Below are 72089 nucleotides of genomic sequence, written 5' to 3'. Positions count from 1 at the left end.
ATTGTGCATTTTGTTGCACAACCAAAATGATGACAAAAACGATGTTTGGTAGCTTGTTGTCAGACCAGCACTTTGTTGTTGGTCCTCGGGGAGCATATCGCCTTTTGTCTCATATTTATCAACCGCGGCCTTCGGCCTTGGTCGATAAAGATGAAACAAAAGACGATATGGTCCCCTTGGACCAACAAAAAAGCTGGTCTGTCAACAAGCCACCAAACATCTTATATTGAACATGCGTTTCGGGTGAATCGCGAGACAGAGACAGACAGCGTGGCGGTTCACCACAATCACCTTTGAAGGCGAAGTCCTGTCAAACGGGATTGAGAATTTTAGAGCTTATTTCTAAGCCCTATATTATCTGTTATGGCTTCTCAAATGCCTGAACATACAGACAGATAATGGATAAAATCGTTTATTTAACGTCACTCTGTAAAAACATTGGCGACATTTGTCTTAGATTAAGAACACACACAGGCACGCACACAAACTTTCCCTTTATGTACAGTGGTTCACCACCCTCCCGCCCCCCGCACACTCTCGCTCATCTAATTAAAAATGGTGTTAAGAGATACTTGGATATAAAATGGTATTTTTAAAAGTTCTGATAAAAATATATAGTAGCTGTATGAGAAGCAATGGCGTCAGCCGCAGCAACGTCTCTTCATATCCAGGGACCAAGTGGGTGCGTATGCATAAGTCCAGCGATAAGTTTGGGACCTTGCCACCCAAGGTCTTTATTAAAACTTAAAAGATAGCTTAATTTTTCCTTTGAGGTATTTGGCAGAATATTTCTATTTGAGTTTATAAACTGAGTCAGGGGTTGAAAGTGGCATGAGTTCAAATCACACTCCAAAGTCAAATGAGCAATGGTGAGGTCGGATTGACAGGTGCATTTAAGCTCTAGAAATTGGTAATTCCCAGCTTCTGCCCTTAGGCGGTTAATCCTTTTTATTACACGTGGGCATGCATTATAGGTGTTCATCTGTTTTGATGGGGCTTCCCGAATGAGCCAGCCAGAGCTTATAGCCTTGTGCATATATTTGTTCCTCCATTCTCTCCAGAGAAGAGAGTCTGTAAGGCTACTGATCTCAGAAGCAGACAATGGCAGGTCTACCTCGGAGGCGCCTATGCCTTGGGCAGCTTCTTTAGCGGCTTTGTCCGCTTTCTCGTTGCCAGGCACGTTCACGTGTGCTGGACACCAGACCAGGTTAATCTCGCTTCCTTTTTTTATAATTTTATTTGCCAGCTCCTTTATGGCAATGACAAGATCATGTCTTTTTGATCTTTTGTTAGATCTTAATGCTTCAATGGCTGCTTTGGAGTCAGAGAATATAGCTATCTTTTGAGGAGGAGTGTTCTTGAGATTGAGATGAACAAGCGACATGCAGATGGCAAGGAGCTCAGCTGAGAAGATCGAGTTTCTGTTGCACAGTTTAAATTTCCCAGTCATGTCATCGCTGGGGATTACAAAAGCTGCGCCAGCCTTCTTGTCATCCAACACTGACCCGTCTGTGTAAACATGAACATGGCCTTTGTATACAGTATCAATGTGCTCAAGGGCTTGTGTCCTGAGTAATAACTGATCATCCTTTGTAGCTGTGCAATATTCTGTGTCAAAATTCATTTCTTTCATTGTCCATGAGGGATCACGAGATATGGGGTTTTGGGCCACATCATTTGGGTCGACACTGATTTCACTAAAGAGTGAAGCATTGAATTGAGCCAGTGAGGAGAAAGTAGTGCCAAAGTGGGCCTTTTTGTTTTGGATATGATTGTAATGCGGTTGTAGCTCCTCTTTTGTTGAGTTTTGCACTGTGTTGGCTCGAACATTGTAATCTGCGCAGCACTTACGCCGCCACATGTCAAGAGGGAGGAATCCTGCTTGGTGGTATACAATGGCCTGCTTTGAATGCCTTGGGTGTCCGAGGGCAAGCCGAAGGGCACGACACTCCGCTGACTGTAGCTTATCAAGCCATTTTCGAGCCGACGAGAAGTAGGCCTCCTGTCCATATGATAGTCTTGATCTTATAAGAGCTCTGGTGATGTTTGTTAGAATAACTGGGCACTTTGCCCATGGTTGGGCAGCCAGTATTTTAAGAAGGTTGATGGTCTTATTTGCTTTGCTTAAGAGATACTTTAAGTGAGCAGTCCATAGTCCATTTGAGGTGAAAAGTACGCCCAGATATTTCACCTGCTGACTGGGTGAGACAACAGATTTATCTAGTGAGAACTGTATCTTTTCTCGATCTTCCAGTTTTCGGTTTGTAAAGACAACGAATACAGTTTTCTCGGCAGAGAGAGTGAAGCCATTCTCCCGCATATAGTTCGCAATGTTATCTATAGCTGTTTGCCACTCTTTAGAGAATTTGTGTTCTGTTTTATAGGTTTTGTTTTGATACTCTTTGCATAGAGCAATATCATCCGCATAAAGCGTCAGTTCGGCTCCATGTGTTTTAATTGTCGATATGTCATGCAGCATAATGCTAAAGAGCAGTGGTGCTATTACTGAGCCCTGTGGCACTCCCATGTCAACTTTGCGAGTGGATGATACAGACAGTTAGTTAAAATTAATATTAAAAGTCCTACGGTTTTGAGCCATTAAGGACTTGAGTGTTTGTCCGCTTTCAAAAAGAGGAAAGAAAGAAACAAAAAATAAGGAGAGGAGGGCAGGGGGTGGGGTTGAGTTGATAATGCTCTGTGGAATTTGTTAAGATGAAAAGTAGTTAAGATGTTTCTTGGTAAGAATTATAAGTCTGTATTCTATATCTTGAATAACGGGCTTGTAATATTATTTTTTTTTATTTCAAATCGAGTTAAAAAGTGGAACCTTTCAGGATCACCAATAAAACCAAATAGATGAGCAAGTAAGAGGAACACGAACAATAAATCTCAAAACTTTTTACAAATAAAAGGATTAAGATGTAAGCCACGAAGGCCGTGGTAATAAAAACAATATGTACAGTTTGGCGACTAGTGGGCCTTGGGTGAGGATATGTTGTCTAGAAGGTAGTCGCTGGAATCAGGAGGGATGGCGGGAGCCACTCGACCTCAAACTGAAACACGCTGATGTGATAATCTGGGCTTAGTTATACCCACAGCCCCATGTCCGAGTCCCTGACCAGTCGGCACAGCAGCAAGCTGTGTGACCAGCCTAGAGAACTGCTACTGCGCAGATAATCCTGGGGACTCAGACCATGGAGCTGCATATGGTCATATAAGGTTTTAAAGGTAATTCTATTTGTAGCGCATGGAGCGAAAATGTGTTGAAATGAATAGGGTTCTCCACAATGGCAGGACTTGTTAAAGATATGGAAGCGGCAGCCGCCGGCACGGAGGCGTCTGAAGATAGTGAGGAGGTTTGTTGGAAGATCGGGGTGTAGATCGTTCATATCAATGGGTTGATAGGACAGAGATGTTACGTACTGACTTCGAATGAGTTTACGGATTTTACTGTAGAACTCGGTTACTGAGTAGCCGATGTTAGTGTTAGCTGGGCTAGATTCTGCCGCTTCTTTGGCAGCGACATCCGCCAGTTCATTTCCCCGGACCCCTACGTGAGAGGGGACCCAGAGAAATGATACGGATGTGCCGGATGAGATTAACTGGTGACATATAAAGAGGATTTCTCTTTGTAGCTCTGCCCGATTTGATGTGTTTCGATGCAGAGCTTGTAATGAAGAGCGCGAGTCAGAGCAGAAAACTACCGCACGCGGTGTGACTGGGAGGTCATTTATAAAAGTGCATGCCATGAGCAAGGCAAATAGCTCGGCTGAGAATATGGAGATGTCTTTATTAAGAGTATATTTCCTTGAGATTTTGAGATCTGGGATCACAAAGGCGCAGCCAACGCTGCCGTCTGCAAATTTGGATCCGTCAGTAAAGACTTTTAAATGCTCCGAGAATTTGTAGTTTAGGGTTTCTTTTGTAACAGTAGCTAGGTAGACGGGGTTATCTTTTTTGGTAGTATTATCTTCACTGTCGTATATGATAGTAGGGGTTTCCTCAAGCCAAGGCGGGTAGGAGGGCGGGGGGACCCTGGCCAGCTCACTGACCTTCACCCCGCTATCGGCTAGAATGCGGTTTACTGTGTCGGATAAGGGTAGCGTTTTGGCCAAGAGTTGAGTGCTATGTTTGGTGTTGGCCTCATAATTTTGGTGCTGAGGAAAAAAGTCAGTCAGGACCTCGCAGGCAGAGTTCTCTACCGCGTGGGCTCTGACAGCATACTGAGCTGAACGGAGTTTTATCTCATCCACAAGGGGCAGCCACCCACACTCGCTGTAGACTCGACTCTTACTCGCTTGTTGGGAGAGTCCCAGAGCTATTTTGAGCGCCCTGCACTCTATAATAGCCAGTTTTTTCATGAGCGCCGGGCGCGTCGCGAAATAAGCTTCGCACCCGTAAAGGAGGCGGGAGCGAATTAATGCCCGCACTACCTCTGTGACACACTTACGCCCTCTGGCCCAGGATTGGGACGCCAGGTAGCGTATGATATAAAGATCCTTGTTGGCCTTATTGATCAGATGTTCGATATGACTGGTCCAGTTAAGTCGGGTATCGATGATAACGCCGAGGAACTTAACTTCTGAGCTCGGTTTGATAATATCACAACCTATCTTTATACTGCAGTTCCTGTACAGTTGTCTACGGGAGACAACAAGAAAGACTGTTTTATTTGAGGCTAGTTGGAAGCCGTTGGTGTACATATATTGACAGAGGTTGTCGATTTTAGTTTGGTAAGAAGATAAGTCAACAGTGTTGGTAACTCTGTTATGGCGTGGTCTATTAGTGTCTATTAAGGCGAGGTCGTCCGCATACAGAAGTACACTGGCACCGTCAACCTTAACAGAAGTAATGTCATAGAGCATGATGCTGAATAAGTTTGGCGCGATGATACTGCCCTGGGGAACCCCCATGTCCAGCGCATGGGTTTCGGACACCGAAGAGCCCACCCGGACAGACATCTTGCGATTGCTGATGAAGTTTTTGATGAATTGGTACATGTGGCCAGAGACACCGATTCTGCCGAGTTTTAGGAGTAGACGAGCATGCCAGACGCTGTCGTACGCAGATTTAATATCAAAGAAGGTTCCAAGAAGAGAATTATTACTATGTGCCAAGGTCTTTTTGATTTTTTCAGTGACGTGCACAATGTGGTCCGCACACGAACGACCTTGCCTAAAACCTGCCTGGCATGTAGGAATGATATTGTGTTTATTGAGGTGGAACTCCAGCCTCTGGTTCACCACACGCTCAAAGATCTTGCTGAGGTGGGGGGTTAGTGATATGGGGCGGTAACTGCCAGGTAGATTGCCCGGTTTTCCGCTCTTCAATACTGCTACTACTTGTGAGTCTGACCACGCTGCGGGGATAGTATCCTTTAACCAGCATAGGTTGAAAAACTGAGTGAGCAACTTAACAAAGTTAGGTGGTAGATGTTTTATCATGTGATATGATATTGGGTCTAAACCTGTGGATTTTTTTGGGTCTTTCACAGAAGAGATGGCGTTTTGGACTTCTTTTGCCTTAAACATGCAGTTTATAGGCAACTGGTTGTCATCTGGGGGGTATGTGAAACCCTTCTCCTGATCTAACCTATAATTGAGTCGTTCAGTATCTAGGGATTTTGATTGACTATTTTTGGCAAAGGTATCTGCTAATAGGTTTGCCTTTTCAGAGTCAGTTGTGGTCATTTTATCACCCGATAGTAGTGGCTTTTCTTTAGTTCTGTATCTACATTTAAATCTGCGGATTTTCTTCCAGATTTTGCCACAGTCTTTGTAATCTTTAGTTTCTTTGTGGACAAAGTTTTCCCAGTTTTGAAGTTTAGCCTCAGCGGTGATCTGGTTAAATTGTATTTCAGCTGACTTCATATTCGTGAAGTTAGCGTCTGAGCAGTGCCTGAGATATGTCCTAATGTGATATCGCTTGTTTGCCAAGGCTTCATCACAGTCTGCATTCCACCACTCATTCCTTTTGGCCTTACAGTTAGGATTTACTGATTTAAGCGGAATGTGATTATTGGCAGCAGTGAGTATACATTGACGTATGTTATTGTAAGAGGCTTCGATGTCATCCGTAAGGAGAGTTTCCTCCCTGACACCCTCGAGCTCCGCACGGAAGCTGTCCCAATTTGCCTGTTTGTAATTGTACTTTTTTCTGACCTCCGAGTTATTGCGATTAGGGGCGAAGTGGCGGAAGGTAAGAACAATGGGTAAGTGATCGGAGCCGAGGGCGTCCGGGAAAACGTTCCAGTCGATGTCAGTGACTATGGCATTTGAGCAAAGGGAGAGATCGATTGCTGACGGGGAATGGTCAGCTCTGTCTGGAAGTCTGGTTGCCGAGCCATCGTTTAGTATACAAAAGTCAGTTTCCAAAATGACGTCAGCAAGGTTGCTATTGGCATGTTTGTATCTAGGGTTAGCAGAGTCCCACAGAGGGTGGTGATTATTAAAATCACCCATCACGCACCAGTGTGCCCTGCCATGATCCAGGGATTTTAGCCAGTCGGTAGTTCCTTTTTTATTACACCCGTGGGGGTAATATATGTTAACTATGTTGAGGTTTTTGGATCCTTTTATTTCGATTTCAACAGCACATGTACTGAGATTTTCTGAACTAGGGATGAGAGGTGCAAAGGGTTTGTAATTTAAGGAAGACTTTAGATAAATAGCTGTTTGAATGAGTTGCCCTGAGCCCTTTTGCTCTACTATGGGAGGGAAGTCAAAACCATCTATAGAAGGCAGTAGGGAGCGTTTTCTCTTGACTGACTGGATAACTAAGATGTCAGCAGAGTGATTTGATATATAATTATATAGCTGAGAGAAGTTAGAGTTGATAGAGCGACAGTTCCACTGTAATATGATAAATCCGTGACCGCTTTCACCTTGTTCAGCCATTTTAACACGCACAAAGAAGGTAAGTTAAAGGGCAGATTTAAAATAGGTTAAAAAGTGGTTTTAACAGCTTTCATATCCGTCACGGACAACTGCTTGGCACCAGCAAGAGCGCCCAGCGCCAGAGTGGCGCCGCCCGGAATGAAGCGTTCAACCTTGGTGTTGGAGAGTTGTGTGTATGTAGCTGAGAGGGAGTCGATCAGGTCGAGAGGACTCTGCATCTGTCTGGCCTTAACCATGAAGCCGAGGCACTGCTCGATGAAACCTTGAAGGCCTCTTTGTTGTTCATTTAAATTTGCATATTGCTCTCCTGTTTTTAGCTTATCTAGTGCAGCGTCGGCTAGCTCAAGCTCTGCCTTCTCCTGCTCCTCCCTCATCTGCTGCTTTATTTCCTGTTCAGTTTTAAGTTTGTATTCTCTGAATCTCTGGGCCAATCCCTCCTCCATTCTCCCCATCAACCTCTCGAAGAGCTGCTCTTCTTTCGAGTCCTCCTTCCTGTTCTGGGCTTTGCGTAGGAGGGAGGCCTTTAACCCGGGGGTCCCATGAAGCGGCGCCTCTGCCCGAGCCGTCTGAGACTTACAGGGCGCCTGGGGGCCAGGATTTGGATTTTGCGAAGTTGTTTGGTGCTTCGCGGTTGCAGCAGAACTGTCCGCATGAACTGGAAGGAGTGTATTGTCATGTTCGGTCATTTTGTTTTTGATTTCTTGTATTTTATTTACTTGCCCACCCAGGGGGGGTCTCTGGACAGCCAAAGAGTACCCGGACCGGGGGGTTGAGGTCCGCCGGATCGGTTGCGGAGGGGGACGCCAGAAGGAGTCCCTCATTTCCGCTGGGGCAGTCGCTGTTTTATTTTGTTGTTTGGCGAGCTCGCGCCGCGCCCGATCCAGGGCCTCAGAATATGGTATGTATGCTGCCGACCTGATCTTATTGGCCTGCAGCCTCAGTCTCATTTCCGGGCATCCAAGATAAGCGGCGGAATGCTCGCCCTTGCAGTTTACGCAATGTTTGGCCTTGGTGCACGTCGCTCCGTCGTGGCCCTTGGAGCCACATCGGGGGCAGATCTGCACTTTTGATTTGCATTGTTGTTTTAGGTGCGATAGTCTCTGGCACTTCGTACAGCGCCGCACTGGAGGAGTGTAGGGTTCGACGCCGTACACCTCACTCTCCAGAACGACGCTGTCTGGAAGAATTGCCGTTGTAAACGTGACACGGACCGCCTGAGACGGTTTCCCATCCCTAAGGAGAAGACGGCGAAAAGATCGAACCGAGGAGGGGCCCTTTTCTACAAGACTCCCATCCTCCATCCGGACGCGCACGCCCACTGCCATCTCAGACAGGTCTGTTCCTGAATGTATTGTGGGTATGCGTTTAATGACACCTTCGGTTGTTACCTCCGGACGGTGGCATTTCACTTTGATGCCGCCGATCGAGTCCAGCCTCAATAGCTTGTTTTGTTGTGATGCTGAGGAGCACCCTACCAGGACGCTCCCAGCTGCCAGCATGCGTATTTCTTTGACCTCGCCGATGGCAAGGTCAAAAGTTTTTTTCCTCCTGAGGCCGAGTCCCTGCAATGTTGCAGGGCCCTCCTTCAGGTCCTGCACCACCACGGGGAACTCTAAGAAGGAGGGAGGAGGTTGCTTGGGTTGGTAAAGAAGTTTTCTTCGGGGTCTTTGTTTTGTGTGTGTGTGTGTATTGGCAGGTGGTAGTGGCTGTTGAGTTGTCTGGTTTTCTTGTGATTCAGTTAGGGGTTGGGAGGTGTCGACCCCCCGGGCAGATGTTGCATGGGAAATACCTGTGTTTCCCTGAAGAGGGGGACCCTCGCAGAGGACCTTTTGCTTCTTTTTCTTTTTGGGCTTCTTACGATTGACTTCGGTGAAGTCTTCCTCAAAATGATCAGTAATCTGAGAGCGTGGGGGGCTATCCCGGAAGAGAAGAGATTCCGGAGAGCTCTGCCCCCCCTCAGGGTCGTCCTCCCGCAATCTCTTTCTCTTGAAAGGAGAAGATATGCTGGTTTTCTCATTGGTGATTGCTTTATTAAGCTGTTTGGATTTTGGGGACTGACCAGTCCGGCTGGCCCGGTCAGTCTCATTCAGTGATTCCATGGGAATATCTGGGGCGCGGTCAGAACCGCTTGCTGTTTGGTCCATATTAAGGGACCAATCTTGCTCCCTCAGAGCAGTGGTGTCCGTTGGAAGGTAGTTATCTACCCAGATGAACGTTTCCCGCCTATCAGCAAAGGTGGTGTTTGGCAGTTTGTGTTTAGCAACTTGGCTCATCACTTACAAGGTACGGTACGGTCACCAAGAAAAAACAAGCTAAACAGCTCAGGGTTAAAAAGGCAGGATAAAAGCAGGGTAACAAAAGCGTTCCTAGACAAAGAGTGAGCTGAAGCTCACCCCTCTAGCGACTTTCACTTCTCTCCCGAGAAACACGAGGACTCCTGCAGGGCGAGTGGGAACGCCACCAAGGGCAGCTAGCCCCCTTTCTGGACCCACGCCAAGAGCAGAGGGAGCTGTGTCGTGTGTTTAAGACACAACGAAAATGTGATTGTCCCCCTTTACCCTCAGGAATTCGGGAGAAAATCGCTATTTGAGCACTGACTTGGCTATGTAAGCTCGAGGTGCGTTAAAGCAGTCGCTATGTAATCAGCATGTTTGCTTGTGAAAGAACGCACTCTACGGGCCAGCAACTGCAGTGAATTACTCGTGCTGAGTGTGACATGACATGCACGTGACAGAACACGACATGATGACATGCTGACATACAGACAGACAAAAGTCGCCAGACCCCATCACAAACAGAACTCTACAATCCACAGGTGTTGCCTCCACACACACACACACACACACACACACACACATAGACACAGACACAGAAGCCGTATATATCTATCTATATATATAAATATATAGAGATAGATGACAGTGGATTTTTCCATAAATAGATTCGACCTTTGCACTTTTACAGTGAGGACAACTTACGGGTACATCCAAGGAAAGCCCACAACTTCTAAGGCGAACAACTCTGCAGAGTCTGCTGTGAAGGGCGACGGTAGTCTCCCTGTCACACTCGACCCCCTTTGAATGAACTTAGGTCCGTCCCAGGTGGAATGGGAACAGCACGAAAATGATTCAGTGGCCTGAACATTTCATGTCGAGTCCCATCGCTGTCGACGACGCCAAATGTAACCGAGTGCCAAAACACCACAATCACCTTTGAAGGCGAAGTCCACCCAAACGGGATTGAGAATAACTGTTATGGCTTCTCGAAGGAAGGCCTGAACATACTGAGACATCAAAGCCGCTAGACCACATCACAAACAGAACTCTACAATCCACAGGTGTTGCCCACACACACACACAAACACACACACACACACACACAGAAGCCGTATATATATATATATATGTATATCTATATCTATAAATATATAGAGATAGATGACAGTGTATTTTTCGCGTGGCTATAAATTGATTCGACCTTTTCACTTTTACAGTAAGGACAACTTACGGGTGCAATCGTGACATTCTAAAAAGAGTAACGTAGTAACGGGAATATGGATTGACGCCACACGAAGGAAGGGAGATAAACGCTGAAAACACTGGAGAAGATAAGGAAGAGTTACTGGGAATGGATCCAGAGAAAAACAGAGAAAAACCAAAATCGGTTCAGCGCTGCGCGCTGAGAGCACGTGTTGAAATATCTCATCGATGAGGTTGTGTCCGGGGTGTAGCTGAATACGGTCTCCAAATTTGAAAAAGATCCACCGAGAACTTTGGCTTGGCATCGCGGACACACACACACACACACACACACACACACACACACAGACAGACAGACAGACAGACAGACACAAGTCGTATATATATATAGATGCATACACACTGACACACACATACACACACACACACACACACACACATACACACACACACACACACATACACACACACGCACACACAAACACACAGACTGACACACCTCACGCACACACACCACACACACACACACACACACACACACACACACACACACACATACGTACATACACACACACACACACCTACGGCTGATTGTGACGCACACACCGTGGCACACACACACACACACACCAGACACACACACACACACACACACACACACACACACACACAGTCGGCTTCCATACACACACTCACACACACTCCAAAGCAATATGTGAACAATTTTCACAACAGAAGACCTATCACAGTTTCTCCACGGTATCTTGAACATGGAAGGAGACCACGCAAGCTGATGTTGCTTCAGAACACACCTGTACACCTGTGTCTAAGAGGGGGGCGGTACTGCGCTGTCCGGTTTGTTTGGACCTGTGAGCCTGCATTCCTCCGGACAGGTAGAAAAGCTGCATGGTTTGCCCCTTTCGCCTTCTACTGACCTACTTTTCTCCTCGACTCCTCGTTACTCGCTAAGTACCTTCTTTAGGCGGTGACTTTCTGCAACAAGTCCACTCCGGTAAAACATTCAACAGAGAGTGTGGTATACATGCTAACATCGCCCCCCCCCCCCCCACACACACACTTCTTTCTCTCTCTGTCTCTCCCCACTCTCCCGGCTTTCTCTCTCTCTAGTCTCTCTCTCTCTGTCTCTCTCTCTCTCTGTCTCTCTAGTCTCTCTCTCTCTCTCTCTCTCTCTCTCTCTCTCTCTCTCTCTCTCTCTCTCTCTCTCTCTCCCCTCTCTCTCTGTCTTTGTCTGTCTCTCTTTCTCTCTGTCTCTCTCTCTCTCTAGTCTCTCTCTCTCTGGCTCTCTCTGTCTCTCTCCCTCTCTAGTCGCTCCGTCTCTCTCTCTGTGTCTCTCTCTGTGTCTCTCTCTATCTCTCTCCACCCCCCCCCCCCCCCGTCTCTCTCTCCCCATCATACACCATCTCCAAGGATCCACACACATGCACCACAGCACTCTGAGGTGTCCCTGGAGTAGCCTAAGTGTACAATTTATAACGGGGGGACATACAGAAAGGTTACACCGAAAAGGTTCGAGCAGACGACACTGACGACACCTCCTCTTGTCGCCCTTTCAAATTCACGGTGTCTGACTTTAATTTTGTGTGACACTTACTTCCTATCAAGCTTCGACGGTCTGCATATAATTGGATTTTTCAGTCAGCAGATTCTGAATTTAAAGGACTATGTGTCAGTGACAGTCACCGACAGCTCAGGTAAGCTGCGATTTTGTTTTCACCTGTAAATCACGACAGATGTGTCGGTATGTAGCTCTTAGCGAAGGTAGAACTGCGTAATTTTCCTTCTTCCGTGTCAACATTGAATATTCTTGCTCGATTTATGTCGTGAGCATCGGTCTCTCAATTGTAAAGCTTCATCGGCTGACTATTAGGGTTTAACGTCCTCTTAGACCAACTGGTCTATATTGGGACAGGTATTGGTAATACGTTCAAGATATGGTGTGATACTTTGATTCGAACAAGCCCACTGTGGCTGTCTTCTTCGACACACCAGCATTGGGTTTGTCTCGTCAAAGTATCGAAATACGATCATGATAATGATCGGAGACCAGAGATGATGCATGCGTGTCTTCGTGTTCCAAGCCCTGAGACTTTCGCTGTGAACGTGGGATCTTTTTCGTGCGCATCAGTGTGTGCACACGGGGGTGTTCAGACACCGAAGAGAGTCTGCACAAAGTTGACTCCGAGAAATAAATCTCTCGCCGAACGTGGGGATCGAACCCACGCTGATAGCGACCAACTGGCTACAAAGCCAGCGCGCGGCTACCAACTCCCCTTCATCGGCTGTGTAAAAGCGAAACAGTTGCACAGTTGGCACTCTCAAGTCTTACTACGTACGTCTCAGGGTTTCGCGGTTACTAACTGTGATAGAATACGGCGTGTTTAATGATTGCCTTTATGCTACCTGTTTGTAAGGATTGCCTTTATGCTACCTGTTTATAAGGATTGGTATTATGCGACCCCACGCGGGAGAACGGAACTGCGCGCGTTCACACACTCGACATGCGCGGCGGTTGACTTCCGCATTGACAGAAGCAAACCATACACCTTGTAACTTGAGGGCTGTGCTGCATAGGTCGTAAGTCGTACTCAGCGCCGGTTTGCTTATGTTCAGTGTGTGTGTGTGTGTGTGTGTGTGTGTGTTTGTGTGTGTGTGTGTGTGTGTGTGTGTGTGTGTTTCTGGTGCGTGCGTGCGTGCGTGCGTGCAGGAGACTCGATCTGGAACACTCTGTGAAATTCAATAAGCCAAGGCTTTGCGAGCAAGACAGAAAATTACTTCTTTCTTTCGTATGATGTCCACAATTAATCATGTACAGTCGCACCTGCCCTGGGGACCACCTCTCAATTACAACAACCTGCCCATTACGACCAACCAATATACTCCCCGTGAGCTTTTTCTATATAATTCCCCTTTCCATAACGACCCCCTGTCTATAACTACTGTGTTTGGTTGGTCCCGTGGCTGATCGCTTTAGACAGGCTTGACTGAACGTACAATGCAATCTTTCCCCCTGTCTATAACCACTGTGTTTGGTTGGTCCCGTGGCTGATCGTTTTAGACAGGCTTGACTGAACGTACAATGCAATCTTTCCTCAAGTGACCTTGCCCTTTTATGTTCCTGTAGATCGAATGTTGATCGTATTGTACCGGGCCTTTATAACCTTGACAGAAGAGTGTTGAGATCTGAAAAACGTAAGGAGCTTCATGTCACCACAGATATCTTTTTCAGCGCTTAACCTGGTCTACTTCGGCGCTGAAAGGCCGACCTATTAGCAATAACCCGTGTACCCTTTATGCCCTCTTTACAAGTGTTGGTTCCCTCTTTTTATCCCACCCTTTTTACATTTAGTCAAGTTTTGACTAAATGTTTTAACATAGAGGGGGGAATCGAGACGAGGGTCGTGGTGTATGTGTGTGTGTCTGCGTGTCTGTGTGTGTGTAGAGCGATTCAGAGTAAACTACTGGACCGTTCCTTATGACATTTTTCATGAGAGTTCCTGGGTATGATATCCCCAGACATTTTTTTTAATTTTTTTGATAAATGTATTTGATAACGTCATATCCGGCATTTTGTAAAAGTTGAGGCGGCACTGTCACACCCTCATTTTTCAATCAAATTGATCGAAATTTTGGCCAAGCAATCTTCGATAAAGGCCGGACTTTGGGATTGCATTTCAGCTTGGAGGCTTAAAAATTAATTAATGACTTTGGTCATTAAAAATCTGAAAATTGTAATTAAAATTATTTTTTTATAAAACGATCCAAAATTACTTTTATTTTATTCTTCATCATTTTCTGATTCCAAAAACATATAAATATGTTATATTCGGATTAAAAACAAGCTCTGAAAATTTCATCTTATTCCTTGTCCGTTCCTGATTCCAAAAACATATAGATATATGTTTGGATTAAAAACACATTCAGAGAGTTAAAAAGAATAGAGATATAGAAAAGCGTGCTATCCTCCTCAGCGCAACCGCTACCGCGCTTTTCTGGATTGTTAATTTCACTGCCTTTGCCACGAGCGGTGGACAGACGATGCTACGAGTGTACGGTCTTGCGGAAAAAATGCAATGCGTTCAGTTTCATTTTGTGAGTTCGACTGAGCTTGACTAAATGTTGTATTTTCGCCTTACGCGACTTGTTACCTTTACAGCACTGAAAGGGGGTTTGCCTCATCTTGATTCCCGGTTTATGTCCAGGACAGGCTTCAGCTGGCACATTAGTGTGGTCGATATGTTGTGTACCCCCTTCACTCAACGGTTTATGTCCAGGATAGGCTTCAGCTGGCACATTAGTGTGGTCGATATGTTGTGTACCCCCTTGACTCAACGGTTTATGTCCAGGACAGGCTTCAGCTGGCACACTAGTGTGGTCGATATGTTGTGTACCCCCTTGACTCAACGGTTTATGTCCAGGACAGGCTTCAGCTGGCACATTAGTGTGGTCGATATGTTGTGTACCCCCTTGACTCAACGGTTTATGTCCAGGACAGGCTTCAGCTGGCACACTAGTGTGGTCGATATGTTGTGTACCCCCTTGACTCAACGGTTTATGTCCAGGACAGGCTTCAGCTGGCACACTAGTGTGGTCGATATGTTGTGTACCCCCTTGACTCAACGGTTTATGTCCAGGACAGGCTTCAGCTGGCACATTAGTGTGGTCGATATGTTGTGTACCCCCTTGACTCAACGGTTTATGTCCAGGACAGGCTTCAGCTGGCACACTAGTGTGGTCGATATGTTGTGTACCCCCTTGACTCAACGGTTTATGTCCAGGACAGGCTTCAGCTGGCACACTAGTGTGGTCGATATGTTGTGTACCCCCTTCACTCAACGGTGCCTGGCTAAAGATATTTCTCTGTTACGAATGTCTTTGGTGTGACTGCAAACAGAGGTACTGCTGGAAGGAACAGGTGCCGGCCGATCTCTCTGCTGGAAGGAACAGGTGCCGGCCGATCTCTCTGCTGGAAGGAACAGGTGCCGGCCGATCTCTCTGCTGGAAGGAACAGGTGCCGGCCGATCTCTCTGCTGGAAGGAACAGGTGCCGGCCGATCTCTCTGCTGGAAGGAACAGGTGCCGGCCGATCTCTCTGCTGGAAGGAACAGGTGCCGGCCGATCTCTCTGCTGGAAGGAACAGGTGCCGGCCGATCTCTCTGCTGGAAGGAACAGGTGCCGGCCGATCTCTCTGCTTTCAATGTGCTGATCTTTTACTTTTCGGTCCGGGTACCGATCGCTGTATGTTGAGGGTACCGATCACTGACTCAGTAATAATGGTCGTGGGTTACTTAGAGCTCGGCGGTACCGATCTACCCGTTTAGTTTTGATCCGTGGGAACGCAAGGGTGGGCGAAAGTAAAGGCACTAGCTGTATATAGCGAGTGAATTACAGCTCCAGCCAGTGCAGTCTCAACCCAGAATGAATGGGGATTTTGCAGAGTGTGCCGAAGACATGGTAAGCTACTGCTAAGTGTTGGGGCGTATGCGTGTGTACACACTGGCTTGCATGAATGTACTTTTTTTTAATTTTATTTTTACAGCATTACAAACTGAACCATAAGCGACCGTAGAACTAACTGGTGAGGGATGAAAGCAGCGTAACCGCAACGGGAGTAGATTATGTAACACTTGATAATTAGGCGTGACAATAATCTCATTAAGTGTGCTCAGACAGAACTCGAAGTGCCTGGTCGTTCTTTATCGTAATAGCCTGTGGCATGCTGCACTTTGTCACCGTTCTCCATAAAGACCTTAATGCGACATCACCCTTGCAGTGAGAAAAAAAAGGTAAATTTGACACTTACGCGCGTTAATTCAAAGACTTAGACCTTGCGTAAACTTTGTAAATATTCTTGAAACTAGAAGTAATAACGGCGTAAGATGAACATGTACTCATGTCAGAACGCTCTAAACGGAGACTCTTTTCTTCTTTTTTTTCTTTTTTTTTTGGTGGCAAACAAACCCACGAAGTTTTTGAGACTCGACAGCAAGCTTCCATTCCATTGTTGGTTTTATTGTATTGTTTTCCTTTCAAACTGAAAAAAACCCTCTGCAGGTGAACAGTATTACTTAATATAATATTACTATTATTCGTATTAATAAATAAAATTAAAATTAAAATAAATAACAGAAACCGTACCAGCCAAAGATACTATACACTGTCTCAATTCTCCCAGGGAGCTGACGGGTTGTCCCCAGGAGCTGAGTTGTCTGAGTTTTGAGTCCAGACTTTCCTTTATTTAATAGAAAATGATGTGTCATTGCTCAGTGTAAGTGCTTTGAATACTTTATCAACTTTTGATGTAGGACTCTGGATCGTTTACACACACCGGATGACGTTTTACAAATTCTATGTCGCATTTTCCGCATAACGTTTGTGAATACCGTTTAAAAGCGTTTAGCTTTCATTTCATTGAGTCGTTTCATAATTTTAAGCGTCTATATTTTTGCAATTGTTCATTTGTTCAAAGATCATTTTGTTCGTGATTTTGTGAGTAAAGTGCTGCATCGCGACAGAAGAAAAGCAATTATCGAGGACGTTATTGCCTGGGGGTACTGCACTGGTATGCTGCTCTTTGAAGCGCGTTAGTTTTGCACTCAGCGCACAGTTTGCACTCTATGAACATAGAGGAGACTGGACAAAAGAGGCGGCACCTCCAGTCGACCCGTTGCGTTTTGTGCACCGTAAGGGGATTAATTAGGCGCGCAGTAAGTAGCGAATGATTACGTCGCCTTATGCATCGACCGCTCATCACCACCGCCACAGCTGTGCAAATACACCGACCTTGCCCACCGCCTTCCTGGGGGAATAACCGGTGACAGCTCCTCCCACCCCACACACCTATACCCCTCTCTGACTCTCCAAACTAGCAAACAGCTGCAGTAGTTGTCAGAAACCAGGGACACGTTAACACGGATTATGGTTTCAGATAGCGACACTAAACTGTCCGTTGTTTTGGACGTGCAGCCTGGCCTTGCTAAAGCCTCAAATTCATTGGTAGAAGGGTACTTCAGGAAGCTGACTGCACGAAACCTTGGCACTGCATTTTCGTTAGAAAGAGTTCTCGAGGTCGACTTGGGGCTCAACTCAGGACAGCCTGTAGTTTAGGGTATGGTCCATGCATGTCTGAAAACGCGTGTAGTAGGGTTTGTGCCAGACTACGGCCGTAAATGACCGCAGAGTGCAGCCGCTAAGACGGATTAGAACCACCTTTTTTCGGTAACAGTGGTCTCTGGTGTGACCTTGTAAAGTTTGGTCAGTTTTCTCTGTGTGTACCCGGTGCCAGAATGAACAGTGATGGGTACCTATGTGCATTCAGCGGAAGAGGAAGTTAGTCTTGAACGGGCTTTGCAGGTGAATGTGGCTGTGTAGGAACTGGCCAGACTTTGGTCTTCAGTCCACTTGCTTCAGCTTGGACTGTGTGGACTGGATCAGCAAATTTGTTTTGTGAAACTTGCTTGGCGAAGTCCTTAAGAGTCCAGCGCATGGGGAAAAAACCCTGCGACAACAAAGAAAATGCAGTCTACCAGCCGGTTTTATGTGCACTTGCTTTGGGGTCGAAGATTTATAAAGTGCGATGCATAATTATTATGGTAGAGCATGAGAAAGCGATCTGAAAATGGTATACATTGTCAGAAAGTTTAAAAGTAAAGCTGATGCTGCCCTCACAGTTGTCCAACGGCCGGAAAGTGCTAGAAACTAAAGCACAATTATTGTGTCTCAAAAGTGTTCCGCGAGGTGATTGAGTAGTTACAGATTGTGTGTGCGTGTGTTTTCTTCGACCGGAAAATGCATGATCAAAACATGTGCGTTCTTCATTCAAGTGGATGTATCAGAGAAGAATAGTGGAGTAATATTTATTATTGATTGTCCGCTGTTTCCTGGGAATTAATTTCTCGTCTGGAACTCGGCTGTGGCTCTGAATTGTTGAAGCAACGGAAACACATTGAAAACATCAAAAATTATTACCTTGTCGATACAAACATTATTACCTTGTCGATACAAACATTATTACCTTGTCGATACAAAAATTATTACCTTGTCGATACAAAAATTATTACCTTGTCGATACAAAAATTATTACCTTGTCGATACAAAAATTATTACCTTGTCGATACAAAAATTATTACCTTGTCGATACAAAAATTATTACCTTGTCGATACAAAAATTATTACCTTGTCGATACAAAAATTATTACCTTGTCGATACAAAAATTATTACCTTGTCGATACAAAAATTATTACCTTGTCGATACAAAAATTATTACCTTGTCGATACAAAAATTATTACCTTGTCGATACAAAAATTATTACCTTGTCGATACAAAAATTATTACCTTGTCGATACAAAAATTATTACCTTGTCGATACAAAAATTATTACCTTGTCGATACAAAAATTATTACCTTGTCGATACAAACATTATTACCTTGTCGATACAAACATTATTACCTTGTCGATACAAACATTATTACCTTGTCGATGCAAAATTCGACATTCTTCACCTATTTGTTCAGCGTAGACTGTCGGCGGACACGGATGATTATGTTTAGCGAAAAATGAACTGAACTTGTTTCATTGTGACAAACCTGCATATGATGCGTTGAAAAGAACGTTCTACTTCACTTTGGACTGAGCGTACTTTGAACACCAGCCATGTCCAGCGGAAAGAGGGTAAGAAGGACTTATTTATTGAAAGTCAAATGACTTATTTATTGAAAGTCAAATGACTTATTTATTGAAAGTCAAATGACTTATTTATTGAACGTCAAAGGACCTATTTATTGAAAGTCAAATGACTTATTTATTGAAAGTCAAATGACTTATTTATTGAAAGTCAAATGACTTATTTATTGAACGTCAAACATCTCTTCAACCGCAAATTTCCGAAATTTGACCGGTACTTTACAATACAATACAATACTTTACAATACAATACAATCATTTTTTTTATTATGTCAAAAGAGAAAACACATTGTTGTGGTACAAATCTAAAAACAACATCAAAAACAGGAAATGTAATCCGTAACCGATCAAACATACCGGTTTATATATTGTATAGCAGCTTTTTGTGTTGACAGATGTAATGTAATCATTATACATTTTGTAGACTTTGTTTGGAAGGTCGGCCTAACAGCGTCACTGTGATAGGATTATATTGGGACCAGAATTTCTACTTGTAAAGAAATACCTGTGTGTAAACTGAATGGCTAGCGCTATCACTGGTTTACTCTATTGGATGAATGCGAATAAATGTCACCATTATCCTCAGCGCGTTACCGTCAAGTTCTAGTAAATACCGTGATAAATTAGTATCGATCTCGCTTCAACCCTGATAAGCGGTACATTAAACTACTAGAATGAATACCCGCTTCGCCGGGTAGCCGGCTTCGCCGGGAAGAAGTACTTAGAGCCGTACGCCGGCTTCGCCGGGTCCGAACAATGGACCCGCCAAGCTTAGGTCCCTCCCAGATTCGTGGAATGGGAACAGCACGAAAATGATTCAGTGGCCATAATGCCATTCCTGACCATATCGAGTCCCATCCTTGTCGACGAATGTAACCGTGTTAATCACCTTTGGAGGCGAACTCCACTCAAACAGGATTGAGCAATTTATAGCTTATCTGTAAGCCCTTTTGAACTGTTATGGCTTCTCAAAGGAAGGCCAGTACATACAAGTACACAAAAGCCGCCAGACCACATCACAAACAGAACTGAACAATCCCCAGGTGTTGCTCACATAGAGAGAGACACACACACACACACACACACACACACAAACACAGAGAAGCCGTATCTATAGAGAGATAGATGACAGTGTATTTTTCGCGTGGCTATAAATTGATTCGACCTTTGCACTTTTACAGTGAGGATAATTTACGGGTCCAATTTACGTTCTGGACACTGCGGTGACCTTCTAAAAATAGTAACAGAACGCCGGGAATATCCGAAGACGCACCACTCATACTATAGTGCACCATACGAAGGAAGGGAGGTAAACGCTGAAAACCTGGAGAAGATGAGAAGATAAGGAAGAGTTACTTATAATGGTGAAATGAACACAAAAACCAAAATCGGTTCAGCGCTGCGCGCTGAGAGCACGTGTTGAAATATCTCATCGATGATATTGTGTCCGGGGTGTAGCTGAATACGGTGTCCAAATTTGAAAAAGATCCACCGAGAACTTTGGCTTTGGTGTGTCGGTATGGGGGCCCGGGTAGCTGAGGTGGAACCAAAGTCGGTTCAGCGCGCACAAAATCGGTTCAGCGCTGCGCGCTGAGAGCACGTGTTGAAATATCGACCAGGTTGTGTCCTGTCCCGGGTCTACCTGAATATGCCCACCAAATTTGAAGCAGATCCATCGAGAACTTTGGCCGTGCATCGCGAACTCACACACAGACACACACACAGACACACAGACACAAGTCGTATATATATATATAGATAACATGCCAGCGACAATCTGATCCTACATGCCAGAATGTCAGGCTACGGACTTGGTTTCCGCAGAATCTATTGTTCTGTGTACTCTTTAGAACTGTGGTGTTCTGTAGCTTAATCCTAAAGGACTTTTGAAGATATGTAGCTTTGGTATCTGTAAATATCGAAAGATTTAAAATCGTCGGTTATGGTCTACGTTCTATCAAGAGTGTATAAGCGTGCTTCCAGTACTTATCAACTGGTATTATCGGAATAAACAAGGTATTTGAAGGGATCAAGTGACCTAGCAGGTATCAAAGGATATTAAACTCTTCTCCGTGTGTAAGTTATGTATACTATCGAGGGGGATGGGGTCGGGGGGGGGGTGTCTTTGCGGTAAGAGCGTGGTCAGTAGGGTGTATGAATAACACGAAGGGAGAACTATGATTTGGCCTTCAAGCACTCAAATACACTTCGTCACGGAAATATATTACCTTACTTGGCGGGTGCAGATAACTATGTCAGACCTTTTTGTTGCGAGTTCTACAGGCTAGCTTATCGGCAGTCGGACAGTGTTCAGGAAATGAACTCGTGTGGGGAAATGTCCGATACAATACTGGTAAACATTTCCCAATATCGGGCATTACATGTTAAAACAGTAATTTATCATTTTATTGACCCATTACCTTGTGTACTGTGTTACAGTCCATGTCAACCGCCCCCCCCCTCCCCCACCCCTTCCCACCCCCACCCTGCAGTCAGAAAAAGGGGAACGAACTATAATTTTCACCATATGAAACTCATAATCAAAGGACAACGGAGTTTTGTTTGCATGTTTGTCTGTTCGTGTGTGTGTATGTTTATATATATATATACATAAAAACAAACAAACAAAATAATTATGTTTGTATCCAACAGTTTCTTTCTTGTGTGTCTTTTCTTTTCTTTCTTTACTTTCACAAAGGCGAAAGAGAAGCGTTGAGCGAGTGTGTGTGACTGAGGTCGGGGAAGTGCGTAGTAGACGGTTACTCGCTGACTTTCCGCGACGTTACACACTGGACATTTGGTAATGGGTCAATCAAACGACAAGTTGCTGTTTAACTTCCCACTCCAAGAATAACGCTTCGACACGTAATTAACGTTTTTATACCTGTCGGTCAGTGGTAACGTCCCCACGCATTTAATCGATGTTTTCACTCTGCAACCAGTCACCCAAACACTTGTTTCTACAGTGGAACCCCCCTTTTAAGACCCCCTCGCTTGTAAGACCCTGTTTTTTCAGATTTTCTGTTGATAACCTCTGCAAATGTACCCCCATTTTAAGACTCGCCCCTTTTTAAGACCCGACTGTTTCAGATTGTTGGAGGTTTTGGAAGGGGCGTTCCACTGTACGAATATATAGACAGTCATTTTCTCACTTTTCAACGCGACAAGCGTTGAAGTGTAACGTTGTAGTGCCTGACGGTTTGTCATAATTAGTGACGAGTTTTTCACACACTCTAGTGACAGAGGCGAAGTGTAACGTTGTAGTGCCTGACGGTTTGTCATAATTAGTGACGAGTTTTTCACACACTGTAGTGACAGAGGCGAAGTGTAACGTTGTAGTGCCTGACGGTTTGTCATAATTAGTGACGAGTTTTTCACACACTCTAGTGACAGAGGCCATGATTGTGCCCTTAGAAGAAACAGTCATTGTGAGACCTCTTTTTATCCGTTACTAATATTCAGTTTCGGCGAGCTAGAGAGTTTCCCGGAGCGGTGTTATTGCTTTGGTATATGCCGTGTGATTGTGGGGTAGGTAGGAAGTACTGTAGGAGATAATCCGGTCTTAATCCGCCGTTCCTTACCCCCGTGCTGACCCTGTGAAAGTGTGGCTTTAACGGTTTTAAGCTTAACCTGAAAATAGTGATCAGTGTGAAAAGTCAGTTTCATAATGTTGGAGAAAAGGTACAAATGTCACTTTCTCCAGATAGAAATAATAACAACCCGCAGACCGAAAACAAACACACAACAGTGTAGAGCAAAAGTCCTAAACAAAAAGCGAGAGACATGCATTCAAAGGCGAAAAAACAAATGGGGAGAGATCAGTGTGAAATGTCAGTTTCATAATGTTCGAGTAAAAGTACAAATGTCACTTTCTCGAGAAACAAACACAGACCGAAAACAAACACACAACAGTGTAGAGCAAAAGTCCTAAACAAAAGCGGAAGGCATGCATTCAAAGGCGAAAAAACAAACGGGGGGAGATTTTTGTGAAATGTCAGTTTCATAATGTTCGAAAAAAAGTACAAATGTCACAATCTCAAAAACAACAACAACAAACACAGAACGAAAACAAACCCACAACAGTGTAAAGAGAGGGTCCTAAACAACAGCAAGAGACATGCATTCAAAGGCGAAAACACAAAGAAACGAGGGGAGATGAGTGTTTGTCTGTCACAGACCCAAGACACGAAGTCAGCTCAGCCAGCGCAATGAGCAAATAACGTATTGTGAGTCACGTTTCACACCGGGCAGGTCAAAATGAAAGTGACAGAGGGGAGGTTGCTTGGCTTTGTGCTTCGCTCGTGACAATAGGTTTGAGAGGCGTGATCGTCCATCCTATTCCATTTCTGCTGTTGTTTCACTGGTAAAGTGTGTGTGTGTGTGTGTGTGTGTGTGCGCCTGCGTGCGTGTGTGTGCGTGCGTGCGTGTGTGTGTGTGCGTGCGTTCATGTGTGTGTGTGTGTGTGTGTGTGCGTGCGTTCGTGTGTGTGTGTGTGCGTGTGTGTTTGTATCTGTGTGTTGAGGGGGTATTGTGTGCAAGATTGAGCCGAACTTGTCATGGGTCACGTGGAGGAGCACACGTATTCACTGTTGACAAGGAATACTTCACCTGAGTTTGCACATCGGTTCAGCATTGACCGAGTCTGTGTCTCTATTTGCATGGCTGTGAGCTTATAATTATTTAGACCGGCAATATGTAAGACTACACATAATTCGTCCATTTAGTTATCATTATCCTTTTGCGAATTGTCCTGCGATTTTGTCCTACACCGTTTGTTGTTTGTGGATTTGTGAGTCATGTATCTCACCTGTGTTTTAAATGTTGTTACTAAGGAAATTAAAATCATCGCCCTGGCGTAACTGAGTGAGGTTTTAATACTCAAAGAAAGCAAAGATGAGGTTTTCCCTCGATCACGTGTACTCGGGATATCGAGCTGCAATGGTACAAACCTACCTTCTTCTTCACCCTACCCTTTTTATAGTTGTTTGTTTTCCCTCTTGTGTGTATTTACCCATGTGTCTCTTTATTGGTGCATTCATTTATATCTTTATCTATTCAATATCTTTTCATTCATTCATTTATTCATTCATTCATTCATTCATCCATTCATTCAATCATTCATTCAATCATTCATTCATTCATGCATTCAATCATTCATCCATTCATTCAATCATTCATTCAATCATTCATTCAATCATTCATTCATCCATTCATTCAATCATTCATTCAATCATGCATTCATCCATTCATTCAATCGTTCATTCAATCATTCATTCATCCATTCATTCAATCATTCATTCATCCATTCATTCATCCATTCATTCAATCATTCATTCATCCATTCAATCATTCATTCTTTCTTTCTTTCTTTTCTTGTTTTTTTTTTTTTTTTTTAGAAGGTTTTGTTTTTGATTATGTCATCCAATTCCCCGTCACTATCCACAGCCCTCGACATCCCGGTCAGCCACGCTCGACACGGTCAGCGCGCAGGAGCGGGTTCGACCCGAGCGAGCCAGGAGGGGGAGAGTAGAGAAGGTGTGGCGCAGTGTCCGCTGGGCCGAGTCCTACCCTGACGAGAGTCTGACCATGAACGCGGTGGACTTGACCCCGACCTTCGCTCTGCGCAAGCTGGCCGTGCTGTTTGACGGGGGGAAGGTGGCGGAGTGCGCGGCGCTGGTCAGAAGACTGACCGCTATCACCCTGGAGTCCATCCTCGGCCAGCTGCCTGTGGACATCCTTCATGACGCCCTGCCGGCCAGTCTGCCTGTCCTCGAGGCCATCTATGTTAAGGCGAGTTTCATTCTTTTCTTCGGCTTCTTCTCTTTTCCTGTTTAACCGTTTCACTGGTGTCTATTCTCAGTCTGCTGTATTATACCTGCATGATACATTTTCTACCAGCCTGTCTGTCTTGGAGGCTATGTTAAGGTGAGGTGGGTTTTGTTTTTTTCATGTATTTTTGTTTTTTTGTTTTGTTTACTTTTACACTGGAGTTCATTCTCAGTCAGTCAGCTGTATTTTTCCTGTACAAAATCTTTGCTTTGCTGCCAGCCTGTCTGTCCTGGCGACTACGTTAAGGTGAGTTTTGTTGCCGTTGTTTTTGTGTGTTTTTTCCAGTACACTGGAGTCTATTTTCAGTCAGCACGACACGGTGGCTGCTAGCTTGCTTGTTCTATAAGCTATTTATAGTCATGTGAGAGGTCGTCATCGGTAATATATTGATTAGGCCAAACAAAAATGTATGCTGGTTTAGGGTAACATGATCAACAAAAATGGGGTCGGTAGGTCGGCTTTTAAAAATGTAGCCAAGCGCTAAACGGGCTACTAATTCGTTATAATGATTTTATGTCATTCCTGTCTTGTGTAAGTTAAATTTGATATGCTCAGACACCTGGAGGTCGTAAACTCGCTCAGTCGGCTGTGTCCACTAGGGAACGTAATATGTTTTCCTTTGACGTCAAGCCGCCCTCCCAGAGAGACGCCGGGGTACCTTGGGCCCCAGGTGGTCGTTATGCAATGTGCCGACAGCCTGTCTACCCGAGTTGGACTTGGCGTTTTGTCAAGTGGGTGTCATTTCTTTTGACAGGGTAGATCATAGAAGATGCCAGGTGGCTCGGAGGTTTTAGTCTCTTACCCCCCCCCTCCCTTTCCTTGTCTTTACTGACCAATGAGAAATGATGTCAGTTTTGTTAGCTAACTCTTGATTGGTGGCTTTTGACGCCACCCATCCCCATTTACATGATAGCATTTTGAGATTTTGGGAGAGAACTGAGAACTATCTCGGAGAGAGAGGACGTACTCGTTTTGTACTTTGTTATCATGGAGACATACTGATGTAGATTGCATTGTACTATTGGTGTGGCCTCCCGGCCTTCGGGCTGGGAGCTGTGTTGGTGAGGAGAAGAGAAAATAGAAAATAAAGAGAAATGTGAATCGACAGACATGGTTTTCCAGAGTTTCATGTTGCATCAAGTGACTCGTCGGTCTGTGCCAGTGAACTCTTGTCTATCATTCTCTACATGTGAGTGAAAGTCCATTACGAGAGCAAGTGATGTTCGTTCAGTGCAAGACACTAAAGAGGCACCCACATGGTGTACTCCTGAACTTCGGGGTTTACTTCTACTAGGTGACTACATTCACCCAACTACTACATCAAGAGGCTACAATCAAATATTATCCTCTTCCTTCCACCCCATCACAAATGGCGCTGCGAGCAGGGTCGTGTTTTGCACAGAATGGACTTTTCTTGTGACTCGTTTTCCATCATGGAGTACGGTAAATCTTGCTGGTGCGACCGACACCGGAATCCTGACGTCTGCCTGGAAGATATTCAACCATGGTCAACATAGTCTGCTTCTACCTGTTCCTGCGGACCATGCCTGTCTTCAACCTGTTTTGCATCGGCGGTTCCTGTCTGTTCCTAGGTCTACACTCAAACAGATCCTGTCCTGTTTGCTGTCTTCGATCGGCGATTCCTGTTTGTTTACCCGTGTGCTGTTTCCTGATTCCGAAGTGTTACCTACGTTATTTCATCTTAGTGATTATCTCGTAATATCGACGAAGTGTTATTTTGCGGTTGTGTGACCTTGATGGAACTGTGTGGTGCCCATTTGGTGAGTGTGACTATAGCCCTTATTCAACGGACTGTGTATGACGGTGTAGAGAGCCTACAGGACTCAGCCAGTGTATATACTGTACTCGAGTGGCTGTAGCGCGTGCAATCCCATTCTTAGCTAGTGTGACACGTCATATCGGACTTGACGGATACAGACTTGGGCTGGTGACGTTCGCCATGTGGTATTACATAAGACTTTCCTCGGTGTTCGCGGCAGTGAAGTGACGCAAGTGTTGCGTCCACGAAGAGACTCGCAGGTGTGTTTACTGCCGGGTATTTTGTTGCCGTTTAATTTGTTGATGTTTGATAATGTTCATTTTCATGTATGCTATGCCATGTTTCTTGTATTGGTATGATTGATATTGATTGTTGCGATTATTTGTCATGATGCTTTGAGTGGAATGTGTTGGCGGATATTTGCGCTTATTGAAATATTTTTTTTTTTTGGCACAAGCAGATACTACAAATCTGATGGTAATTGCCACCTAGGGTTGAAAGTAATTTAGTGAATACTTGCTGACCTTCAAATAAGGCCCTGTATCATCACTTTCTTAATTGCTCTCTTAAGCGTAAACTAAGTTATGATTTACCTTGTTACCTTTAAATAGGCTTGGTACAGATCATTTGTAATGTTGGATGTCATTGCATTGTGTCAGGTGTATTGTACATGATGTATCATTTTGACAGTGTCAGGTAACTACGTCATTCATTAGTGAATCTGTCCATTTTGTAACTGTTACGTTTTTCACCTAAAATACGTCTTAAACACAGCCTTTACCTCCCTCTCTTCTTTAACTCAAGTGGTTTTGATTGATCTAAGTTGTCTTGCATATCGCACTTCATAGACTTTCGTTTGTCCCGCTTTAACTCAACGTCGACCTTAGGTCTTTCCACTGTAGTGACGTCGACCTTATTTCTTATCCGTTGTTTAATCAGCGCGGACGCTGATTGTTAAAAGCTTGGGGGAGATGTAGCCAAGCGCTAAACGGGCTACTAATTCGTTATAATGATTTTATGTCATTCCTGTCTTGTGTAAGTTAAATTTGATATGCTCAGACACCTGGAGGTCGTAAACTCGCTCAGTCGGCTGTGTCCACTAGGGAACGTAATATGTTTTCCTTTGACGTCAAGCCGCCCTCCCAGAGAGACGCCGGGGTACCTTGGGCCCCAGGTGGTCGTTATGCAATGTGCCGACAGCCTGTCTACCCGAGTTGGACTTGGCGTTTTGTCAAGTGGGTGTCATTTCTTTTGACAGGGTAGATCATAGAAGATGCCAGGTGGCTCGGAGGTTTTAGTCTCTTACCCCCCCCCTCCCTTTCCTTGTCTTTACTGACCAATGAGAAATGATGTCAGTTTTGTTAGCTAACTCTTGATTGGTGGCTTTTGACGCCACCCATCCCCATTTACATGATAGCATTTTGAGATTTTGGGAGAGAACTGAGAACTATCTCGGAGAGAGAGGACGTACTCGTTTTGTACTTTGTTATCATGGAGACATACTGATGTAGATTGCATTGTACTATTGGTGTGGCCTCCCGGCCTTCGGGCTGGGAGCTGTGTTGGTGAGGAGAAGAGAAAATAGAAAATAAAGAGAAATGTGAATCGACAGACATGGTTTTCCAGTTTCATGTTGCATCAAGTGACTCGTCGGTCTGTGCCAGTGAACTCTTGTCTATCATTCTCTACATGTGAGTGAAAGTCCATTACGAGAGCAAGTGATGTTCGTTCAGTGCAAGACACTAAAGAGGCACCCACATGGTGTACTCCTGAACTTCGGGGTTTACTTCTACTAGGTGACTACATTCACCCAACTACTACATCAAGAGGCTACAATCAATTTTTATCCTCTTCCTTCCACCCCATCACAAAAAAAAAATTATTTTCGATTTTTAGTCTCGGAACGGTTCGCAAAATGTGCCAGAGTTTGTGGGGTTTAAAAAAAAAAAAAATAGAAATTTAAAAAAAAAATAGAGTCGGCGGGAAAAAAATAGGGTCGGTCGGGTGACCCTAAACCAACATATATTTTTGTTTGGTCTTATGATATTTGACGGCGGACCGTGTAGTGTCAGTTCAGCGGGTATTGATAATTACAAAATGCATTGACGACCACACTCTTAAGTCTGTAGACACATTATCCGTGCTTATGTGATCAAAATGTGTATCGTGCCATGATCGTGCGTTGAAGATAACACTCTTGTTCACGATCTAATCATGTCTTGACCACAGGTTGTACAGAGCAGCCCCAGTCAGCCTCACGATCTAATCATGTCTTGACCACAGGTTGCACAGAGCAGCCCCGGTCAGCCTCACGATCTAATCATGTCTTGACCACAGGTTGCACAGAGCAGCCCCAGTCAGCCTCACCATCTAATCATGTCTTGACCACAGGTTGTACAGAGCAGCCCCAGTCAGCCTCACCATCTCATCATGTCTTGACCACAGGTTGTACAGAGCAGCCCCAGTCAGCCTCACCATCTAATCATGTCTTGACCACAGGTTGTACAGAGCAGCCCCGTTCAGCCTCACCATCTAATCATGTCTTGACCACAGGTTGTACAGAGCAGCCCCAGTCAGCCTCACGATCTAATCATGTCTTGACCACAGGTTCCACAGAGCAGCCCCAGTCAGCCTCACCATCTAATCATGTCTTGACTACAGGTTGCACAGAGCAGCCCCAGTCAGCCTCACGATCTAATCATATCTTGACCACAGGTTGTACAGAGCAGCCCCAGTCAGCCTCACGATCTCATCATGTCTTGACCACAGGTTGTACAGAGCAGCCCCAGTCAGCCTCACGATCTAATCATATCTTGACCACAGGTTGTACAGAGCATCCCCGGTCAGCCTCACCATCTAATCATATCTTGACCACAGGTTGTACAGAGCAGCCCCAGTCAGCCTCACGATCTAATCATATCTTGACCACAGGTTGTACAGAGCAGCCCCAGTCAGCCTCACGATCTAATCATATCTTGACCACATGTTGTACAGAGCAGCCCCGGTCAGCCTCACCATCTAATCATATCTTGACCACAGGTTGTACAGAGCAGCCCCAGTCAGCCTCACGATCTAATCATATCTTGACCACAGGTTGTACAGAGCAGCCCCGGTCAGCCTCACCATCTAATCATGTCTTGACCACAGGTTGTACAGAGCAGCCCCGGTCAGCCTCACCATCTAATCATGTCTTGACCACAGGTTGTACAGACCAGCCCCGGTCAGTCTCACCATCTAATCATGTCTTGACCACAGGTTGTACAGAGCAGCCCCGGTCAGTCTCACCATGTAATCATGTCTTGACCACAGGTTGCACAGAGCAGCCCCAGTCAGCCTCACCATCTAATCATGTCTTGACCACAGGTTGTACAGAGCAGCCCCAGTCAGCCTCACCATCTAATCATGTCTTGACAACAGGTTGTACAGAGCAGCCCCAGTCAGCCTCACCATCTAATCATGTCTTGACCACAGGTTGTACAGAGCAGCCCCAGTCAGCCTCACGATCTAATCATGTCTTGACTACAGGTTGCACAGAGCAGCCCCAGTCAGCCTCACGATCTAATCATATCTTGACCACAGGTTGTACAGAGCAGCCCCAGTCAGCCTCACGATCTAATCATGTCTTGACCACAGGTTGCACAGAGCAGCCCCAGTCAGCCTCACCATCTAATCATGTCTTGACCACAGGTTGTACAGAGCAGCCCCAGTCAGCCTCACCATCTAATCATGTCTTGACCACAGGTTGCACAGAGCAGCCCCGGTCAGCTTCACCATCTAATCATGTCTTGACCACAGGTTGTACAGAGCAGCCCCGGTCAGCCTCACGATCTAATCATGTCTTGACCACAGGTTGCACAGAGCAGCCCCAGTCAGCCTCACCGTCTAATCATGTCTTGACCACAGGTTGTACAGAGCAGCCCCGGTCAGTCTCACCATGTAATCATGTCTTGACCACAGGTTGTACAGAGCAGCCCCGGTCAGCCTCTGCCCACTGACACGCTCCGAACCGACCAACTCGTGCAGCGATTGGTCGCCCTCTTCGCGCGACATCCGTCCAACCAATCTGGCTCCGTGTCCTCCTACATCAGCGGGGGTGGGAGCGAAGAAAAGAACTGCAACCTGCACCTGCCCTGCGTCCGCTCCATCCTGCGCGTCATCATGGACACAGAGCCCAACTTCCGGTCAATTGTCGCCCAACGGAAAAAGGCCTTGGACAGGTAAGGAAGTAGCCATCTGGAACTGCTGGGCCAATAGAAAAGAGGAACAATCAAAACGATAAGTAGATAAATTATATTCAGAGTGGAGGGATGGGAGGGTTGACATTGAGAACATCCGGAGTTCAATTTTTAAAAAATTATTTCAAAGCGGAAAAATATGTGTAGTACAGAATTGTTTTGTTTTTAACTTTGTTCGTCTCACCACAGTGACTTTGTTGTTTGGGTTGTTTGACCAATATCTTGTAACCTATCCACCAGGTGTCTGAGGAAGATGGGTCAGCACGGGCTGGTCAATGGGTCAGACGGTCAACTGGTCAACCTGCACGAGGCGCTGAGGGCGGAGTTTGACCGGCAGGTGGCGCACTACAAGGGGGCGCTGCACAAGCTGGAACAGCTGAGTCTTGTGTCCGGCAAGCACGGACACCACAGCGTCACAGAGAAACCCGGATCTGCAAAGGCCGCATACCTCAGCGAGGCTAGTCATCAAAGACTGCTACAGGTATTGGACAGTTTTTAAAACTTTATTTTTATCTCTTCTTCGGTTCAAATATGTATTTAAACGCATGATATGATTTTATTGGAAAGTTTGCTATTTGGTTTAAACAAGATTGTATTTAATTAGATCATAATACAGTAGTAATGGGAATTAGATCATAATACAGTAGTAATGGGAATTAGATCATGATACAGTAGTAATGGGAATTAGATCATGATACAGTAGTAATGGGAATTAGATCATGATACAGTAGTAATGGGAATTAGATCATGATACAGTAGTAATGGGAATTAGATCATAATACAGTAGTAATGGGAATTAGATCATAATACAGTAGTAATGGCAATGAATTCATATTACGTGACCCCAAACAGTTTTGTGTTTCTTCTTCTGTTTAAATATGTATTGAAACGCACGATATGATTTTCCTTGCTGGCTTTATGGTGAATGGTTTTATGTTTTCTAGCAGTGTTTATGTGTGAGTTTAGATAGAGCGGACAGCGTCAGATAAACTCTATTTAAACGAGACAGATTAGCCGCGGGTGGAGGAGGAGGATGTTAGATACTTGAGGTAGGCCTAAAGGGATCAGTGTTGGCAGGTAGGGAAGAGAGGGTAGTAAAGCAGGATATCAACACTTAGGCCCGTAATTAGAAAGAGAGGGGAGAGGAGGATTTGTGAAAGTCAAGGAGAAGAGCCCAGCCGCAATGTCCATGTTGCCGGGGGGCTTGCACGTGTGATGCATCAGCGGGGGTCTATAAGAACGGGAGAGCAACACATTGTGGTCACAGGGAAGCCCAGGTGGTCGGCGTCCTTAAAAACGGAAAACCGGGTGATCTCCCCACCAGCTATAGGCCGATCTCGTTGACGCCCCACCTGGGGAAAATCTACGAAAGATTAGTTCATAGAAGACTGGAGTTCTATCTGGAAAAAAATAACATCATTCCTAAGTGCCAGGCCGGCTTTAGAAAGGGTCGGTCCTGCACTGATCATATTGTTAACCTTGTAGAGCGGGTGAGAAAGACGCTAGCATATAAAAAGCACTGCCTCTTGGGCACATTTTTTGATGTAAAGGGTGCATATGATAGTGTCTGGCATAGCCGACTGTTACAAAAACTAGATAAGATAGGCCTCTCGGGCCATATCTACCAGTTTATCAACTCCTTTATATCTAAACGCAAAATGCACGTTAAAGTCGGCTCTGACCTCTCAGCGTCCCACGTGCTGGACATGGGGGTGCCACAGGGGAGCATCATAGCCCCGGCCCTGTTCAGTATCATGCTATATGATATAGACAGTGTGGACGTTGGGGGGGCAACCGTCCTCCTATATGCTGACGACCTTGCCCTCCTGGATACTAAAAAGCCTGTAGCCATGGGACCTCGGAACAAAGGAGAGGTGGCCATGGCCAGTTTTCAAACTAAAATTGATAACCTATGTATGTACATGGAACAAAACGGATTTGTTTTGGCGCCCGAGAAGACTGTTTTCTTTGTGGCAAGCCGACAAAAGTTTTTACACCAAAAATGTACAATTATTGTTAACCAGAAAGTTATCAAACCCAGTGACACCGTCAAATTCCTCGGTGTGACTGTGGACAAAAAGTTATCGTGGACTGCACACGTTGAAAACCTGGTTACTAAGGCGCAACGTGCGATGTCTGTCATAAAAATGCTTAATAACGAGAAGTGGGCCAGAGGCCAAAAGTTTCTCCTGTCCATTGTCAGGGCGCTGATCCGATCACGCCTGACGTATGGGCAGGAGGCTTTTTACTCCGCCGGCGCAGGGGTCCTGGCCCGCCTCCGTGGGGCTGAGTGCAGGGCGCTCCGCTTAGCGCTCGGGCTCCCCCCCCCCTGGACCAGCACCTCCGCTGTGTACCGGGAGGCGGGCTGGATGAGCCTTGACGACCACCGCCGACTCTGCGCCGCGCGGTATCATGTTCGCGCAGGCTGTGTGGACAACACGGTACAAGATGTACTGAACGATTTCTTCCCCCAATACAACAACCTATCTGTCACCTCTTCACGGGGCCCTCGGGTCATGGCAAGGTGTCAGCCAATCACCAACTATATTAACCCCATACTTGAAAAAGTTAACATATTCATGTCACGTCATGTCATGTCGTGTTCTGTCACGTGCATGTCATGTCACACTCAGCACGAGTAATTCACTGCAGTTGCTGGCCCGTAGAGTGCGTTCTTTCACAAGCAAACATGCTGATTACATAGCGATTGCTTTAACGCACCTCGAGCTTACATAGCCAAGTCAGTGCTCAAATAGCGATTTTCTCCCGAATTCCTGAGGGTAAAGGGGGACAATCACATTTTCGTTGTGTCTTAAACACACGACACAGCTCCCTCTGCTCTTGGCGTGGGTCCAGAAAGGGGGCTAGCTGCCCTTGGTGGCGTTCCCACTCGCCCTGCAGGAGTCCTCGTGTTTCTCGGGAGAGAAGTGAAAGTCGCTAGAGGGGTGAGCTTCAGCTCACTCTTTGTCTAGGGACGCTTTTGTTACCCTGCTTTTATCCTGCCTTTTTAACCCTGAGCTGTTTGGCTTGTTTTTTCTTGGTGACCGTACCGTACCTTGTAAGTGATGAGCCAAGTTGCTAAACACAAACTGCCAAACACCACCTTTGCTGATAGGCGGGAAACGTTCATCTGGGTAGATAACTACCTTCCAACGGACACCACTGCTCTGAGGGAGCAAGATTGGTCCCTTAATATGGACCAAACAGCAAGCGGTTCTGACCGCGCCCCAGATATTCCCATGGAATCACTGAATGAGACTGACCGGGCCAGCCGGACTGGTCAGTCCCCAAAATCCAAACAGCTTAATAAAGCAATCACCAATGAGAAAACCAGCATATCTTCTCCTTTCAAGAGAAAGAGATTGCGGGAGGACGACCCTGAGGGGGGGCAGAGCTCTCCGGAATCTCTTCTCTTCCGGGATAGCCCCCCACGCTCTCAGATTACTGATCATTTTGAGGAAGACTTCACCGAAGTCAATCGTAAGAAGCCCAAAAAGAAAAAGAAGCAAAAGGTCCTCTGCGAGGGTCCCCCTCTTCAGGGAAACACAGGTATTTCCCATGCAACATCTGCCCGGGGGGTCGACACCTCCCAACCCCTAACTGAATCACAAGAAAACCAGACAACTCAACAGCCACTACCACCTGCCAATACACACACACACACAAAACAAAGACCCCGAAGAAAACTTCTTTACCAACCCAAGCAACCTCCTCCCTCCTTCTTAGAGTTCCCCGTGGTGGTGCAGGACCTGAAGGAGGGCCCTGCAACATTGCAGGGACTCGGCCTCAGGAGGAAAAAAACTTTTGACCTTGCCATCGGCGAGGTCAAAGAAATACGCATGCTGGCAGCTGGGAGCGTCCTGGTAGGGTGCTCCTCAGCATCACAACAAAACAAGCTATTGAGGCTGGACTCGATCGGCGGCATCAAAGTGAAATGCCACCGTCCGGAGGTAACAACCGAAGGTGTCATTAAACGCATACCCACAATACATTCAGGAACAGACCTGTCTGAGATGGCAGTGGGCGTGCGCGTCCGGATGGAGGATGGGAGTCTTGTAGAAAAGGGCCCCTCCTCGGTTCGATCTTTTCGCCGTCTTCTCCTTAGGGATGGGAAACCGTCTCAGGCGGTCCGTGTCACGTTTACAACGGCAATTCTTCCAGACAGCGTCGTTCTGGAGAGTGAGGTGTACGGCGTCGAACCCTACACTCCTCCAGTGCGGCGCTGTACGAAGTGCCAGAGACTATCGCACCTAAAACAACAATGCAAATCAAAAGTGCAGATCTGCCCCCGATGTGGCTCCAGGGGCCACGACGGAGCGACGTGCACCAAGGCCAAACATTGCGTAAACTGCAAGGGCGAGCATTCCGCCGCTTATCTTGGATGCCCGGAAATGAGACTGAGGCTGCAGGCCAATAAGATCAGGTCGGCAGCATACATACCATATTCTGAGGCCCTGGATCGGGCGCGGCGCGAGCTCGCCAAACAACAAAATAAAACAGCGACTGCCCCAGCGGAAATGAGGGACTCCTTCTGGCGTCCCCCTCCGCAACCGATCCGGCGGACCTCAACCCCCCGGTCCGGGTACTCTTTGGCTGTCCAGAGACCCCCCCTGGGTGGGCAAGTAAATAAAATACAAGAAATCAAAAACAAAATGACCGAACATGACAATACACTCCTTCCAGTTCATGCGGACAGTTCTGCTGCAACCGCGAAGCACCAAACAACTTCGCAAAATCCAAATCCTGGCCCCCAGGCGCCCTGTAAGTCTCAGACGGCTCGGGCAGAGGCGCCGCTTCATGGGACCCCCGGGTTAAAGGCCTCCCTCCTACGCAAAGCCCAGAACAGGAAGGAGGACTCGAAAGAAGAGCAGCTCTTCGAGAGGTTGATGGGGAGAATGGAGGAGGGATTGGCCCAGAGATTCAGAGAATACAAACTTAAAACTGAACAGGAAATAAAGCAGCAGATGAGGGAGGAGCAGGAGAAGGCAGAGCTTGAGCTAGCCGACGCTGCACTAGATAAGCTAAAAACAGGAGAGCAATATGCAAATTTAAATGAACAACAAAGAGGCCTTCAAGGTTTCATCGAGCAGTGCCTCGGCTTCATGGTTAAGGCCAGACAGATGCAGAGTCCTCTCGACCTGATCGACTCCCTCTCAGCTACATACACACAACTCTCCAACACCAAGGTTGAACGCTTCATTCCGGGCGGCGCCACTTTGGCGCTGGGCGCTCTTGCTGGTGCCAAGCAGTTGTCCGTGACGGATATGAAAGCTGTTAAAACCACTTTTTAACCTATTTTAAATCTGCCCTTTAACTTACCTTCTTTGTGCGTGTTAAAATGGCTGAACAAGGTGAAAGCGGTCACGGATTTATCATATTACAGTGGAACTGTCGCTCTATCAACTCTAACTTCTCTCAGCTATATAATTATATATCAAATCACTCTGCTGACATCTTAGTTATCCAGTCAGTCAAGAGAAAACGCTCCCTACTGCCTTCTATAGATGGTTTTGACTTCCCTCCCATAGTAGAGCAAAAGGGCTCAGGGCAACTCATTCAAACAGCTATTTATCTAAAGTCTTCCTTAAATTACAAACCCTTTGCACCTCTCATCCCTAGTTCAGAAAATCTCAGTACATGTGCTGTTGAAATCGAAATAAAAGGATCCAAAAACCTCAACATAGTTAACATATATTACCCCCACGGGTGTAATAAAAAAGGAACTACCGACTGGCTAAAATCCCTGGATCATGGCAGGGCACACTGGTGCGTGATGGGTGATTTTAATAATCACCACCCTCTGTGGGACTCTGCTAACCCTAGATACAAACATGCCAATAGCAACCTTGCTGACGTCATTTTGGAAACTGACTTTTGTATACTAAACGATGGCTCGGCAACCAGACTTCCAGACAGAGCTGACCATTCCCCGTCAGCAATCGATCTCTCCCTTTGCTCAAATGCCATAGTCACTGACATCGACTGGAACGTTTTCCCGGACGCCCTCGGCTCCGATCACTTACCCATTGTTCTTACCTTCCGCCACTTCGCCCCTAATCGCAATAACTCGGAGGTCAGAAAAAAGTACAATTACAAACAGGCAAATTGGGACAGCTTCCGTGCGGAGCTCGAGGGTGTCAGGGAGGAAACTCTCCTTACGGATGACATCGAAGCCTCTTACAATAACATACGTCAATGTATACTCACTGCTGCCAATAATCACATTCCGCTTAAATCAGTAAATCCTAACTGTAAGGCCAAAAGGAATGAGTGGTGGAATGCAGACTGTGATGAAGCCTTGGCAAACAAGCGATATCACATTAGGACATATCTCAGGCACTGCTCAGACGCTAACTTCACGAATATGAAGTCAGCTGAAATACAATTTAACCAGATCACCGCTGAGGCTAAACTTCAAAACTGGGAAAACTTTGTCAACAAAGAAACTAAAGATTACAAAGACTGTGGCAAAATCTGGAAGAAAATCCGCAGATTTAAATGTAGATACAGAACTAAAGAAAAGCCACTACTATCGGGTGATAAAATGACCACAACTGACTCTGAAAAGGCAAACCTATTAGCAGATACCTTTGCCAAAAATAGTCAATCAAAATCCCTAGATACTGAACGACTCAATTATAGGTTAGATCAGGAGAAGGGTTTCACATACCCCCCAGATGACAACCAGTTGCCTATAAACTGCATGTTTAAGGCAAAAGAAGTCCAAAACGCCATCTCTTCTGTGAAAGACCCAAAAAAATCCACAGGTTTAGACCCAATATCATATCACATGATAAAACATCTACCACCTAACTTTGTTAAGTTGCTCACTCAGTTTTTCAACCTATGCTGGTTAAAGGATACTATCCCCGCAGCGTGGTCAGACTCACAAGTAGTAGCAGTATTGAAGAGCGGAAAACCGGGCAATCTACCTGGCAGTTACCGCCCCATATCACTAACCCCCCACCTCAGCAAGATCTTTGAGCGTGTGGTGAACCAGAGGCTGGAGTTCCACCTCAATAAACACAATATCATTCCTACATGCCAGGCAGGTTTTAGGCAAGGTCGTTCGTGTGCGGACCACATTGTGCACGTCACTGAAAAAATCAAAAAGACCTTGGCACATAGTAATAATTCTCTTCTTGGAACCTTCTTTGATATTAAATCTGCGTACGACAGCGTCTGGCATGCTCGTCTACTCCTAAAACTCGGCAGAATCGGTGTCTCTGGCCACATGTACCAATTCATCAAAAACTTCATCAGCAATCGCAAGATGTCTGTCCGGGTGGGCTCTTCGGTGTCCGAAACCCATGCGCTGGACATGGGGGTTCCCCAGGGCAGTATCATCGCGCCAAACTTATTCAGCATCATGCTCTATGACATTACTTCTGTTAAGGTTGACGGTGCCAGTGTACTTCTGTATGCGGACGACCTCGCCTTAATAGACACTAATAGACCACGCCATAACAGAGTTACCAACACTGTTGACTTATCTTCTTACCAAACTAAAATCGACAACCTCTGTCAATATATGTACACCAACGGCTTCCAACTAGCCTCAAATAAAACAGTCTTTCTTGTTGTCTCCCGTAGACAACTGTACAGGAACTGCAGTATAAAGATAGGTTGTGATATTATCAAACCGAGCTCAGAAGTTAAGTTCCTCGGCGTTATCATCGATACCCGACTTAACTGGACCAGTCATATTGAACATCTGATCAATAAGGCCAACAAGGATCTTTATATCATACGCTACCTGGCGTCCCAATCCTGGGCCAGAGGGCGTAAGTGTGTCACAGAGGTAGTGCGGGCATTAATTCGCTCCCGCCTCCTTTACGGGTGCGAAGCTTATTTCGCGACGCGCCCGGCGCTCATGAAAAAACTGGCTATTATAGAGTGCAGGGCGCTCAAAATAGCTCTGGGACTCTCCCAACAAGCGAGTAAGAGTCGAGTCTACAGCGAGTGTGGGTGGCTGCCCCTTGTGGATGAGATAAAACTCCGTTCAGCTCAGTATGCTGTCAGAGCCCACGCGGTAGAGAACTCTGCCTGCGAGGTCCTGACTGACTTTTTTCCTCAGCACCAAAATTATGAGGCCAACACCAAACATAGCACTCAACTCTTGGCCAAAACGCTACCCTTATCCGACACAGTAAACCGCATTCTAGCCGATAGCGGGGTGAAGGTCAGTGAGCTGGCCAGGGTCCCCCCGCCCTCCTACCCGCCTTGGCTTGAGGAAACCCCTACTATCATATACGACAGTGAAGATAATACTACCAAAAAAGATAACCCCGTCTACCTAGCTACTGTTACAAAAGAAACCCTAAACTACAAATTCTCGGAGCATTTAAAAGTCTTTACTGACGGATCCAAATTTGCAGACGGCAGCGTTGGCTGCGCCTTTGTGATCCCAGATCTCAAAATCTCAAGGAAATATACTCTTAATAAAGACATCTCCATATTCTCAGCCGAGCTATTTGCCTTGCTCATGGCATGCACTTTTATAAATGACCTCCCAGTCACACCGCGTGCGGTAGTTTTCTGCTCTGACTCGCGCTCTTCATTACAAGCTCTGCATCGAAACACATCAAATCGGGCAGAGCTACAAAGAGAAATCCTCTTTATATGTCACCAGTTAATCTCATCCGGCACATCCGTATCATTTCTCTGGGTCCCCTCTCACGTAGGGGTCCGGGGAAATGAACTGGCGGATGTCGCTGCCAAAGAAGCGGCAGAATCTAGCCCAGCTAACACTAACATCGGCTACTCAGTAACCGAGTTCTACAGTAAAATCCGTAAACTCATTCGAAGTCAGTACGTAACATCTCTGTCCTATCAACCCATTGATATGAACGATCTACACCCCGATCTTCCAACAAACCTCCTCACTATCTTCAGACGCCTCCGTGCCGGCGGCTGCCGCTTCCATATCTTTAACAAGTCCTGCCATTGTGGAGAACCCTATTCATTTCAACACATTTTCGCTCCATGCGCTACAAATAGAATTACCTTTAAAACCTTATATGACCATATGCAGCTCCATGGTCTGAGTCCCCAGGATTATCTGCGCAGTAGCAGTTCTCTAGGCTGGTCACACAGCTTGCTGCTGTGCCGACTGGTCAGGGACTCGGACATGGGGCTGTGGGTATAACTAAGCCCAGATTATCACATCAGCGTGTTTCAGTTTGAGGTCGAGTGGCTCCCGCCATCCCTCCTGATTCCAGCGACTACCTTCTAGACAACATATCCTCACCCAAGGCCCACGAGTCGCCAAACTGTACATATTGTTTTTATTACCACGGCCTTCGTGGCTTACATCTTAATCCTTTTATTTGTAAAAAGTTTTGAGATTTATTGTTCGTGTTCCTCTTACTTGCTCATCTATTTGGTTTTATTGGTGATCCTGAAAGGTTCCACTTTTTAACTCGATTTGAAATAAAAAAAAATAATATTACAAGCCCGTTATTCAAGATATAGAATACAGACTTATAATTCTTACCAAGAAACATCTTAACTACTTTTCATCTTAACAAATTCCACAGAGCATTATCAACTCAACCCCACCCCCTGCCCTCCTCTCCTTATTTTTTGTTTCTTTCTTTCCTCTTTTTGAAAGCGGACAAACACTCAAGTCCTTAATGGCTCAAAACCGTAGGACTTTTAATATTAATTTTAACTATAAGTTAACATGAAGACTGTCCAGTGTACTAAAATACCTGCTCCCCCCTACCCCCCCTGGCTACTTGAGACGCCTGCCCTCTCCTGTGACCTAGGGACGGAGGCGTCCAAGCAGGATAACCCTCTCTTCTTGGCGACTCTCGCCAACGAACTCCTACATAATAAATACTCCCAACACCTGAAAATCTTCACCGATGGCTCAAAACTATTAAATGGCAGGGTTGGCTGCGCCTTCGTCATACCCGAACTAAAGGTATCTAAACAGTACAGGCTTAATGATGACGTATCCATCTTTACAGCTGAATTGTTCGCCATCCTTATGGCCCTAACTTACATAAACGACCTCCCAGTTAACCCTCATCAAATCGTTATTTGTACAGATTCTCTTTCATCTATACAAGCCCTCTTATATGGCTCTAAAAACCGCTCTGAGCTACTACATGACATACAGATCATTGCTCACCAGATTATAGCCACTGGCACCCCCGTGGACCTACAGTGGGTCCCCTCGCATGTGGGTCTAGGGGGAAACGAAATGGCCGATGCTGCTGCCAAATCGGCCACCCTGTTGCCGCAGGTCACCACTGACCTCGGCTTCTCACTGGCCGAAGTATATTCCAAGCTCCAGGAAGCAGGGGTGGCCGTCATGGCTAACCCGCCCACAAAGCTTGAAACACCCACGCTCCCCCCATCTTCAACCAGAATCTTCAGGAGGCTCCGCACAGGAGGCACAAAGTTTAAACTCTTTAAACCAAAGTGCCCCTGCGGGGCCCCCATCAGCTATGAACATATTTTTGATTCGTGTAGCGAGAACGCGGCACCGTTCCGCGCCCTACACGAACACGTCCACTTATTTGGACTCTATCCACAGGACTTTTTCACCAAACATAAAATCTTAGGATGGGCACACGCATCTTTAATGTGTCGCCAAGTCTACCACTCCCTCATGGGAGCGTGGGTGTAACCTGTTGTCCACACACGCCTGCGTTTTTTCTTTTTTTAAGGGGCAGACGTCTCCTGCCCCCGTCCATCATCCCAAGCCTAACAGAACGGACGGGCTATAAATACAGTGCCGCGTTCAAAAAGGTCCTCAACGGCCCATCCCCCCATTCCCGCATGTACAGGCTGGTACATGCAACCCTTCTCCCCCTCTCCCCCACTCCGCCCCTATCCCAGATGGACGGGGACCGGTCGAGACCTCGCCCCTTACCCCACCATACCCCAACAACCGCCACTATTCCTCAACTACCGCCACCATATTGTGTACGTCAGCGCCCGCCGCGCGGGGATCGAAGGTCAGTGTCTGGCCCACCCCGCAGACGGGTGGCGGTACACCAGTCACATTGTTTTCTTTTGTTAAAGTGTGCGCGTCCCGCCGGCGCCCGCCTGCTGGGAGCGAAGGGTCCCCTCACTCCACCTGGCGGGGGGGTGCCGTGCACCGTACACTAACTCCCATACCTGTACCTCATTTAACCGGACTTTTAACCAATACTTTTTATATCCTATCTTACTGGAAACCATACACTCCATCACTACCTCTTATTCCTTGCGTAAGGAACATGTTTTATAAACAGGCTCTTAACCTACATAAGCCAACTTAAGACTTCAACATATTGTGATGCCTTAGATCACCACGTATAAGTCTTACCTCTTAGTACACCTAAGCTGTACATTTTAATGAATGGGAATAATCAGTGGAGCGTGTGAGTCCTGTGTGAGTGTCTGTGTTGTTTTTTTTTTTCGTTTTTTTTTGGTTTTTTTTTGTTACTCGTACCCATCACCTTCACCCTGAACATAGTGTATATAAATCACAAACGGAATTGGACTTTTATCTTTTTAAGAAAAGTGGTCCTAAGTCTTAACCAGTTTTTAACCCACGTGACTTAATAAATTACCGGCCTTTTACTGGTCCATCCCCATCCCCTATATAGAATTAAAAAACTCTCACATTTCTTAAACATATAACTCTTACTAAATATTTATAGAGTACCAACAACCCCGTCACCTCCATTCTCTTGGTTAGGTGTCCCCCCCCCCCCCCCAAGACCCTCCCCCTCCTCCACTGCCTACTAGCACATCTACAGAGCTACTCCCTAATGGACACCTGTTCGTGGGACTGAAGCACCATCCATCATCATTGTGGTCAGTCATTACCAGCGCGGCGCAGCGGGCATATGCCAACTATTTCTTACTGCAATATGGACTTCGAATTTGGAGCGTGGGCGACAGATCTGCCTTTAACGGTGGTTAAAGTTCTCCAGGATGAGGAGTTGAACACCCTCAATGTGCTGAGTAATGTGACTGCCCAGGATTTGGAGGGCCGGTCTCAAGCGAGAGAAAGATGAGCCAGATGTTTGGGATTACGATCTTACAGGAAAGGTCATCGTGGGCATTTTGATGTTGCCATTCGTGTTGATAAACTAAAAGAAAAAAGAAAGAGAGAAACCAACCAACAACAACAACAACAAAAAACAAAAACAAAAACAAAGAGAGCATATAATACGTCGACGCTACACTGATGCTGTCAGTCTTGTAAATTAAAATGAAACAGTAACTTAAAGTGTAGTTTCTATACATGTGTTGTTTTCACATACAAAGTAAGACTGTTTTTCAACAGCCGTCTAATACAACACAGAACCACGATATCACCAGTAGTGCTTTCTCTTTTACCCACTCCACAGCTGTCGCGCGGGGAGGTACAGGAGCGTGTGATCAAGAACAAGACGTTACTCACGTGCTCAGAGCCCGCTGTGCACAACCTGACCTTGCACAGGCTGCTGAGGACACTGAGGTCGCGCGTGGAGGCCGACAAGGTCCTGCTCTTCCACGACACGGAGCTGCGCAAGATGGCGGCCCACACGTCCAGAGCTCGCCTCAATGCCATGGCAACGTCCTCTTCGCCTTCGTCTGACGGCAAGTCTGCACACTCACAGGTACACTCCGAATGAGCTAGTGTTGACCATAACTGTGTGCTATTTTTGCTGGTTGAATTGTGTATTATGGGCTCTAATTGAACGAGCGTCTACCATGTGTGCTACTTTTGCTAGTAGAATTGTGTATTATACACTCTAAATGAACTAGTGTTTACGGGGCGGGGACATAGCGCAGTTGGTAGCTATTTGCGTGGATTCGAATCCCCGGTTCGGCAAGATATTTATTTCCCGGAGTCAACTTTGTGCAGACTCTCTTAGGTGTTCGAACACCCACGTGTGCACATACGCGCACGATAAAAAACCCAAGCTCACAACGATAGTCTCATTGCTTGGAAAACACGAACACGGCAAGCATCAACGCTAGCCTCTCAACATCGTGATTGTATTTCGATACGTTGAAGAGACAAGCCTAATGCCGGCGTGTCGAAAAGGACAGCTGCAGTGGGTTTGTTCGAGTCAAAATATCACACAATATCGTCAGCGTATTACCAATGCATGTCCCAATACAGGACAACTGGTTTTGGAGAACTTAAAATGTGAGTCAGAGACTGTTTTTTTTCAGCACTAGCGTGATTCGCGGCTATTTGGCACAATGCAGTTACTTAGATATAGGTATTTCCATTCTGGAAGAACAAAGTCCTCGTAACAATGTACCGGTTCAGTGCTTGATACGCTGAGTCAGTCCCTTCGCAAGGTCAACCTCGGGCTCAAATTTAAGGAAGGCCTTCAATAAGTCATGATGTTGATTTTTGATATGAGTCCAGATGGCTGGATGTTCTTACAGCATGTAAAAGCCCTGCTGGATCTACTGCGGGTTACATGATAGTTTACCACAAAACGAAAGTATCTTTTCTTCTTCTTCTTCTGCGTTCGTGGGCTGAAAGCAGTGAAACTCCCACGTACACTCGTGTTTTTTGCACGAGTGGATTTTTACGTGTATGACCGTTTTTACTCCGCCATTTAGGCAGCCATATGCCGCTTTCGGAGGAAGCATGCTTGGTATTTTCGTTTTTCTATAACCCACCGAACTCTGACATGGATTACAGGATCCGTTCCGTGAAGCACTTGGTCTTGTGCTTGCGTGTACACACGAAGGGGTATAAGGCACTAGTTATAGCAGGTCTGCACATAAGTTGACCTGGGAGATCGGAAAAATCTCCACATTTTCAACCACCAGGCGCGCTGGGACTCGAACCCACGACCTTCCGCTTTGGAGGCGCTAGGCCGGCGTCTTACCACCAAGCCATTGCGCCCGTTCGAAAGTATCTTTAAATTGTAAAGCGCTCTGAGCAGGGCTTATCCCTGGATTTATGTGCTCTAGAAGTATTATACATTATCATTAACGTTTCGAGTTTTCTTTCATGCCAGATGGTTGACAACCAGCAGATGGCAATGACGCTATGTCAGTTCTCCTACGGCTACAGCGCCCTCTTGCGGCTGGCCCGGGAAGTGGCGGAGGCACAGGGGGAGATAAGCAGCATAGTGGAGGAGGAGGAGGGGCAGTCAGGGACGAGCAGTGAAGAGGAGGAGGAGGGGGGCCTGGAGGGGGAGGGGGACTACCTGTCAGTGACCAGCACGCTGTCTATCATGAAGAAGATGAAGGTGGTCAGTCGCAACGGAATCATGCCTGGCCGCCACACGGGCAGTCTTGGGGTGACCTCAGGTAAGTCCACGGCTTGCATGGTGTGTGGTCCCAACTTTATCTTGGGCATTATATGCCGCCCTTTAAGTTATCTAAGTAAAGTCATGTTTAAACCGAAAAAAAGTCATCTTGCAAGCAGCAACTGACTGGTTAAGTCTGTTATCTCCGCCAAGCTTGGCTTTAAGCCAGGGGGGGGAGCAGGCTCAAAGTTAAGCAGGACACGCTGTGCTCAACGAATGTAAGACCGCTCATGCATCCCGGTTTTCGCGCTCTCGGCGTAAAGTCAACCATCTCAACTTTGAGCTCATTTCCGGCGAGCTTAAGTCGTCTCATGCAACCCACCCAGGGCTGAGGTGCACGAGGCGACATTGGGTGCCATCCAACTTGGCAGCACGCAGCCGCGGGGTCTGGTTGGTTGCTGGTTGGAATCACAACAAATCTCAATTTTGTTCCAGTAGGGTGGCACCCAGTTTTGCGGCTTCGTGTACGTCAGCCCAGAGCTCTATTCTCCTCCTTCGAATAGGCTAACGACGAACTAGATGTAGTCTCAGGCAAACAGTGTGTCTGCAGGTCTGGATAGCTATTCCCCTTACACCCCCCCCACCCTCCCCACCCTCCCCACCCACCAACCCGCCGCTCCGTTTGTTTTGTCAACAACAAACCCCTTTTTGTCGTAAATGAGATCCAAGTTAACAAGGAGACCTTGACGGTAGACGTCATGCTTCGTCAATTCTGCGCCACGGGGTAGCTAAATTCGATATCAGTTCGCCCAGCCTTCCAAAAGCTGTGCGCTCTGCTCTGAATCCCCGTGGCGGATCTACCGTAAAGTTTGCCAGCCAGGGGGTCTCCAGCGTCTTTCGGAGTCACTCAGTCGTGGCGGTAAGTTAAGTTGATATATGGTTAATGAAGACGTCATGCTGGCCCTTTGGAAATAATGTGACTGGGTGGTATCTGTGTATGGGTGTGTGTGTGTGTGTGTGTGTGTGTGTGTGTGTGTGTGTGTGTGTGTTTGTGTGTGTGTGTGTGTGTGTGTGTGTGTGTGTGTGTGTGTGTGTGTGTGTGTGTTAGTGTGTGTGTGAGTTGGTTCGTACTTGCGTGCGTCAGTGCGTGCGTCCCCCAGTGCGTGCGTGCATCAATGCGTGCGTACATGCGTGCGTGAACAATCGTAAACAACGGTAACCTCTATTGCTATCCCCAAAACGGCCCGGGAGGGGGTGCTTGTGTGAGAATAACATGCATAACATCGTTTGTTTGTCGCAGTTTTTGTTCCTCGTTTTAGTCAGTGCTACCATATCAAATGGCATGGAACTCTGCTGAGTTATTCATGCAGAAGAATGGTATTATATATACACACTCCAGTTAAAGACAAATGACAAAGTACACAGGTGGATAGATCGATCCGGATCGCGTGTGTAAGTAAGATACGCTTGATCGGGTTTATAAAGATTGCCTCTTCAGCATGTAAGGTACATGATTCATTTGTGCCTGACACCGAACATTGGCCAAGCTGTTTTTCTGTGTGTCTGTTTCTGTTTTGCTGGAACAATTTAAAAGATCTGATACGAATTTTGGTTTGAAACCCGGTGCGCGTTTTTTGTTTTTATTCTATGCTCGCCGCTGTGTGTTGATTTGTTCATGCGGTGACACCTGGTAATGTGAGTCATTAGTTGAAAAGAATTTATTTACTAGAGTACAATGCCGCCATAGGCCTACTCTAAATTTGTGCTCGCTGCGAACTACGGACTGATTTTTGCATTCATTGCAGTGTCTTAGTCTTATACTTTCGTAAGCAATGGCAACAAACACTGAGATTGCGCCAGCCTCGGTGTTTTGTTGTTGTAAATTAAATTCAAGATATGACAGTAGTGTCCCCGGCAAACTGATTGAATGAATTTGTCGTAAGGCCACGGTACCTAGTTTTACAGAGAGAGAGAGAGATATGTTTGTGTGTTGTAACTTGGGCAAAATCTTGATGAAAAGAGATGATTTTGACTTTGAAGTTCCGTAAACTTTATTTTCATGTTCAAAGAAGATAAACGACTCGGTGAAATAGTATTGGCGGACTGTTTACATTCAGACTTAATTTGGGACACCGTTCGTGAATATTACAGTTAGCCTCTGTGTGTGTGTGTGTGTGTGTGTGTGTGTGTGCCACGGTGTGTGTGTGTGTGTGTGTGTGTGTGTGTGTGTGTGTGTGTGTCCCCAGACCGTCGTGAGACAGGTTAGTTTTACCCTACTGATGACAAGTCGTACGGTGTGTGTGTGCTGGGTGTGTGTGTGTGTGTGTGTCTGTGTCTGTGTCTGGACGGTGTGCTGTGTGTGTGTGTGTGTGTGCGTGTGTGTCAGTGCGTGCGTGCGTGCGCGTGTGTGTGTGTGTGTGTGTGCGTGCGTGTATGTGTGTCAGTGTGTGTGTGTGCCGTAAGCCGGCGTGTGCTCACCGTCTGAGCCTTGCGCGGCGTTAGTGTGCCGGCGTGCGTGCCTGCGTGCCGCTTGGCGTGTGTGCGTGCGTCAGTGCCGCAGTGCGTGTGTGCGTGCGTCAATGTGTGTTTGTGTGTGTACAATATATTTGTTCTGGTTGAAACTGGCTAGCTCTCAACTTTCCTGTGACACGACCAATTGTGTTTGCAGTAATTGCCACGTTGTTAATTAAGAAAGTTACGGGCTGCAGGTATAGTCCTTACTAGCTGGAAACTACTGATTAGTCAATTTATGCACCTAATTAAGTCACCACCACTTACAACACGCAATTGTAATGTAACTCACCACAAGTGGATCATCTTACAAGCAGACGATCAACCAGTGTGAACTCATTATTCGAAACTTGCCTTTCAGCGCGCCTACGGAACGGCTGGCTGGATGTGCAGCAGACGACAGCCACAAGGTCAGGAGGTCAGAGGTCAGGGGGTCAGAGGAAGCGAGAGGCTGGCAGTCAGGGAACGCCCAGCATGGAGAATGGCGGTGAGTGCTCACTGATACTGTGTCTGGAATTTGCTTTGTTTCTGGGCTGTATGTTCTTGATGACTTTCATTGTAGGTTTTGTTTTCCGTGAACTGAAGTGGTGATGGGTTCAGAGACATTTTTGTTCAGTCATTAGTGTCAAGTAAGTATTTGATTGTAAATGGTTAAGCCGACACTGTCAGTCACTGAGTTTTGTTGTGTTACTGTGTTACAATCCAGGACGGTAGAGCTTCGCAAAATTCTATTGTCTTTGGTACAAGCGCACTGCATCAGTCTCTCACTGATTCAACGGCCCACGCCTTTCTGGAACCTTCTTTGTTTTCTAATTACTCAGTGATTCCCTCGGTGGAGTCAGCTATTGTGTGGGGGTTTTCAGTTAAGTTTTACACCGAATCGATGACAGAGCGGCCCGTGGACCAACAATAGAAGTTTGTTACAATTCTCAATGTTAATTATGAAAAGTGACACCGCGGTTGCAATTGTCGCAGCAGTACACGGTCGCGTACGAAAGAGAACAAGTAAATCGTCACGTTGTGAGTCTCATAATTATGTCATATACTCATTGACCGTTCGAGTGTTTAGTCCGCGTTTCATTCTAGTTTCCAGCAGGGGCGGTCACACTATCATTCTGTCCGTTCGTTCGTGTGTTCCTTTCAGTGTTTGTTTGGTTGTGTGTCAGTGTGTCTTTATAAGTCTTGCCTATATGGTTTTACTATTGAATCAGTGTATGTAGTCAGTTCCTGGTCACAGTACAGTTTGCAGCTGGCCCATTCTGCTCGACACTGTTCGTGCTTTATTTCATTGCTGGTCTAGATCTTTGTCAATTGTTTAAGCCCCCCCCCCCCCACCCCGCCCCCCTTCTGTTGTCAGGAACAGTGCAAAGATTAAACTTACCGTCTCGTTTCTTGAAGTTTTTAAGCCTGAATCTTCTTATTTTCGTCGGTTGCTCTGTTCGCATACCTATTGGGCATACAGTTTGTGGGGAAAAAACTATTACTCATAGAGCGGTCCGAGTATATTATACTTTATAGGCGATGTCTTAGCTCAGTCCAGCCCCTTGGCACCCACGTATCTCAGTCCTCCACTTTGAGAGCTGGACTGGGCGCCTGGTGAGTCACGGGAGTCTGGCTGAACATAATCAAATAACAAACGTGAAAGCGCAAAGAGATACTTATCTATACCTAGGAAGAGTCAGAACATGATCAAATAATCATTGCTTACGTCAGAAGAGTCAAGCACGCAGCAGGCTATGTGAACGTCACGTACGTGCAGTTGCTTATTTGACCTTGGGAAAAACTTGCACAAGTCATATAACCTTAACCTGACCAACAAGGACTTGGAGTATCTGTAAAATCGACAAGTCTGGCAGCGGAACAAAATTCAGATGGGGATGGAGCAGTGAATACTGGGACGGGGCCGGGTGGAAGCATACTGGGACAAGGCAGCGTGGAAGCATACTGGGACAAGGCGGCGTGGAAGCATACTGGGACGGGGCGGCGTGGAAGCATACTGGGACGGGGCGGCGTGGAAGCATAATGGGACAAGGCGGCGTGGAAGCATACTGGGACGGGGCGGCGTGGAAGCATACTGGGACGGGGCGGCGTGGAAGCATACTGGGACGGGGCGGCGTGGAAGCATACTGGGACAGGGCGGCGTGGAAGCATACTGGGACGGGGCGGCGTGGAAGCATACTGGGACGGGGCCGGGTGGAAGCATACTCAGATACTGGGACGGGGCGGCGTGGAAGCATACTGGGACGGGGCGGCGTGGAAGCCTACTGGGACAAGGAACAAGAGTCGGGACAAGCAAGAGAAAAAGGAGAAGAAGAACAAGAAACAAGTCGCGTAGGGCGAAATTACTACATTTAGTCAAGCTGTGGAACTCACAGAATGAAACTGAACGCACTGCAGTTTTTCACAATGGCCGTAGTCCGCCGCTCGCGCAAAACGCAGTGAAATCGACGAGCCTGTTTAGCGCGGTAATGGTTGCGCTGTGCTGCATAGCACGCTTTTCTGTACTTCTCTTAGTTTTAACTTTCTGAGCGTGTTTTTAATCCAAACATATCATATCTATATGTTTTTGGAATCAGGAACCGACAAGGAATAAGATGAAATTGTTTTTAAATCGATTACGGAAATTTAATTTTAATCATAATTTTTATATTTTTATTTTTCAGAGCTTGTTTTTAACCCAAATATAACATATGTATGTGTTTTTGAAATCAGAAAATAATAAAGAATAAGATGAAAGTAATTTTGGATCGTTTTATATAAAAAAATGCAATTACAATTTTCAGATTTTTAATGACCAAAGTCATCAATTAATTTTTAAGCCACCAAGCTGAAATGCAATACTAAAGTCCGGCCTTCGTCGAAGATTGCTTGGCCAAAATTTCAATCAATTTGATTGAAAAATGAGGGTGTGACAGTGCCGCCTCAACTTTTACAAAAAGCCGGATATGACGTCATCAAAGACATTTATCAAAAAATGGAAAAAACGTCCGGGGATATCATACCCAGGAACTCTCATGTAAAATTTCATAAAGATCGCACACACACACACACACACACACACACACACACACACACACACACACACACACACACACACACACACATACTCACACATACACACACACACACACACACACACCACGACCCTCGTCTCGATTCCCCCCTCTATGTTAAAACATTTAGTCAAAACTTGAGTAAATGTAAAAAGAAACAGAAAAGAGAGAGAGGAAAAATGAGAAGAAAAAAAAAAGTAGAAAGAAGAAAGCAAAGAACAAAGTAAGAGAAAACAAGTCGCGTAAGGCGAAATTACTACATTTAGTCAAGCTGTGGAACTCACAGAATGAAACTGAACGCACTGCATTTTTTCACAATGACTGTAGTCCGCCGCTAGCCAGGAACTCTCATGTAAAATTTCATAAAGATCGGTCCAGTAGTTTACTCTGAATCGCTCTACACACACACACACGCACAGACACACACACACACACACACACACACACACACACACACACACACACACACACACACACACACACACACACACAGACACACAGAGACACACACAGACACACACACACATACACACACACAGACACACACACACACACACACACACACACACACACGCACAGACACACACACACACCCACACACAGACACAGACACACAGACACAGACACACACACACACACACACACACACACACACACACACACACACACACACACACACACACACACACACACACACACACACCACGACCCTCGTCTCGATTCCCCCTCGATGTTAAAACATTTAGTCAAAACTTGACTAAATGTAAAAAGAGAGAAAAACAAAACAAAAAAAACCCAAAAAACAGCAAGGACTTAAGAATTTGTTTCAGTACGCGAGCACATTCATCCCCATCGGATGCCAAAAAGAAAATGGTAATCAATTAATTGTAACAGTGAGGGGAATACAAACTTTTGGGCTCCGCCCAAAAAAGAACAAATTAAAGGCGGGATACGCCTCGCGTCACCTGTTGTCAAGTGAACGAAAACAACGTCTGTTGTCATGGATCGATGTACTGTAGTAATTCATTACATCCTTTGTTTGTGCTCCGACGTGTGTGTCAGTGTAACTTTTAAAGCAATTACGCATATTGATTTCGTGTCCGTTATGTTCGCAGACAGTTTGTCCTTTGCACTGTCACATTTAATAACGCCCCTCAATTCTTGCAACTGGAACTGACTTCATGTAAAGATATCTCTGTGGTCAAACAACAACAACAACAACAACAACAACAACAACAACAACAACAACAACAACAACAACAACAGCCGTTACATCCAGGGTCAGAAACTGTGTCCCGGGTACCCAGCTGTTCAATGTCGGTCGAACTATTGTCAAAGGCACAGTCCTTCTCGACACAATTTGATCCACCGTCTCCGACCATCCCTCTACTTACACACACACACCACAAATCTGGATGCTCTCTGCGCAGAGTGCGAACTATCTTAATACGTTTATTTCTTAGCGGACACTAGTAGTTGGTTTGTTTGTTCGTTCATGGGCTAAAACTCCTACGGCTTTTACGCCGGCGTATGACCGTTTTACCCCGCCATTTCGGCAGCCATACGCCGCTTTCGGGGGAAGCCTGCTGGGTATTTTTGTGTTTCTATAACCCACCGAACTCTGACATGGATTACAGGATCTTTTCCGTGCGTACTTGGTCTTGTGCTTGCGTGTACATACGAAGGCACTAGCAGGTCACTGGTGTTTCGTGTGTGTGTGAATTTATTTCATCAAAACAATGTAACAGTGACAGTGTAACAGTGTCCAGTGTAACAGTAACAGTGCCCAGTGTAACAGTAACAGTGTCCAGTGTAACAGTAACAGTGTCCAGTGTAACAGTAACAGTGTCCAGTGTAACAGTAACAGTGTCCAGTGTAACAGTAACAGTGTCCAGTGTAACAGTAACAGTGTCCAGTGTAACAGTGACAGTGTAACAGTAACAGTGTCCAGTGTAACAGTAACAGTGTCCAGTGTAACAGTAACAGTGTCCAGTGTAACAGTAACAGTGTCCAGTGTAACAGTAACAGTGTCCAGTGTAACAGTAACAGTGTCCAGTGTAACAGTAACAGTCAGTGTGATGTTCATTGTTGGTACACTCAGCACAACAAGTTAAGGATACTGTTTCAGTGGTATACCCCAGATGTAAACAGCAGTTTTTGGGTCAGAAATTAACGTGTATTTTAAGATCTGTCTTTCTTCTGCTCAAAAATGCCTTTCAGGAATCTGAGCAATATTTGGGCATGACGTCACATGTTCGTGACCATGCCTACCCTCAAAAATGGCGTTTTTTTGACGGCATGATTCACCATCAACAGTAGGGGCGGGGATGTAGCTCAGTCGGTAGCGCGCTGGATTTGTATCCAGTTGGCCGCTGTCAGCGTGAGTTCGTCCCCACGTTCGGCGAGAGATTTATTTCTCAGAGTCAACTTTGTGTGCAGACTCTCCTCGGTGTCCGAACACCCCCGTGTGTACACGCAAGCACAAGACCCAGTGCGCACGAAAAAGATCCTGTAATCCATGTCAGAGTTCGGTGGGTTATGGAAACACGAAAATACCCAGCATGCTTCCTCCGAAAGCAGCGTATGGCTGCCTAAATGGCGGGGTAAAAACGGTCATACACGTAAAAGCCGTGGGAGTTTCAGCCCATGAACGAACAAACAAACCATCAACAGTCTAAACGGCGACTTAAACTGAACGATATTTTGCATTTTTTACACCAAAATGTTTATTTGGTGTCTTACCTAACAAGTCATACAACGTTCGTTCAAATCCGTCGCGCAGTCAGGCTAATCTAGCGTGTAAAGGAAAGCGACCACCATCCTGAAAAACAGCACAAAATCCAGGGTTTTTGTGGTGCGTTTGCTGGGTAGCTGCAGTTGATATGCAATACATATAAAACTACAAATAGCAGCCTCTCCAAATTACACAGAACGATGACAAAGACCCTCATCTGGATTCGCGCTAGTACTTGGAGCACACAGAACCCGAGAATGGACGTTGTAACGGTTTTCCGTTAAAAATTTGCAAACGTTCATAACGTCCTAGAAACAAATGTGACATGCACGCAATTCTGTGTACTTTGCAAAGAATGGTGCCATTACATGTGTGCCAAGTTTCAGAAACATTCTTTTGTGGGCTCAAAAGATATAGCCTCATGACTTTGAAGAAATAAAAAGTAAAATCTCACTCCGCTCTGCTGTTCTATTTTTAGACGATGACGTCTGCAAAACTCATATTAAGGTGGCTGAGTGATCAGGACACACACTTTCCACTATCGAGACAATGCTCTTAGACAGATAGACAGACAGACATACCGTCATACAGACAGACATACAGGCAGAGAGAGAGAGAGAGAGAGAGAGAGAGAGAGAGAGAGAGAGAGAGAGAGAGAGAGAGAGAGAGAGAGAGAGAGAGAGAGAGAGAGAGAGAGAGGAAGGAGAGATAGAGAGACAGACAGACAGACAGAGACAGAGACAGACAGACAGAGATAGACAGAGACTGGCAGACAGACAGAGAGACTGAGAGACAGAGAGAGAACCAGAGATGTACCCTTACATCAATCGGACTCCACCCCTTGCCTTTTCCTTGCACTTGCAGGACTATCAGACGAGGTGGACCTACCCCAACACAGAGCAGGAACAAGGGTACCCGGCAACACCCAAGGTACCAGCAGACCACCCGTTCCTGCAGAGGCAACAGAGGCACCGGTACCCAGCGGAGGCGGCGTGGCCATGTTGGAACAGGAGGTGCTCTACCTCCGCCAGGAGTTGGCCCAGGCCCGCGACCAGATCAGGAAGCTGCAAGGGCAAGAAAAACAGCTTAGAGAACGGTGAATGCTTGGTTGTTGTTATTGGTGTTGTTGATGTCGGTTTTGGTGTTATTGGTGGTATTCAGTTAGTGTTGATGGTTGTGCAATCAGGAAACTGAAAGTGCAAGAAAAACAGCTTAGAAAACGGTGAATGTTAGATGTTGCTGTTGCTGTTGTTGTTGTTGTTGTTGTTGTTGTTGGTGGTGTACCTATCTAATCAGGAAGCTGCAAGTGCAAGAAAAACAGCATAGCGAATGGTGAATGCTTGATTGTTTGTGGTCGTGGTGTACCTAAGTTATCGATCAGGAAGCGGTATGTGCAAGATTGTGTGACTCCCTTTTTGTTAATTGTAGGTGTTGTTGTTGTTGTAGGTGGTGGTTTGTCAAGTTGTTGAAGGTTAAACAATCCCAAAGCTGAGAACTATGACTGCCTTGGTTGCTGTAATTGTTTTTCTTTCATCAGATCAGGAAGCTGCATGCGTTCGTGCCAAAGATCCCTGATACTTGCATATAATGATTTATCATGTGTCTCAGACTTTTTCTATCACATATCACCCTTTTTGTGGCAGGTTGGTGGGGCAAGCTCACCAGCAGTTCCAGATGGGGAACGCACAGTTTGAGGATCTATCGCTGGGTCAGCAGAGACCAACAGAGCTGATCCGTCGCTATGGAGATCTGTACCTGGACAGTCGGGTGGAGGCCTTGGATGCTCTTGACCGTCTGGTTCCTCTCACAGATCTGGACGTGCTCAAGCTGAAAATTTTGTTTTCTGTCATTGTGGTATGTTTCCACTTTGATGTTTGACCCAATAGCTTGCCTTGTCTGCCATATAGTGACTTTCCCTATATATCCTACACGTCATCTCTTGTTTGACCCAATAGCTTGCCTTGTCTGCCATATAGTGACTTTCCCTATATATCCTACACGTCATCTCTTGTTTGACCCAATAGCTTGCCTTGTCTGCCATATAGTGACTTTCCCTATATATCCTACACGTCATCTCTTGTTTGACCCAATAGCTTGCCTTGTCTGCCATATAGTGACTTTCCCTATATATCCTACACGTCATCTCTTGTTTGACCCAATAGCTTGCCTTGTCTGCCATATAGTGACTTTCCCTATATATCCCACACGTCATCTCTTGTTTGTTTTTGTTTTTTGTTTTGTTGATTTTGCTTTCCATTCCTTGCAGTTTCTCACTATGTCTTAAATCTTACAATCAAGCTAACGGTACCAGGGTCTGTGTTTGGGTCCGTGTATTCCGATCTGCTCATACAGTTTCTGTCTATCTGTCTGTCTATGCTCCTTCACCCCCCCCCCCCCCCCCCCGCCTTCCAGTATTTTCAGTCTATAACATCGTTCTCTTAATGATTAATAGTTTTTCTAGGTTTCCTTTTTGCGATGTCTTTGGTCAAAGGTAAAAATAAATGCTTATATTTCTCCTACTTTTTTTTATCTGTAAGTTTTATAAATACGACTAGACTATATTTTCAACATTCTGTTATAAACTCAAATGGTATTGCCTTTTGAGAATTGAAATAGAAGGGACATATCAATTATCATCGTTTTGTTGTCCACAGCTGTCCTTCAAAGCTACACAGCAGAGTGTGGGAGAACTGAGAGGGCGATTACGACACCTTCTAAATCTGCCACCGACATCGTCAGCTGACCGCAACCAGCAAAACAGTCACCGCTCACCGCAGCCTTTTGAGCCAAGCGGTGAGTCGGGTGCAGTGAGCGAACGCCACTCACCGTCGGCTGCTGCGGAACAGTTAGAACAGCACATCACCGCCTACCTGTGCAAGACTGCCGACACCTTTGAGGTGGCTGAGATTGTGTTTGTGAGTATCTGCAGCAAGTGTCATCTTTTTCAAGTGTTTATACATCAGCTGCTCACATTTCAAAATGATTTTGTGCAGACTAGGGTAAACTGTTGGTTGACGCTTTTCAGTCTTCATAGCTTTTGAGAATGCAGCCATTTCTGGATCGTTTGGATTATAATTATTTTTTTCGGTGTCTTGAATGGAAAATATTTCAGTTGATTGTGGTTAACCAGTTTTTATTTAATCTAAACTGCAGACACTACTAACACTATGTGTACACTGTTTTAGTAACTTTGTGTATTTATTCTTTGCAGGAAGTGTGCCAGCAAATCTATGCTACTTTGTTCGACTATCCGTGTTTAAAAGCCTGCTCAGGGCTACTGGAGTACGTTTCACAGTGTGTTCGTGTGGCGTGGGGACTGTGTGTGCAGCGATCGCCCTATACAATCAACTACGAAGCTCAGACTTTTGACGATGGCTTTCACACTCGATTTCACACATCGGACCCAGACTGCAAAGACGTCAGAAGCTATCTGTGGCCGGCACTGGTGGATTCTCAGGGTGTATGTGTGTCGCGAGCTGTGGTAATAACGTGACTGCAGGTCAAGTAATCTTGGGCCAGCATGACGTTGTACAGTGGAACCCCCTTTTACATGGGTGGGAGTTCCTCCGTCTCAGACGGATTTCCGTCTCAGAGAAATTTTGACAATTTTTTTTTTGTTTTTTTTTGTTTGTTTTTTTTGCGGGTTTGTTTCGTTTCGGTTCGAATTTGTAACTCAATCGGCATCCGATCCGTACTTTACAATTGCCATTTCCGGTTCCGTCCGCTTTGTGTCTGCCATTTTGAATCGTTCAGAGGATGTGGTTTTCGGGCTGTTTTCGTCGGCAAAATGCGCTTCATCACTTCTGAAATCGAAGCCAGAAGCATCGATAAAGGGAAAACTAATAAGTGGTTGAACAAGTGGTTCGAGAAGGAGGACAAGCTGAACCGAAGGTACGAAGTTTGGCTTCGAAAAATAGACGAGGCTGGTGTTGCGTATTGCATCCTGTGCGATAAAAAAGTTGTATACGGAGCAAACGGAGGGCGTGCACTCGAAAAACACACGACTGACCCTAATCACGACAAAGCTTTCCGATCACAGAAACATACGTCAACGTTACCGACAGCTTCACAGGTCGTTGCGCCTATTTCTTCGGCGGATCGTGCCACTGATATTAAAATTAAAACATGTGCTTTTTTAGCGGAGCACTGTCTGCCACTTTCATTGGCACCGGATTTGTTGCAGTTTGCGAAAACACTGGCTGCAGACCCAGCTGCCCTAAGCACAGTCACCATGTGTAGAAAAACTGCTACATACACGTTAACACATGGTGTTTCTGAGGCTCTGAAGGCTGAGTTGTTCGACACCTTAAAGGACAAACACTTCTCCCTGAACATTGACGAAGCAACAAAGGTTCTTATTTATCAGAATTAAACTCAGGAGAGGCCAGAGAAACCCTTTTAAATTCATAAAATTCGTTTTCGGCCGGGGGCCTTCGCCCCCCTGGACCCCCCACCAGGGCGCTGCCCCTGGACCCCGCCGGGGCCTTGGCGGCCCCTGGACCCCGGCCTTAAAAAAAGTTCAGTCTTGGAACAATTTTGGGCTCCCACCCATGCTTTTAAGACCTTCAAAAATCTGAGAAAATCAGGTCTTAAAAAGGAGGGAGTCTTAAAATGGGGGTACGCTTACAGAGGTTATCAACAGAAAGGCTGCAAAAGCAAGGTCCTAAAAGGGAGGAAGTCTTAAATTGGGGGGTCTTAAATTGGGGGTCTTAAATTGGGGGGTCTTAAATTGGGGGGTCTTAAATTTGGGTTCCACTGTACTATAAAGACTCCTACATGTGCAAGGCTGTCAAGATCACATGTAGGACGTGCTTTCATTTCTTTAACAGTGACTGGTGCTCTTTAATTGTCACAGCTATTGTTCGTGTGTGTATGATCACTTCACAGCACATTCAGTAGAACTTCTCCAAGCTCTCGCGGCCTTCGAAGCACAGCAAAGCATGTGGGACAGACTCTTGTGAGAGCTGTGATTCGACTCGATATTCCAAGCTCTCGCGGCCTTCGAAGCATAGCAAAGCATGTGGGACAGACTCTTGTGAGAGCTGTGATTCGACTCGATATTCCAAGCTCTCGCGGCCTTCCAAGCATGTGGGACAGACTCTTGTGAGAGCTGTGATTCGACTCGATATTCCAAGCTCTCGCGGCCTTCCAAGCATAGCAAAGCATGTGGGACAGACTCTTGTGAGAGCTGTGATTCGACTCCATATTCCAAGCTCTCGCGGCCTTCAAAGCATGTGGGACAGGCTCTTGTGAGAGCTGTGATTCGACTCGATGTTCTAAGGTCTCGCAACGTTCAAAGCACGACGAAGAGCATGTGTGACGGATATCTCAAAGAGCTGCTCAGATTCGGAAATAGCGTAGTGAACTTCTCTAAATCAGTAAATGCCTCCATATCCCCAACAAACATATTTTTAATGGCTGAGATGGTGAACAATACAAATACAGTGGTACCTGCGATGAAAGGACACCCTTGGGACCAGCAAAAAGTGTCCCTACATTGCAGGTGGCCTGTTATGACAGGTATATTTTGGTAGAGATAATAGACAAAGGGACCTCAGAATGTGTCCTTTTAAGGGAGGTGTCCTCTCATTGGAGGGGCCACACATCGCAGGTACAACTGTAGAAAACAATAAACAAAAAACCCAAAAAAACTCAGAACTCCAGAGCTGATCTTCCAAGTGTGAACATTTAAATAAAAAGAAAACACACCAGTAACCAGGTTAGGTACGTTCTATAATCAATATTTCGCCACGTTACTGCCTTCTTCGGGATGGTAAGCTTATGGAAAGAATGGAATGACGGCACGTGACATACAGTGTAATGAATTTTTATGATGATTAATGACGTCATATTGTTTCTTGCGCGTTCTTTCTTTCTCTCACACACACACACACGTGTTTCTAAGTGCGAGTCAGTATTCATTCTTAAAGGACAAGGAGATGTTTGTCATGCAGATCTTGACTGAACTCATGCATGTTCTTTTGTGATATTTATCAGTTTATTAATATTGTTTGCCTGTTTGTATTCACAAGGTGCTGTAACTGTCTTCTTCACATTGTTTGACTAAACAGGCACTTCGAGTGTGAGAACAGTGATTGAATGAATTTCTATTTGGTTTAATCATTCACATGATAAAGTGTCAGAAATCCTTGATGTGTGTGTGTGTGTGTGTGTGTGTGTGTGTGTGTGTGTAGACTTTTCATCTCATCCAATGGGCAAAATGCACTCATCCAACACAAAAGAAAATGTACACTTAAATGTAAAATTTATTAACAATTAAATGCAGTGCGCCTTTCCAGTGTATATAATGTAATTAGGCATAAAAAACTTCTGTGCATTATATGCTTGAACATTTTTACACAATCAAGCAATTGTAAAATGGAATGAAGCACATTTTAAGGCAGCTGTCACCATTGAAATTGGTCCCTGTTTCAAAAGTTATTTTCATACTAACAATCAAACTTTACAAAAATATGTGTGAGTAAAGTTCTGAATACAATAACCGTTTGCAAGCAACTTCTTCACTGATTTAGTGAGCTATAGCTGTGTTATTCAGCAGTGTGAAATCCTAACAAAAAAGAAGAAAAAAATGCCTCCGCATTACAATGGCAATTATGCCGGCATTTTGAACTCAAAGCCATGACGTTCCCTACACAAGGCTTTGATAACGAACGGATAAGGGGCGTAACTCCTTAGTCATATTACAGTTGAAAATTCAAAGCGGGTCGGCTTCACTCAATTTCTTGGCATCAGAGGCTTGACATAAATTAGGAAAACAAATGGTTGGACCCATCATGGGCCAACTAAAACGCTGTAGGGCAGAATTAATATTTTGATGGTATTTTTCAACGTTCTCAGCGTCACTGCATGAAGTTTCGATTCATTCAAAGATGCAAAGATTTTCGTTGTTGATACAAAGGGACTTGACTCTCTCTTTCTGCACGCTGAGAACGCCACTTAATTCCTGCAGTGACGCTGAGAACGTTGAAAAAATACCATCAAAATATTAATTCTGCCCTACAGCGTTTTAGTTGGTCCATGATGGGTCCAACCATTTGTTTTCCTAATTTATGTCAAGCCTCTGATGCCAAGAAATTGAGTGAAGCCGACCCGCTTTGAATTTTCAACTGTAATATGACTAAGGAGTTACGCCCCTTATCCGTTCGTTATCAAAGCCTTGTGTAGGGAACGTCATGGCTTTGAGTTCAAAATGTTATGCCGGATGATAACAGAGAAAACAAACCTTATATCACAATGTAATTAAGTTATTGCACCTGTTGCTTCAAATGTAGCAAAACCAGTGTATTTTGTAAACATTCCACTGCAACCAATATTGCTAAGATTTGATTTGTACTCTCGTTGTAAGAACCTTCATCATGCTTCCTGGGTCATTGACCACCCAGAGACACTATGCGGAGTTTTTGCAAATTTAAACTTCATGTAACCGATCCTAAAACACCATAGGACTTTCCTATTGACCAGGTTTCCAATGATTAAGTTTGTAAACAAGCAAATAAACTATGACATAATTAACAACAGTCCAGATGGTGTGGGTTGTGTACAACCCTGTGTACAACCCATATAAAAATTGTGATGACATTTTACGGTGTTAATCTTTATTCAGATAGTGTAGTTTGTGTACACACCATACTCTGCAAAGCGGCAGTAAAAAGTGTATCCCTGTTCGTGGGTCCTGTATGACTCATATTTCTTACTTCTTACACAGAATCCTTCTTTAAAAAGTATGGGCTGTACACGACCCGCATCATCTGAACTGTACGTGTATTCAAAAGCATCACCCAGTGGAGATTAAATTAATTAAGTCGTAAAGCTGTGGTCTAAAACTTGTAAAAGTAAAACTAAGAAAGATCCCCAAAAATACTGTGGCAACATAAACTGATCATCACACAGGTGGATACTGGAAGATACCTGCAGTGAATGCAAGGAGTACTTAGGACAGCACCCACACATTTGTATTGCAATCAATAATTTGGCTAAAAGCAAAGCCAGATATAAGAACATAAATGCCAGGAAACAGATTGCAATCAAAATGGTGGGACTTTCAGTGTTTTGGTTCTTGTAATTGTCTTGAGCCAATCACAAAATCATCTTAAAGGAAGGACTAGACTTTTCTCAAAATGTAAAGCTTACAAGCTGGTCCTTTCATAAAAGCCCCAAAACAAACATTCTCATACAAAGAACACAAAACAAGGTAGCTTAGCCTGGGAACAAATCAATACTGATTACTGTCAATTATTTTCTCACAAAGAAAGAAGAAGAACAGGAAACAATGAAAGTTACTGTTTGTAACAAATGCTGCACAATATTTTAGCAAAGCACCATTTCAGATCATGCAAACACTGTGCATATGAGAGTCAACAGTGCAGTTTTACTGTTGTAGAGATATCAGTACAAGAAACATGCAACTTGAGACAGAAGTAACGTAATACATGTACAAGCATAACAGGGTAACAAATACATAATGACTGCAGAATGGCACCAATATGATCCACCATTTCTTTACTCACGAAGAAGATCAAGAATCATTAATAAATACCAGTGCAACCCCGGTACATACAATATGTAAAACAAAACAACACCAACAAATGTAAAAATGGCAAACATGAGCTGACTTTCAAAGAGAACTAAATGAAAGAGAGCTTTGCAGCAAATGAACAACATTCGAAAATTTTAGTAATAAATTTTCATTTGATTAATGTACTTACCCAACTCACATACACTGTATAGCAATTTACTTCAGTCTAGTGCTAGAACGCTGTATCGCATCACCTTGTTACCAACAAGGGAGGCAACTCTAAAAAAAAGCTACCTTGACCCATAAACAGGACAAAGTCACGTGACTTCCTGACCTAGCCGCCATATAGTAATCATTCACACGAAGGCGCAGAAAAACTTCCCTCTTTTTTTTAGAACAACCCCACTAGCGGGGAAGGCAGGAGGGAATTAACTATGTGAGTTGGGTAAGTATATTAATCAAATGAAAATTTACTACTAAAATTTTCGATTAAATTGACAGAGTGAGAGACCGAGACCCGCCCTGCCGGTTGATGTAGGCCGCTACAGTAGTGTTGTCTGTGCGTACCCGAACATGTTTGTCCGTGACCAGAGACAGAAAAGACTGGGGACCAAGAGACACAGCCTCCAGCTCCAGCGCATTGATGTGCCAGCTGCTTTGTGTCATGTTCCACAGACCTGAAGCAGTGTGAACAGACAGGTGAGGGCTGGGGCCCTCCATGGACGCATCTGTAAACAGATCTTTGTCCGGTGGAGGAAGAGAGATTTGGATTCCCTGTGAAATCCAGGGGAGTAGCCACTGCCTCGTTGTGTGTAGAAACCAACCTTCTAAAAAGACTGCTGTCTGCCAGCCTTGAAGAGAAGGCTTCCACACCGAACTCAGAGCCGCCTGAAATGGTCGCTTGTGGACCCTGCCTAGGGGCACAAGGGAAGCCATAGATTCCATTTGACCGAGCAGGGAAGCTAGAACGCGCACAGGCGCTTTCTTCCTCAGGGCCAAGGATCTCACCAAGCCTTGTAGCTTGTCCACCCTTCTCTGAGAAGGGCGGACAGACCAATCGACTGTGTTGAAAGTCATGCCGAGATACGTAAACACCTGTGAGGGTGTGAGCTCTGACTTCACCAAGTTTACTGAAAACCCCAGTTCCAGAGCTTGACTGAGGACCAACCGGGTATGAGCTCTGCAAGACTCCAAGTCCTGATTGAGGATGAGCTAATCGTCTAGATAAGCCTGTAAACGCACCCTTTTTTGTCTGACCAGGGCACAAAGCTGACGCACGACCATGGTGAAGATCCACGGGGCAAGAGATAACCCGAACGGGAGAGCTCTGAATTGAAACATCGGTTCTTCCCACAGAAATCTCAGCCACTTCCTGTCCACAGGGTGAATGAGTATGTGAAAGTAAGAATCTGTCAAATCTATTGATGTCACCCAGTCTCCTTGTCTGAGTGCGTCTCTTACCGACGCCGGAGTCTCCATAGTAAACTTTACCACTCTTAGGTATTTGTTCAGGGGAGACAAGTCCAAGACTGGGCGCCAGGCGCCCGAGGCTTTTGGGACCACAAAAATTCTGCCGTAGAACCCCGGGGAATTGCGGTCCAACACCTCCTCTATTGCCTCCTTCTTCAGAAGAGAAGTGATCTCGCCCTGAATGACCAATTGAGCTTCCTGTTTTCTGGGGAACTGAAAAGAGGGAGGTACTCTCGTTAACGGAGCTTTGCCGTCCAACCAGAGTAGCCTGAACCCCGAACGCACAATGCCCACAATCCACTGACTGTTTACCGACTGTAACCAGCCTAGTAGGGCCCGGGAGGGGCCGCCCGCCACCAAAGGGGTGGGGGCTGTGGGAACAAGTGGTTCTGGGGAGCATCATTGGGGGTGGGGCTTGCGCCCCGACCCCCGAGATTTCTCGAACGACAGACCCTTCTTCTGATATGGGGCACCACCGCCCCTGCCCCGAGAAGAAGGACCTTGGCGCTGCGCCTTGCCCCTATTTGACGAAGAGGTCTGAGGCTTAGGAGGACCCTGACTTTTGTTCTGGTGTGAAAGACCATGGTGAGCAATCTGTCCTATAGCCATGTCTCTTGCGTCCTGCGTCTCCTTACGGAGAGCATCAAAGGACGCCTGTCCCAGCAGAGAACCCTCAACAAAAGGAGAAGACTTAAGAGACTCAATCGTAATTTTGTCTTGAATCCTAGAACCCGTGAGGAACGCAGACCTGCGAGAGTGAACGGAATGAGCGTAAAGGCGCGCTGACAAACTCATTTGTTCAGACGACACCTTAGCCAAAGTGGTTAACAGAGTCGTGACATCCTTAGCCACAGCGTCGTCACGAAACTGAAAAGGGTCGAGAGACAAAGAGATCGATCTAGAAAGAGATCTTTGCAACGTCTCCGAGAGAGAGGATAGCTCCAACAAACGCCTGCCAGTTTCCTCCAGAGACACGAGGGCTAACTCCGTATAAGGAACAGCCCTGTCCCTGCTGTAGCCATCTTGCCGAAGAGCTGCTAGTTCCGAAGTGATCGGAAGCGTAGTGCGCGGCAAGGCAAACAACTCAATGAGGTTAACCGGGTTGGACGGAAGGCAGAATCTCTTCGCCATACCATGAGGTAAAGGCGTGGAAGGCTCGCTTAGCGAGCCAAGGCTGTGCTGAAACAGGAGCCTGACTGTGCGCCACCAACAGAGGAACTGTGAGAGAAGCACTACCAGATTTCCCCCCAGCCAGCACTCTGGACAACTCGTAAGCTACCGAGGGAGACTTGCGGAAACGGAACTGCTGTTTCACGTCTTTCTCTGAGCGGAAATCTCCCAAGGCTGAAGGAGGTGGGGCAGACAAACCTGTCGGTGTTGCCACACCTTCTTCAAAATACCGTGAGGCAACTTCCGCTGCCAAACCCAAGGCTAGCGGAAGCTTGTTCGGTACACGGAAGTTGGTGTCTTCATCATCCTGAGCGGAAGCACCGAATTCCGAATCATAGTCCCGCACTTCCGTGCAACCTGGAAGTACACTACCGCCGTGGCTGTGATAGCCAGGTGAAGCATCAACCGGAAAGGAAGACACCCGAGGGATTTTATACCCAAGCGGTGTCCCCCTAAGGACTGCTTCCTGCCCCCGGGCGGAAGCGGGGAACGCTGTGCCGGTCTGGCCTCGTACGATACGGAGGCTGCCGACGGTAGCGAATCCCCTGATCAAAGACCGAACGCGTATCTGGGTTCCTACCCTGAACCAGCCTCCCGCGCGAGCGGAACGGCGTAGCCAGGGGATCGGAACTTTCACTCTCTGCCCGGCACTCGGGTGGAGCTACTTCCTCCAGGATACGCCCTTCGCGTTGGCCGGAGAACCCAGCTACTGACGAAGGATCTTTCTTTCTTTATTTGGTGTTTAATGTCGTTTTCAACCACGAAGGTTATATTACGACGGGGAAAGGGGGGGGGGGGGGGGGGGGGGAGATGGGTTAGAGCCACTTGTTAATTGTTTCTTGTTCACAAAAGCACTAATCAAAAATTTGCTCCAGGGGCTTGCAACGTAGTACAATATATGACCTTACTGGGAGAATGCAAGTTTCCAGTACAAAGGACTTAACATTTCTTACATACTGCTTGACTAAAATCTTTACAACAAGAAGAGCAAACGCTCGATCGAGTCACTTTCGCAGTTCTGAATATTATATGAGGCATCAGATGGACAGGAAGAAATTGCTATTCACAACACAATGCATACCTGAAGAATTCAAGACATACCTGTGACCTTGAAAAAGGTCAAAGGTCACCAAAGCAGACGTCAAAGTGTAGAGGTCACTGGGAGTCACGTTCACATAAAATTTGAGCCCGGTCACTTTTATAGTTTCCGAGAAAAGCCCAACGTTAAGTTGTGTGTTGCCGAACAGAAAAGGCTAGTTATCTCCCTTGTTTTTCTGATAACGTTCGTAAAAGGCTACAGATGTAAATACTTTGATGTAAAGAATAATCCTACAAAGTTTCAATCACATCCGATGAACTTTGTCAAAGATATAAAATGTCTAATTTTTCCTTTGACGCTGACCTGTGACCTTGAAAAAGGTCAAAGGTCAACGAAACCATCGTTAAAGTGTAGAGGTCATTGGAGGTCACGACTAAACAAAATATGAGCCCGATCGCTTTGATAGTTTCCGAGAAAAGTCCAACGTTAAGGTGGTGTCTACGGCCGGCCGGCCGGCCGGCCGGCCGGCCGGCCGGACAGACTAACACTGACCGATTACATAGAGTCACTTTTTCTCAAGTGACTCAAAAATTGACTATATTCTATACAAGAAACACTTAACAATGGTAAAAGGAGAAACAGAATCCGTTAGTCGCCTCTTACGACATGCTGGGGAGCATCGGGTAAATTCTTCCCCCTAACCCGTGGGGGGTTGTGGACACATTAACCAACAGACACACCTAACTTCAATAATGTGGACACATTAACAAACAGTCACACCTAACTTCAATAATGTGGACACAGTAACCAACAGTCACACCTAACTTCAATAATGTGGACACATTAACAAACAGTCACACCTAACTTCAATAATGTGGACACAGTAACCAACAGTCACACCTAACTTCAATAATGTGGACACATTAACCAACAGACACACTGACTTCAATAATGTGGACACATTAACCAACAGTCACACCTAACTTCAATAATGTGGACACATTAACCAACAGACACACTGACGTCAATAATGTGGACACATTAACCAACAGACACACTGACGTCAATAATGTGGACACATTAACCAACAGACACACTGACTTCAATAATGTGGACACATTAACCAACAGACACACTGACTTCAATAATGTGGACACATTAACCAACAGACACACTGACGTCAATAATGTGGACACATTAACCAACAGACACACTGACGTCAATAATGTGGACACATTAACCAACAGACACACTGACGTCAATAATGTGGACACATTAACCAACAGACACACTGACGTCAATAATGTGGACACATTAACCAACAGACACACTGACGTCAATAATGTGGACACATTAACCAACAGACACACTGACGTCAATAATGTGGACACATTAACCAACAGACACACTGACTTCAATAATGTGGACACATTAACCAACAGACGCACTGACGTCAATAATGTGGACACATTAACCAACAGACACACTGACTTCAATAATGTGGACACTTTAACAAACAGTCACACCTAACTTCAATAATGTGGACACATTAACAAACAGTCACACCTAACTTCAATAATGTGGACACATTAACAAACAGTCACACCTAACTTCAATAATGTGGACACAGTAACCAACAGTCACACCTAACTTCAATAATGTGGACACATTAACCAACAGTCACACTGACTTCAATAATGTGGACACATTAACCAACAGTCACACTGAACTTCAATAATGTGGACACATTAACCAACAGACACACTGAACTTCAATAATGTGGACACATTAACCAACAGACACACTGAACTTCAATAATGTGGACACATTAACCAACAGTCACACCTAACTTCAATAATGTGGACACATTAACCAACAGTCACACCTAACTTCAATAATGTGGACACATTAACAAACAGTCACACCTAACTTCAATAATGTGGACACATTAACCACCAGACACACTGAACTTCAATAATGTGGACACATTAACCAACAGACACACTGAACTTCAATAATGTGGACACATTAACAAACAGTCACACCTAACTTCAATAATGTGGACACATTAACAAACAGTCACACCTAACTTCAATAATGTGGACACATTAACAAACAGTCACACCTAACTTCAATAATGTGGACACATTAACAAACAGTCACACCTAACTTCAATAATGTGGACACAGTAACCAACAGTCACACCTAACTTCAATAATGTGGACACATTAACCAACAGACACACTGACTTCAATAATGTGGACACATTAACCAACAGTCACACCTAACTTCAATAATGTGGACACATTAACCAACAGACACACTGACTTCAATAATGTGGACTTATTAACCAACAGACACACTGACTTCAATAATGTGGACACATTAACCAACAGACACACCTAACTTCAATAATGTGGACACATTAACAAACAGTCACACCTAACTTCAATAATGTGGACACATTAACAAACAGTCACACCTAACTTCAATAATGTGGACACATTAACAAACAGTCACACCTAACTTCAATAATGTGGACACATTAACAAACAGTCACACCTAACTTCAATAATGTGGACACATTAACCAACAGACACACTGACGTCAATAATGTGGACACATTAACCAACAGACACACTGACGTCAATAATGTGGACACATTAACCAACAGACACACTGACGTCAATAATGTGGACACATTAACCAACAGACACACTGACGTCAATAATGTGGACACATTAACCAACAGACACACTGACTTCAATAATGTGGACACATTAACCAACAGACACACTGACGTCAATAATGTGGACACATTAACCAACAGACACACTGACGTCAATAATGTGGACACATTAACCAACAGACACACTGACGTCAATAATGTGGACACATTAACCAACAGACACACTGACGTCAATAATGTGGACACATTAACCAACAGACACACTGACGTCAATAATGTGGACACATTAACCAACAGGCACACTGACGTCAATAATGTGGACACATTAACCAACAGACACACTGACGTCAATAATGTGGACACATTAACCAACAGACACACTGACGTCAATAATGTGGACACATTAACCAACAGACACACTGACGTCAATAATGTGGACACATTAACCAACAGACACACTGACTTCAATAATGTGGACACATTAACCAACAGACACACTGACGTCAATAATGTGGACACATTAACCAACAGACACACTGACTTCAATAATGTGGACACATTAACAAACAGTCACACCTAACTTCAATAATGTGGACACATTAACAAACAGTCACACCTAACTTCAATAATGTGGACACATTAACAGTCACACTGAACTTCAATAATGTGGACACATTAACCAACAGACACACTGAACTTCAATAATGTGGACACATTAACCAACAGACACACTGAACTTCAATAATGTGGACACATTAACCAACAGTCACACCTAACTTCAATAATGTGGACACATTAACAAACAGTCACACCTAACTTCAATAATGTGGACACATTAACCAACAGACACACTGACTTCAATAATGTGGACACATTAACCAACAGTCACACCTAACTTCAATAATGTGGACACATTAACAAACAGTCACACCTAACTTCAATAATGTGGACACATTAACAAACAGTCACACCTAACTTCAATAATGTGGACACATTAACAAACAGTCACACCTAACTTCAATAATGTGGACACAGTAACCAACAGTCACACCTAACTTCAATAATGTGGACACATTAACCAACAGACACACTGACTTCAATAATGTGGACACATTAACCAACAGTCACACCTAACTTCAATAATGTGGACACATTAACCAACAGACACACTGACTTCAATAATGTGGACACATTAACCAACAGACACACTGACTTCAATAATGTGGACACATTAACCAACAGACACACCTAACTTCAATAATGTGGACACATTAACAAACAGTCACACCTAACTTCAATAATGTGGACACATTAACAAACAGTCACACCTAACTTCAATAATGTGGACACATTAACAAACAGTCACACCTAACTTCAATAATGTGGACACATTAACAAACAGTCACACCTAACTTCAATAATGTGGACACATTAACAAACAGTCACACCTAACTTCAATAATGTGGACACAGTAACCAACAGTCACACCTAACTTCAATAATGTGGACACATTAACCAACAGACACACTGACTTCAATAATGTGGACACATTAACCAACAGTCACACCTAACTTCAATAATGTGGACACATTAACCAACATACACACTGACTTCAATAATGTGGACACATTAACCAACAGACACACTGACTTCAATAATGTGGACACATTAACCAACAGTCACACCTAACTTCAATAATGTGGACACAGTAACCAACAGTCACACCTAACTTCAATAATGTGGACACATTAACCAACAGACACACTGACTTCAATAATGTGGACACATTAACCAACAGACACACTGACTTCAATAATGTGGACACATTAACCAACAGACACACTGACGTCAATAATGTGGACACATTAACCAACAGACACACTGACGTCAATAATGTGGACACATTAACCAACAGACACACTGACGTCAATAATGTGGACACATTAACCAACAGACACACTGACGTCAATAATGTGGACACATTAACCAACAGACACACTGACTTCAATAATGTGGACACTTTAACCAACAGACACACTGACGTCAATAATGTGGACACATTAACCAACAGACACACTGACGTCAATAATGTGGACACATTAACCAACAGACACACTGACGTCAATAATGTGGACACATTAACTCTTACCAGTTCGCTCCCTTGCCCATCGTAAGCAAGCTTACGATGCCCCCCCTGTAGTTTTCCACTGACCGATTATCTAATTATAATTTTTTTTTTTTTTTTTTTTTTACATTGGATGGGTCGGACAGTGGATAAACTCATATTTAAGACACACTTTATGACTGAAACAAGCTGGGTTTTTGTTATAAATTAGTTTTAGAAATGCATTATTAGGCCAAAAAAAAAAAAAAGTCTGTTAACGGTAATATAGGCCAAAAAAATAGGGTCGGTAGGTCGGGACTTTTTTTAAATTTTTTTTTAATTCCCCAAAACATATTTTTAAGTTATTTTGCCAAAAAACAAAGCCCCCCTTTTTTTTTTTTTTTTCCAAATTTTTTTTTTCCAAATTTTTTTTTTTCAAATTTATTTTTTCAAATTTTTTTTTTTTTTTTTTTTTTTTTTTTTTTTACCAAATGCCAAACAAAAGTCTAGGGTGGCGCGAAAAAATAGGATCAGTCAGGATACCGTAAACAGAATATTTTTTTTGGGGGGGCCTTAGGCATGAAACGTCCAACTTTGAAATTTGGGTGGGGGTATTCAGGTGACAATAACTTTTTTGTTTATCAGCAAAACTCTATAAAACTTTGCTATGTTATGTAAAATGAATGCCCAAACAGACTAGTTAGCAGCATATCTAAAATAAACTGAACACAAAAAAAATTTCTTCTTTGTGTTTGTCACGTGTTCCAAAAAATGGGCGTACAAATTTCAACAAAAATCATGTTGTCACCCCCATAAAATTTTTACCTTTAAAGATAGCACAATTCTCTTTGCAAATATGAAAAGCTTATTCATTTTCCTTTCATTTGATATATAACTTTCTATATTTCATTTAGAATATGACCCCAGATAGCCACTCGGCAAGTAGGCACCAACAGCACTGTAAAATATGCCCTAAAACCCCCGAACTGGTAAGAGTTAACCAACAGACACACTGACTTCAATAATGTGGACACATTAACAAACAGTCACACCTAACTTCAATAATGTGGACACATTTACCAACAGACACACTGACGTCAATAATGTGGACACATTAACCAACAGACACACTGACGTCAATAATGTGGACACATTAACCAACAAACACACTGACGTCAATAATGTGGACACATTAACCAACAGACACACTGACGTCAATAATGTGGACACATTAACCAACAGACACACTGACGTCAATAATGTGGACACATTAACCAACAGACACACTGACTTCAATAATGTGGACACATTAACCAACAGCAGACCTGCCTACCCCTGAAATGTACCATGTGTAGTTTTGGGTGTGAAAATAAGGCAAATGTGTAGTTTGGCAGGTGAATGTGTAGTATTTCAATTTGATCAACCCAAACCGCAAAACAGAACAGTTACTTATACCGTACTAAAACAAACACTCAACACTCCAAACAAAACTATTACAATGTGAACAATACTCCCCACAAAAATACAAGCCAAGCATTAAGTTTATTTGTTAAGAAAAAAATTATTAACTAGTTTGGAACATTTGCATGGGTGAAACTGATCAGAATTAAAAATAAGGAAAATGAGGCCGGGGTCCAGGGGCCGCCCACGCC

The 72089-nt window shown here is 45.1% G+C and overlaps 1 protein-coding gene and 1 long non-coding RNA gene across 2 annotated transcripts; both read left to right on the top strand.

The window, feature by feature from the left end:
- The first annotated feature begins 25371 nt into the window (after nucleotides 1–25371).
- LOC138982735 (uncharacterized) lies at nucleotides 25372–28297 on the top strand. Its single transcript, XR_011460951.1, has 2 exons — nucleotides 25372–25682; nucleotides 27861–28297. It is a non-coding gene; the product is annotated as an uncharacterized lncRNA (long non-coding RNA).
- Nucleotides 28298–30620: 2323 nt separating this feature from the next.
- LOC138982734 (uncharacterized) lies at nucleotides 30621–56972 on the top strand. Its single transcript, XM_070356064.1, has 9 exons — nucleotides 30621–30903; nucleotides 31162–31402; nucleotides 43278–43529; nucleotides 44898–45192; nucleotides 48004–48129; nucleotides 54294–54525; nucleotides 55073–55283; nucleotides 56084–56344; nucleotides 56641–56972. Exons 1-9 carry the CDS (start codon nucleotides 30845–30847, stop codon nucleotides 56920–56922), a joined length of 1959 nt encoding a protein of 652 aa, XP_070212165.1. The 5' UTR covers nucleotides 30621–30844; the 3' UTR covers nucleotides 56923–56972.
- The last annotated feature ends 15117 nt before the right edge of the window (nucleotides 56973–72089 follow it).

This window comes from Littorina saxatilis, linkage group LG12, assembly GCF_037325665.1.
Source record: "Littorina saxatilis isolate snail1 linkage group LG12, US_GU_Lsax_2.0, whole genome shotgun sequence".
NCBI lineage: Eukaryota > Metazoa > Mollusca > Gastropoda > Littorinimorpha > Littorinidae > Littorina > Littorina saxatilis.
Note: the sequence above shows the minus strand (reverse complement) of the source record. Positions and strands in the feature narration are given on the sequence as shown.

Excerpts from the sequence above, each read along its gene's own strand:
- LOC138982734 (XM_070356064.1), top strand. The coding sequence starts at position 30,845 with ATGGACACAGAGCCCAACTTCCGGTCAATTGTCGCCCAACGGAAAAAG. Across the intron at positions 31,403-43,277 it reads GTCATCAAAGACTGCTACAG|CTGTCGCGCGGGGAGGTACA; the intron begins GTATTGGACAGT and ends CCCACTCCACAG. Across the intron at positions 56,345-56,640 it reads AGGTGGCTGAGATTGTGTTT|GAAGTGTGCCAGCAAATCTA; the intron begins GTGAGTATCTGC and ends TATTCTTTGCAG.